The sequence below is a fragment of the Heteronotia binoei genome, chromosome 10 (genome assembly GCF_032191835.1).
Source record: "Heteronotia binoei isolate CCM8104 ecotype False Entrance Well chromosome 10, APGP_CSIRO_Hbin_v1, whole genome shotgun sequence".
Classification (NCBI taxonomy): Eukaryota; Metazoa; Chordata; class Lepidosauria; order Squamata; family Gekkonidae; genus Heteronotia; species Heteronotia binoei.
The window spans coordinates 39,367,850-39,439,938 of NC_083232.1; the positions used below are offsets into that span (position 1 = coordinate 39,367,850).

Below are 72,089 nucleotides of genomic sequence, written 5' to 3' on the forward strand. Positions count from 1 at the left end.
CCGGGGATCGAACTCACGTCATGAGCAGACCTTAAGACTGCAGCTTTAACACTCTGTGCCACGGGGCTCTTTATAATAAGCTGATCACAGCACAAATCTAAACAGAGTTGCCGCTTTCTAAGTCAATTGAAGTCAGTGGGCTTGTACCACAAAACACCTTTTTGCTTAGGTTTCTCCTCTAGCTGCAGGGAATTTACAACAAATATATAGAGAGAATTATCTGATGGATTAATTACTTCTCTCCCATTGCAATTGTGTAGTTAGAAGTTCTGCTTTTATTCACAGTTGTAGGTTGTTTCAATAGTCATAAAAATCATATTCCACTGGCTTTCCATTTACAGAAAAAGAAGTCCACCATGTAATACTACACTCCTCAAATCCACCATAAAGCCATAGCCAGCTTGAAAAATGGCAAAATTCCTTTAAAAAAAGGGATTCTGTATGTGTTTGTGTGTAGATATTTCACATAATATGTTCATACAAATATTTTGAGAAGCCATTGCCAGTTGTACAATGTTTGAAGTGATTTTAGCATTAAGACAAGAATGAAAAGGGGTAGAACAGGAAGAGAAGTCATCATTTACAAATGTTATGGCCTATTGGCTCATTTGCACTCATAGCTGGCATGCGCACTTTTAAAATATGATGCTCAACATCAACACAGGGACATGAATTTTTACAGTAACAAATTAAATAACTAAATCATTATATACTCATTATATTGATAATAGTATAACATTAATGGCATTTGGTAATATTAGGATCTCTTCATTGCTCTGGCAACTGGCAGGGCAATGCTTATCTACCCCCCCCCCGCCCCCATTTATTCTATGTTGGCTGGGCTGCTGTCATGCTTATCACTGCTGCTGGCCAGGCTGGGCAGGAGGCAGCTGTGGGCAGAATATCTCATTCCCCTGACAATTTGAGTGCTCTTTTTGGCATATCTGAAATGCTGGATGCCTGGCTAATAATGTCAGGCACTACAGAACTACATTCCCAGAGTGACCGGGCTACAGTGTCCTGGAGGCATCAAAAAGCAGTGCCAGAGGAGATCTAGGAAATAGATTCCCTAGTACTTGCCTGGCTACATCAGGGAAACAGTACCATCCAGCCATAACAGTAAGGGGGTGGGTGGGGAGAAAAGAAATATATAATAATGCAAAAGGGGTTGTTTTAACAACATAAAATGAAAATAAATATGCTTTGAATTTTTTTTAAAAAAAATAAAAACTACAAAATAGTGCAAGCTGGGTTTCTACGTAAGGTAGACGATAAGAAACAGTTAAAATTGCTCCCTACAATCCCAGATGTAGGAAGAAATAGATGTCCTCTGCAGCAGAATGGAAACTAGATGATGATCATTTAACACAGGGGTCCCCAACCCCCGGTCCATGGCCTGTTAGCAACCGGGCCATGAATTGTATAATTATTTCATTATATATTACAATGTAGTAATAAAAATAAGAAGATGACATTGGATTTGTATCCTGCCCTCCACTCCGAATCTCAGAGGGCTCACAATCTCCTTTCTCTCCCCCCCCCCACCACAACAGACACCCTGTGAGGTAGGTGAGGCTGAGAGAGCTCTTACAGCAGCTGCCCTTGCAAGGACAACCTCTGACAGAGCTATGGCTGACCCAAGGCCATTCCAGCAACTGTAAGTGGAGGAGTGGGAAATCAAATCTGGTCCGCACACTTAACTACTACACCAAAATAAAGTGCATAATTGTATCATCCCGAAATCATCGTCTCCCCCCCCACCCCCGCCCATGGAAAAATTGTCTTCCACAAAACTGCTCCCCGGTGTCAAAAAGGTTGGGGACCGCTGATTTAACCGATGCCAAGGATGGTTGTCCTTTAGGTTACAGAGTAATTATGGTGTTCACAATTTTGAGCCATTTTAAGCGTGTTTCAGTTGCTCACTCCCTGGCCATTTTTAAGTATTTACACTTATATACAAGTCACAGTACATTGGCTAAGAATTTATACAGAGGACCCACTAAGATTGTGTGGCTCACACAGGTGTTTGGGCTTTCTCTCCCAGCCCTGTCGAATGGCGGTGAGTGGTCTGTCTAAGCATGGAAACATCAGAACAAACTTTATTACCAACACAATGCAAGGGATAATGAGAGAGAGGATGTAAGCGGCAGGAAGTCCCCATGGATATGAAGCAGCGTTCAAAAATCTCTTTCCACCATAGCCCAGTGTATGGGCAGTGCACAGAACCAGTGTAAGATAGCCCAGATAGGACTGTGGGAAGAAAAAGAGAGAATAAATAATTGTAAAATATCCATTAATTCATTTTTCCCTCTTGCTTTCCTCCAAGGTGCTCAAATTTTCTCCATTATAAAGCAAAAACATTCTTCAAAAGGCACTGGGGCCCTTAAAAGAGGATTCCACAGTTATCAAAAATTATTCTCAATAGAGCTAAAAGTTCCTCTGTGTTATTGGCTGAATTGACTTAGGGATCTCTTGGGCTAATGAAGCCCACTGTGTTCTTCTACAGGTTTTACCAATGGCAAAAATTGTGATGCATTAGCTAAGACTTCATTGTGATGTTTGCTGACCAGGATTACTCTACTTATGGATGACAATATTCTTGGAGTTGGAAGTTTACCACTGTAATCATGTGAGCCAGACCTTCCAATAATTAGCCCCATGGGGCACTATGTTCCTTCCTTTACATAAGATTAGAAAGACATGCAGTGAACAATAGCAAAGAGTTGGCAGGAGAACCAGGACTTTTTTTTTTAGAAGGAAAACACAGAAACGCAGTTCTGGCTGGCTTGGCAGCAGGGGTGTGTGACCTAATATGCAAATGAGTTCCTGCCGGGCTTTTTCTACAAAAAGCCCTGTGTGAAACAATGGCGATGTCAGGGGGTGTGTACTCATATGCAAATGAATTCCTGCTGGGCCTTTTCTACTAAAAAAGCCCTGAGGAGAATTACATTTATTTAAAATATTTCCCAGTGACAGAGGGTTTTTTTTATGAAAGGGGAAAAAATGAAACCGGTACAAGAATAAATTTCAAATCCCATAATTTATAGCAGCATAGGATAAAATCCTCAGTAATATGTTACCCATAGAGTCTGAAATTTTTTTAGAAGATCCTTCGAGGTTCCTCAATGAATTTATTTCAGCCTTTTATGAAGAAAATCTACATATTTATTTATATATTACAGGGCTTTTTTGTAGACTCACCCCCTGATGTCACCGAAAGTGATGCCACATGTTCAGTAGGTTACTCTCTTTATATTGACACAGAACAGTACAGTGCCATCAGCTGCATTTCATGGATGTGTGTTCTCATCCAGCCCAGTGAAAGACCTTGTTTTGCCCCCCCCCCCAAACACGGCCAGAGAGAGCGCCATGTGTGGCAGAGTGGGCAGCAGCAGGCCCAGCTTCTCCCAGGAGGGGGTGCTCAGAGGCAGCACCACATCTCTCACTCTCTTCGCAAGCCCATTGAAGGCTGGAAGCAGGAGAGGGGATGGAGCGTTTGGTCTGGGAGCATGTGGCTGCCTACCACCTTCCCTCTGCCTGAGACCTTTTTTGAGCCAGAGCCCTGGCCAAGCCAGCTGGAACTGCATTCCTGTGTGTTCCTGATTACTCAACTTGGACCTAGAGGCTCCAACTGCAACCACTACAACAGCCCATGTTGCACCTACTGGCATTTCAAACTGGCGTTTATGAATGGCTGAACAATAAGTGTACAATAAAGGAAAACGCCAGAATGGTCCGGTCCAGGGATCTGTTATTATTATACCAACTGACAGGTATAGCGTCAAACAACAATGTTTCTGTCAGATTTAGTAATGTTTTAATTAAGTATTGATTGGTTTTAATGTTAATTTAATGTTTTTATTACTGTATTGTTTACTCTCGGATGCTGTTAGCCGCCCTGAGCCTGCTTGGCGGGGGAGGGTGGGATACAAATAAAATTTTACTTACTTACTTACTACTGTTAGTTCCCTACTATTTATGGCTGCCAACCTTCAAGTGGAGCCTGGAGACCTCCCAGAATCACAACTGATCTCCAGACTACAGAGACAAGTCTCATTCCCGCCCCCGCCGATAGTGTTTTGGAGGGTGAACTCTATGGCACTATACCCCACTGAGGTCCCTCCTCTCCTCAAAGCTATCTTTCCTAAAGCTCCACTCCCAAATCTCCAGAAATTTCTTCAGCCTGGAGCTGGCAACTCTATTACTCCAGACTTCACTAAAAGTCAGGTGGCCTCTTATCCAAACACAAACTTTTGATTAACTGTATTTTATATGAGTAAATGATATTTACAAAATGTCCACAGTCCAGGAAGCAAGAATAAAAATGAAAGATTGTTCTACAAATTGGGGCAACCACAGATAAGGCAGGAGATATTCTACAGGAAGGAACCAGGAGAAGACACTTTGGTGATTAACTCAAAAATGGATAAATGAAAGATCATGGTGGTTCTTCTACTCCCTCTCCTCCCTGACAGATGCTAATTTTCTGCCCTCAAACATTTCCCGTCTGCTCTAATCAAGCTGATGATGATATGTCTGGAACATCTGCATCCTAAGTTCCTTCTTTACAACACTCCTCCTACCTTCTAACTAGGATAGAAGGTCTCATGTCTATATTTCTACTCTGTCGTTATACTTTGGTCTCTAAGATTATATCTTTGTTTCTACGGTACTACTGGACTTGATTCTACCTGGTCCACTCCTGTTCACACTTCAATACCATATAAAATAAAATTCACCAAAGGAAAAGAATCCTGTCTGTCAAGAGACTGATGTCCCATGCACATACTTGATAGGCGGCTGCACTGAAATTGGTGGATCCCACTTCTAGTTTGGATAGGAACACAAGAAGAGAAGCTCTGGCAAGAGGTTCTTACCTGGACAAACCGAAACTCTCTCCAGTTGACACTGTTGGCGACGGAGGGCAAAGATGTGATCCCGAGCAGGAGAAAGAAGAAGAAGCCCAAGATACCCAAAGCAAGATATGCGTCACTATGCCAGGCATTTCCAAGACTAAGTGGATCTGTTTTGTTGTTCAATGCCTAAGATGAGAAAAATTTAAAAACAGATTTGTAGTTGTCTGTCACCATGAGTCAAAAAGTTGGTCTTGATAGTTTTATAAACTTATATAATCTTTGCCTTGCAAGGGACAAAAAATTACACTTACTTGGGGATAGAGAAAATCCTTCAGGTTGTCAATATTTGGTTCATTAAATATTAAAGTTAATTAATATTCAGTTGTTAATATTCGGTTAAACAGAGAAAATCCAGTTGTTAATATTTGGTCAATTAGGGTGAAAGGCTGGGAAACAAAGAGTTCCCCTTCATGGTGATGGAAGATGAAGGTTTACCCACATTGCTTTCAGTCAACTGAGGGCAGTACACAGTGAAATAAGGGAAGACTGGATAAGATGATAGAAACTGACAGGAATCCCATAAAATGGGATTGTTCTGGTCTACGAAAAGCACCCAGCACACACTTTTGTTCAAATGTTCCTTTGGACAGCTCAGAGGCTAAAATGATGGACAAAGTGACATAAGTGAGAAGCAGTCCACAGCAGTGATGCAAATAATCTCCTTTGAAGGGTGCTTGCAAAGATAAAATGAAAGAGGGCATCAAATGTGCTACCCGTGAGCTGTCTGGAGGAGTGGTGGGATACAAATGTAAAGGATACAAATTTGTTCAGTTTTCTTTCTTGCAGACTCATTTTCAACAACCAGTAACAATACCTTAAAATTTAAAAAATTAAGAATCATCTATTTTTATTCAGCTTTGTGGTGTTATTTCCTTGGTTTATTCCAGGACGATAGAACTTGAAGTAAAAGATGTTGCAGAAGAGCATTAACATTGGATTGTTACAAGAGGCTGGAAAGAAAGAGGACGGACTACTCCTGAGGAAGTTCATTATCAAAATGAGCCAATATCCAGATGCTCATTGGCCCTTTCTTGTAATATTGTAATGTAATATTGTAATGTGAGAATGGACCTTTCTTGCAATATTGTTATGTGAATGGATATTTCTAGTGTTGTTGTAATGTATTAAAAGATGATGTGATTCTAAAAAGGGTTTTTCTAAAATGGTTTTACTAAACATTGTTAGCCAGTACATCACAGCGTTTGTTTCTCTAATTGACTCATTTAATCCCACCAAGACAGAATCCCAACAAAATGGAACTTGAAGTGCTATTGGTGAGTGGAAGGTTTGAACTGGGAATTTATGGTGTCATCTATTCCAGATGGGAGTTGCACCCCCCTTAGAGAAACAGGTCCATAGTCTGGGGGGGAGGGGGCTCTTGGACCCAGGCCTACTGCTGGATAACCAGGTGACATTTGTGGCCAGGAGTACCTTTTACCAACTTCAACTCGTTAGCCAGCTGTGGCCTGTCCTGGGCAGAAGAGATCTGGTCATGGTGGTGCATGCCCTGGTTACATGTAGATTAGATTACTGCAATGTGCTCTGTGTGGAGTTGCCCTTGAGAAGTGTTTGGAAACTTCAGCTGGTACAGAATGCTGCAGCAAAAATGTTGGCTGGACGGAGTGAGTCATAGGGACCATATCACTCCAGTCTTGGCCAATCTACATAGGCTCCTGATTTCTTTCTAAGCACAATTTAGATTGTATGTTTCTAATGTTTTAAGTATATAACTGTGAGAAATGTTTAGATTTTAACTACGTAAATTGTGAAATGTTTAAACTTTTATGCTTAATTTTATACTCTTATGTTAGATTTTATGTGTTGTAAACCGCCCTGAGCCACCTGGTGGGAAGGGCGGGATATAAATTACAAATAAATAAAATAAAATAAAATAAATTTGAGGTGCTGGTCTTGGCCTTCAAAGCCCTATATTAGGAGTGTGGCATGTGGGATACACCCAGTCTACCCAGGGCTTTAATCATGCTTACAGCTCATCTCAGTTTAGTGTAGTGGTTAAGTGCACAGACTCTTATCTGGGAGAACCGGTTTGATTCCCTACTCCTCCACTTGCAGCTGCTGGAGTGGCCTTGGGTGAGTCATGGCTCTCACAGAGTTGTCTTTGAAAGGGCAGCTTCTGTGAGAGCTCTTTCAGCCCCATCCACCTCACACATTGCTTGTTGCAGGGGAAGAAGATAAAGGAGATTGTAGGCCACTCTGAGATTTGGAGTGGAGGGTACAATACAAATCCAATATCATCATCTTCTTCTTTTTCTCCCTCCTCCTGTCCTCACCCTTTGAAGTTCCAAGGCTGCCAAAGTGCCCAGTTCCTTCTGCCCTGTCTTTGCAGACTGAAGCAGGAAGCAATGCTGGGTTTGCAAAGCTGTGAAGAAAATGCAGAATGGATTTTCCATTAAGGTGTCTGTGCACAGATAGACTGCTCCCTTAATGTGAAATGCATCCTGTGTTTTCCTTACAACTTTGTCTGTGCTACAATGAGTTTCAATGGAGTGGAGCTCAAGCAGTTTTACTTTCCAGCGTTTGTATGGTTGGTTGAAACTGTTGCTTGCTGTAGTGGTCTCCTTCCAAATAAAGGCTTGATGCTTTGAGCCAGCTTCTCTCTGCTGAATGGACCTGAGAACTGGTGCCCAGTCAGTACTCTAACCTGGGAACCCACAGCCAAATGGGGATATTACACTGGAGAGCCATTGCCAATCTGAGTAGATCTTGGGGTGGGGGGGAAGCTTGCAATGCCCAGTCATATCATATTTTTCTAGACTCGGAGCATTTTATATTTTAGTTTCTGCTGTGATCTTTGTGCTTTTTCTTGATGTTTTGTTTTTATAAATGCATTGCCAAATCCCATTATCTTCCACTTTTCCATTTTAAACAAAATACTGCAAGAGTTTTCAGCATGTTTGTATTTTAAGCAAAAAATAATATCTTTAATTGTTTGTCTGTGTCCTTTGTAAAGCTTGTATCTCTGCTACCTGGTATTACATTTTATGATAGGGTTGCCAAGTCTATCTCAGAAAATATCTGGGGACTTTGGGGGTGGAGCCTGGAGACTCACATTCCCTAAAATAAATAAAATACAACAGCGCAGTTCCCCTGAATACAGAATTCATTTCCTCATCCCCCAGCAGCTGCACATCCCCCATCACACACAACGTAGCCAACATAAACAGTTTGCAATCCTACACTTTTGTGATCTTACTGGGGCAATTTACTCACAGAGTTATTGAATGTAACCATCTGCTGTATATTCAACCAAGTTCTTCAGACTAACACAGGGAAACCAAAGACTCTCATTTACTCTTTACTCTCTATTTTACTGTGCAAATGACTTCTGAAAGGAATGTAAAACAAACTCTCCATTTGTTGTGCTTGACTGTTTTAGCACACAGCTTACCACGCAGTCACATCCCTGTTCTCTCTGTAGCGTCCGTCGGTTTTCCCACCATCTGCGCCAAAGTTACAGGAAGTGCTGCGGCTTTTGCGTAGCAAACGTAAACCACTAAAACCCAGTTTACGTTTGCTACGCAAAAGCTGCAGCACTTCCTATAATTCCGGCGCAGATGGTGGGAAATCCAACAGACGCTGCGGACAGAACAGGGATGTGACCACGTGGTAAGCTGTGTGCGAAAACGGTACTTGTTTTCCTTCCTTTCTAGCAGTTCACTGGGAGCAGCCATGTTGTTCTGCTGGTTTGCCCCGCCCCTATTCAGCCTGACTCTTACAGATTTAAAGGCACACACAACTTCTAAAAAGCAAACAGTTTCCAAGCTTCTTCTAGCTTTCCAAAGTGGAAAAGCACACGGTGGCTATTGGGGTGGGCTTCCCCTGCCAGCTAGCTGACTATGGGCGGGAAGGAGCCTGGAAACCAGGGAATCCTCCTCTGGGACCTGGAGACTGGGAAGCCTATTTTATTACATGCATGGTCCAGCCCCTTAAAGTCCCATTTATGTCAGAAGCAGCCCACATAACTGATGAGTTCGACACCCCTGCCCTATATGGCTTGGGACTAATATATCTGAAGAATTCCCTACTCCCTTATGAGCCTGCCTGACTTGCTTTGGGTGCTGCTGACTTCTGATGTTAGGCAGGTGGCAACCTGGAAGAGGGCTTCCTCAGTCATGATACCAAAGACCTGGAAGACTGGTACCAAAGTCCCCAGGGACATTCATCTGCCCCCCCTTCTGATGCCATCTTTCTCCAGTGGGTGAAGCATTCCCTCAATTATTCCTGTTGTGTGACATTCCCTCAGTTATTCCTTTTTCCTAACCAATGCTTTAATTGCTGTTTTTATGTTTTGGTATGTATTTCAGGTGTTTTTAATTATTTTAATGAAGTGTTAAAGAGGTGGATTTTAATTATTTTAAAACACTCATTCTGTAAATAAATAAATACGTTTTGAAGTCATCACTATGGTCACAGACTATGCAAGAAATCCAAAAAGACTGGGATGGCCCCACTGCATCAGTGAGGTTGTGCTGGGGCCTTGAGGCCTAGGTGATTGCCACACCACTCCCACATGGAGCAGGCCTTCCTCATCATTCCCCTTCCTCTCAGATGTCTCTGTGTAAGGGAGGTGACAGTGAAGAGAATGCTATCTGCACAAAGTGGAGTGTATCAAGGATGGTATCCTCTTGTATTTTCCCACTGACAGTAAAGGGCCATCCAGCAGCCTATGCTTCTACAAAGCTGTTCCATGGCTGGTGGTGAAATAGGATAAGAAACAGCACAATGTCAACTTACCTGTTGGATAATGTAAGAGTTCCACTTCCATCTTACAGAATAGCGTATAGGAATGACGAGTGTATATAAAACGTGTATGAAAGCAAAAGCCAAGGCAACCAGGCCAAGCTGTTTTCTGCACAGCATCCACTTGTCCAGCCAGTCTGGGAAGCGCCTGTATTTTGTCCCATTGTATAACTGAAGAATAGCTGCAAAGATCCCAGGCAAGTAAACTAAAGCAAGAAGGACGAGTGCCACAATGGGGCAAACACGGTTTGGAATTCTAATAACTATGGAATATGAAATATCTTTGTTTTTCACAACAGAACTGTAGACTACATCGCGGATTACAGAGTAGATGAAAATAAATGCAGCAAGGCCAAAGGACAGAAAAATGGGGTATTTCCACATAGGGAAGAGTTGCAGAGGGTAATCTTCAATTTCTTTGGCTGCTAAGAGTGATCCCTTATCCAGCGGAGTGAGGCCAAGGCTTCGTACAATATCCATCACCTTTTCTTTTGATTTGCTGTCATTGCCACAGACAAATACCTGCAGCAAAAGCAAACAACAACAGGAATATTTTGCATCTTTATTGCAATAGTGTATCTGACTTGAACAAGAATCTGGTTGTTCTCATGATGAAATGGTTTCCCTATATTGGCTTTTTGGGACAGAAGAGAAAAATAAGAGAGTTGTGCCTTTAGACTTTCTCTAGATAATGAGACCTGAAGTCTAAGTGATACAGTTCAGGAACATAGTTTCAGTTGGCTAGCCCTGTCAGTCTGCAGAAGAGGAGAAAGAATCGAGTTCAGTAGCATCTTAAAGACGGACAGAATTTCCAGGGCATAATCTTATGAGAGCCAAGGTTCATCACATATGACGAAGTGGAAATCTGAACATGGAATGGGATCATTCAACCTTACCTTCTGTAACTTCCCTTTACATACTGGGGTGTGTCTGAGGAAAAGCACCTTAGTTTTGCCAAGGGTTAACATGAATAATAGTGGGTCTACTTGAGCTTGCAGGTATTTCTAACTACCCTTTTTTTATAGATGCTAGCTGTATCACTTTCAAGGCCTGGTAGCAGAATGCAATAATTGGAGAAATGAAAAACCTGTGTTCAGTTCAGTAACTAGATGGGAGGGGGGAACCAGGAGCAAGTTGCATCATCTCTTGGAGGACTTCAGTGAATGAGGGCTCTAACTGGATTCCGAAGGCCACTTGATGCCAGAGAGCAAGAAACTGGGCCTTAGATAAGGTTGATGCTACACTAACTTTTGATCCCATGGGACAGGGACATATCTAGCCTGGACTTTGCAATTTTGAATGGTGAACCAGTTAATAATGCCAGGTACTAAAGTGTCAGAAATAAAAGTTAGTTTTTGTTGTGTTCTTTGGTAATTAACTCTAGGGATTGTGCTACCTAGTAGTATTTTAGGTATTGCTCAGTAAGCCTGCATGCATTTTTCTAAAGGTTTTGGTCTTGTGTGTATTTAATCTCAGGGACCCACAAGTATGAGCACTGTTTACTAGTCTAGGAGGCAGTAGCTCAGAGGGATCCAGGCTTGGGTCTCCTGACTGGTGGTGTGGGTGTCACCTTTTGTTCCAAAGATATTTTTACCTGTCTGCTTGCATCCAGTGCTCCTGACTGTAGAGCCCATGCTGACACTGTGTTAAATGCTTTTACCACTTTACTCTCTGGTAACAGCCGAGCAAGATATTCAGCATTGCTCTCAGGATACTGGTTTATTTTGAGGTTGTTGCTAACGTCCACCAGCACTTTCCCATTGAGAGTTTCCTTGAGGCTTTCCAGAAATTCATAATATCTTCTGTGGATTGCTATGATGATGATGTCAGAGGTCTCTGCTGCTTCTGTGTGGGAGAACACTGTGGCTCCTTGAGGAATTAGTTTGGAATTCTTAGGATTTCGGCTTCCGTATACTATAGTATAGCCACACTGCATCATCTTATGTCCTAGAGATCTTCCAAAATCTCCTGTTCCAAAAACACACACAGTCTGCTTCTTGTTAGGTGGATCTGAAGTAAGTGGCATTGTATTGGGGGAATGTGTCTCCATTTTGAACAAGTATGAAGTTATCTGTAAATACAAGATGGTAAATATTAAAGTTCTTTTTTTAACCTACTCATTTCCTGCAACTAAAGGGGCTCATGGTGGCCTGATCTTTGGCATGCATTGTTTCTTGACAAGAAGACCCACCCTCCCTATCTGAAACATGACTGCATAAGATCACTTGCTTGCATCTAAAAGTCCTGCCTTATGCTGGCACTGGAAACCAGACTAGCTCCTGCCAAATACTACAGTGAATTGTTTGTCTCCTGGATGTTTTAATGCAACACTGCTCTATTTCTATGGACCTGTTGCATTCTTTGACCCTTCATGAATACAAAATAAATCAAACACTGCAGTTCTGACAGTCAGTTTCTTCTTCCAGGGTGCAGAGAATGGATAGGTCTAATGGGTATAAATAAAATGGACAAATATTGTACATGCACATTCCTAAATGTATATGCTGTTCACATCAGGAGGTCTCAGTTGTCCTTAGAATTCTTCACAACCAGCAATGGATATTGACACTGCATATAGTGCACCAAGAATGGAGAGAAGCAAAGTTTAAAGAAAGGTAGTTTCAGGCAGCTATTTTGAGAAAGCAGGAGGGGTGGGCGGGCGGGTGGGCAAATGTGGACTGTGTAGTCACTGCCTTTATTCCCCAGACAAGTGTTTTCACAATGAAATAATGGCCATGTGAGTGGGAGCTGCAGTAGAAGACAGGGCAGCTTGGTAAATGGAAGCCAACATAAGCAAGAGAAGCTAAGGCATTTTGGCTGCCGTCCTAGGAACACTTTCCTGGGAGAAACCCCACTGAATAAAATGGGCCTTATTCAGATCACTCTGTTGATGTGTGCATGTGGCCGAAATCAATGGAGTGAGGTACAAGAACCTTTTTGAGTATCAGTTGTCCTAAGGTCCAAGCCATGCCTCAGGAGGGTTGCCTTCTGGGTGCTCATCAGAAATGTTTGATCTCTACAAAATTCTACATTTGGCAATCTGTGACTACATTTCATTTTTCTGAGCCCAGTCAGCTTCCTTTTTTAAAAAAATCTCCCCCCCCCCTATGTAAACTGGAAATGTACTGAAGCAAAACCAGGAGGAATAAAAGAAGTCTATACAAATATAGAGTGCAAGTAATTCCAAAAAAAGTGGTAAAAAGATTGACATGTGTCCTGCTTGCTAAATTCATTAAATTCTTAAATAACAAGAAGTAATTGGATTTATACCCTGACTTTTACTCAGAGTCTCCAAGCAGCTTACAATCACTTTCCTTTTCTCTCTCCACAACAGACATTGTGGTCGTTTTCGCACTCACCTTCCGCCGGCGCGACCCCCCTCTTCACCGCGCAGGATCTGCGCGGATTTCGCACTAAACGCTGCGGAGCAGCCAGAAAAGCCGGAAGCTCCCGTCGCAAAAGCCGCGCAAACGCCAAACTGCTTTTTGGCGGTTTCAGTTTGAGCGGCTTTTGCGCCGGGAGCTTCCGGCTTTTCTGGCTGCTCCGCAGCGTTTAGTGCGAAATCCGCGCAGATCCTGCGCGGTGAAGAGAGGGGTCGCGCCGGCGGAAGGTGAGTGCGAAAACGACCCCTGTGAGATAGGCAGGGCTGAGAGAGCTCTTTCGAGAACAACTTTGAGAGAACTGTGACTGATCCAGCAACTGCATGTGGAGCAGTGGGGGAATCAAACCCTGGTTCTCCTAGATTAGAGTCCATGCTCTTAACCACTACACCAACCTGGCTCTCAAACATAACAAGAAGATAATAACATAACAAGAGTTCTGCTGAATAAAACCAGCAGTCCATCTTGTCCAGCATCCTGCCTCACACTGTGGCTGACTAGCTGCTCTGAAAGGGTATAGAGGCATTGGCTTTCCACCCATGTTGCCTCTTAGCACTGCTAGTCAGAGATTTACTTCCCTTTAGTCACCACTGAGAAGCTTCTATGAATCCATTTAGTCCCCCTTTAAAGCCATCTATGCCTGTTGCCGTCACTACGTTCTCTGGCAGCAATTTCACATTTTAATTGCTTGTTGCATAAAGAAGTATTTCCTTTTGGCTGTCCTGAATCTACTGCCCATCAGCTTTATTGGATGCCCTTGACAGAGAGGGAGAAAAAGTTTTCTCTGTCTACTCTCTATCCTGTTCATAAGTCAATACAAAAATTGTTCCTGCAGAAATTGATGAAGAAATTACTTTTAATCACTAAACTATTTAAAATAGTGACATACATTTGACTCCATTGGGAACAGTGAGTCAGTCTTCAAAGTTAACTGGCAAAAGATATAACTGGGTCTCTCCAAGGATCCCATCAAAGGGTGGGTTGACAAATCTCTCTTCAGGGTTTGTATTCTCTGAGAAGGGAGGCTGAGTATAGATTTCTGTCATGTTTAAAAGACTTTCTAATGATTCTGGTGTCCTGCAAGACTCCAGTGGAAGAAGCTCTGCAGATTTCTCTTTTACATATATTCTTGGGGTTTAGCACAAAACTCAAGAGACGCTTGTGTTTTACAAGTTGTGCTACAAGTTGTTCAGAATTTAATACATTAATATATGCTCCCTTGTATGCCTTGTCACAAAATGATTGTGTTTGGAACAGGATGCTAGCCACATTGAAGACAAGTCTCTAGAACTGTCAGTGTTATATGGATTAGTGGGTTTTACAGATATGTTGGGTAACTTTTTGTTCCCTAAAGTCTTGACTCACACATATACACCAGCACCATCTGCTTCAATTAAGGTTTCTTTCTTTCCAAGGGTGGTGAGGAATTCATAAAAGCAAAGTGTTTTATGAAAGAAAGTATTCCTCAGTGTTTTTGCAAGAAACTTATGCAGAGTTCTAAGGACTTTATAATTAACAGAAATAATCAATGTTTTTAATGTATATCAAACCCATAATGTATTTTGTCTATGTAACTTGCTCACAAATCTCTTCAATGTCCTGCTAATGGTGAAATTCTAGACACACTGATTGATGATGCATAGAATTGTGCTGCAAGTTACAAGAGTGAATTCAGTGGAACGTGAGAATGGCTATATTCAGCATCAATCAAATGCTGATCTAATGGGTAACATTAATGCAACACTGCTAATTGTTTCTCCCTAGGTCTTCAGTCATATTATATAATGATGATAATAGACAATTGATTCTAAAGTTTCTTCTTTATTTAATTTGGAGATGTGTGTGCAGATGAAGAAATGCCTTGTGTATTGTGGGAGTGAGACTCCAGGTAATTTGGGTTTATTAAGGAGCCCTTGCAAACCAGTTCCCTTCCCACTACTGACACCGCATTAGGCCACCTTGGTCACTTATTTTCTTAACAACTTCTGGTCTTGGGGACAAAACAACAGTTTCTTTCTGTGCTGGTTAAGAGAAAATAGACAGTACAAGCTCATCACCACTAGGGAACGTTAAAGGCAGTATTCAAAAGAGCTCTCGGAGATTTAGGTACATAGACAGCATTTTATACCACTAGGTGGCAGTATTGCTTTATTTGGCAGTATTATGATTTTAGGGCTATGTATTGCTTTTTGGCAACAGAATACTGGAGAAATATATTTAGTTCTCTTATGGGGAATAAACACTATAGAAATGCAATAAATAAGTAAAACTACATTTACTGTGCACTGTATTTTTTACTAAGTATAGCTCTATCATCTCACTGTTTCCACCAAAATTGAACAAAAAAGGCTAAATATAGTGGCCAGGCACATGAGTGCATTTCCCTCCCAAGCGGTTAAAGAGCTGTGGCTCTTGGAGTTTAGGGGATGGTCCCAATGGAATGCATGATCTACCAGAAATGTTTTTTTGTACAACCCCCTTTGAAACATGTGGACGTTGCTTTGACCTGGATAGCCTGGGGGAGGCAGGCCAGTTTTCATCAGATCTCGGAAGCTAAGCAAAGTTGACTCTGGCGAGTACTTGGATGCGAGACCTCCTTGAGATGTCCAGAGGCAAGAGCTGGTTTTAGTCAGCCACTTCCCTGAATATCCTCCAGGCCCCCCTGGAGGACTGTCACCAGAGGTCACATAACTTTCAGGTGCAGACACACACACAACCCCCCAAAACCCCCACCACCTATGTGGACATTGTCTGGGAGCACAACGTATGATAGTGTGCAGTCCTAATGTAATGTAACTTATTTATTTCTTACTGTATTCTTACTCTCCAAGGAACAGAGGCATTCATATGTTGTTCTGTTGTGTCTGTGCACAATCTACACTAGTGACTTGAACTGTACAATTACCAGGGCTTTTTTTGAGCAGGAATGCACAGGAACATAGTTCCAGCTGGCTTGGCATCAGGGAGTGTGGCCCAATATACAAATGAGTTCCTGCTGGGCTTTTTTTTTTTTTTTACAAAAAAAGCCCTAACAGTTACATATTATGTTTTGGAAGTATAATCCCCTCGTTCTGGAATGGCTTGCTTGATAAGGTTAGGAAGGTTCCCACGCTCCTGGCTTCCCGCAAACCATGCAAAACTGAATTCTTCAGAAGGTTTAACCCCCCCCCCCAAAAAAAAAAACAAAAAAACCCCCAGAGGTTACAGGGTTGTAGTGTAATGATGCTTTGGTGAAAGGACAGGGGCTGTGGGCTATACTGCTGTGTAACATTTGCTGCTGTAAGTAGACTCCTACTGAGTAATTTCAGCATCATTTCACACGCTGTGTTTCAGTGCTTATGCTTTGTGTCTGGTGTGTTTCAGCTCTGCTTCAGATTTCTGCAATCCAAACCCGATTGGGTAGTTTATTTGATCTCCTGGCCTGTTGATCATTGTTGACCTATGTTATATAATCTGCCTTGAGTTTCAGTGAGAAAGGCAGACTACAAATAACATAAATAATTGTCTCAGGAAAAAAGAATAGAGAATGTTGCAAGAAAGACATTGCATAAGGAATATATAACCTTCTGGTTGAACTACTGTAAGGCTCTGTGCACTGGGCTGCCAGTAAAGACCCAGAAACTACAGCTGGTCCAGAATGCAGCTGCCCACTTGTTTTCAGGGACTGGATGGGAAAATGTCTTGCCCATTCTGAAACAGCAGTGCTGGGTGCTTTCCAGTTCAGTTCAAGGTGCTGGTTATGAGCTCTAAAGCCCTTTGCAGACTGAAGGCCAGATACTGAAGAGAACCATCTCCTCCCATATGTTCCCATGTGCTGACTAGGGACAGGCTGCCACTTGCTGGATGTGTCAGGCTGCCACCCGCTGGATGTTCTTCTATGCCATGTGGCCCATCTAGTACAGACCCGGGTCTGGGCCTTTTCCATTGTGGCTCCCATGCTGTGGAATGGGCTGTCTGAAGAGCTGAAAGGAAGCCCCTCCTTGGAGATTCAAGGCTTGTTTGACTGCCAGGGCTTTTGAAGGGATTTGAGCGTCAGGTGGCTTTGAACCAGGAGGAAGGAGGGCTTTCTTTGTTTTTAATCTGTGACGTTTTAATTTATCATTTGCAAGCTGCCTTGAGGCAAGAGGAAGGGCAGGGTATAAGTATTTTAATAAATAATAAATTAAGTAGAAGTCTATAATGAATGCAGGAGTTCTGCCTCTTTTCTGAAAGTTGTCCTCAGATCTCCTCCTTGACACCCCCTCCCCCAACACATTGATGGGTTTCATTTTTAATCTGTGACCATGATTGATAAATGAAAGTGATTATCCAGTGCAATGGTGATGGAGACAAAGCACTCTCCTGTGGACCTTTGCATGTGCAGAGCATCATGTGCAGAGCATTAAGATGGTACAGCAACCCATTGAGGCCCACATTGTGCATGCTGTGATTCAAGCACATCATTGCAGACACCCAGTTTGGCAAGGGATCCTAGAGGTTTTTGCCATCTTCTGGGCATGGAGCCGGCGTCACTGGGGATATATGTGTGTGTAGAGGGAAGGTATTTATGAAGTTCCTGTGCAGGGGGTTGGACTAGATGATCCTATAAATCCCTTCCAACTCTATGCTTCTAGGTTTCTTCACAGTTAGTGCTGCATGGGGCATTTCTGCCCCAGTTTGGGTAGGCGTGCCAGGACAGCACACTGCTGTCCAATTACAAATAGTTGCATGGAGGCTTTTGATATGTAACTTGATGGCTATTTTTTATGATTATACATTCTGTCCGCTGCAGAAAGATAAGGGGGAGATGTGTTTGAAAGAGACCCATTAATCAGTCCAACCCACAATTATTTACTAATTACATTTGCTTTTTGACTTTCATCCAAGGACCTCATTTCTGTGTTTCAGGCTCACAATAGCCCGGTAAAGGACAGCCTGAGAGAGGGTGACAGTTGCCCAAGGCTATGCAGTGAACTTCAGAGCTGAGAGGGCATGAGAAAGGGGGAGTTTTTTTTAAGTATCCAAAACCAACACACTGACAAACACGCCACTGTAAAATAAGTGCATTGAATCGTATTGTTAGTTTAGCAGTGCACATTGGTATTACCCAGGGCTTTCTGCAGCCCAGAATTTGTTCTTTTAAAATGGATATGTGATTCATCAACTCTGCCATTTTTGGCAACATGCAGTTCTGCTCTAAGCCCATTTTCTCTGATATTCTTTTCCTTTTAGATGCCGATTGAATAAAATGGGGTGTAAAACTTCTGAGCAGGAAGTTTGGGGTTGCTCCCTGAACTACTTAAGCTACTTTACCATTTGCCCAGTGACAGCAAGAATTTTTCCATCCCTGCTCTCAGTCCCTGCCCCGCCCCCCGCCCCCCCAATAATCCTGCACAGAAGGGTGGTGAGTGCTAAATGCAGAATCGGTCAATGTGAGGAGTTGGTGATAACCCTCTGCCAGTCTGAGACATTAGGCCAGCCCAGTCAAAAAGTTTCTCTACACCACAAAAAAATTCTCAGTCTATTATAATACAGATACTACTCCTTTCTAGCTTCCCTTTAAAAATGCAGGTTTCTATAGAGCAGTGGCCCCCAACCTTTTTGGCACCAGGGACCGGTTTTGTGGAATAATTTTTCCATAGCCCGGTGGGGGTGGGAGTGCTGGGGATTTTGCTGCCCCAGGCTGCCCCCCCATAGGGGTCTTTAAATGAGGAGTAGGCAAAGGTCTCTGCCTCACTCCATGGCCCAGTTGCTAACAGGCCACAGACCAGTACCAGTCTGCGGCCTGGGGGTTGGGGCCCCCTTCTATAGAGGAAATCCCCAGTGATTCTCATACCTATGACCGCAGCATAACCTTGATGTGTGATTAACTTGTATCTATGTGCTGGTGCAGCAAATCTCAGAACTAGGTAGTAACTGACAAATTGACATCAGGATAAATTTCTCTCTCAAACCCATTTCTCAGAGGGCAAATTGTATTTTATTAGCAGTCTGTCATTTCTTTGCTTTCAGCCATGTGCACTATTTGAGCAATTAGAGCGGGTTGGTGCTGTCTGATAGATGAATGACTGTGACAGATTAATGTCTTAAGGAAGGACCTATATGCTGATATGAGGTACCTTCCAAATTTGAGCAGGCCAACTAAAGGGGTAGGTGGCATGTCAGAATAACCAGTGTGTGAAGGAAATGGCAGGCAAAGACCTTTAGGGAACTGAAGGGATTCTTAGAGATACTTTACAGCAGGGGTGGTCAAACTTGCTTAACATAAGAGACACATAGAATAAATGTCAGATGTCTGAGAGCCACAAGACAGGAAGGAAGGAAAACAAATAGATGGGGAAGAGGAAGGAGGAAGAGAGAGGTGGAAAGAAAGCAACTTTAAATGCATTCTCCAAGTCACTGGCTTCCATGGCCTGGAGAAGTGATTTAAAAAGACAAATGCCTTCTCCAAGCCAACCAATGGGGTAGTGGGGGCTTCGAGAGTCCTGGCCTTTCTATCTGGCTCCAGGTCTGGTCATGGCCTCCCTGCTCCTCCTTCACCTCCAATCCAAATCACCTACTTGCCAAGTCCTGACCGCATCAGTCTGTTAGTAAGTAAAAGCAGGAAAACTTTCAGACGATTTCACAGATTTCACAAGCGATGCCTCATGACTGTTGCACTTTATGAAATGTTTAAGGCATATATGTGCACAACCAAATATCAGTTGTGATAGCAATACTGGCAGCATCTTTTTTACCCCTTGTAATTTCACTGTTGCTCATGAGAGAGGTTCTTAGTGCACTTAGACCCAATGTTCACATTTGTTTTTTCACATTCCTAATGTGCATCTATTATGTGACTCTTTGCCCCTTGTCATTGTTCTCTTTGTTGTAAACACTGGGAAATGCGGAGCCATATGGTAAGATTTGGCATTTATTGTGACCTGGAGAACTTTTAGCTCCCGCAGTGAAAAGGCATATAAATGCAAGTGACATTTCTGACAACTTTCAGAATACAAAGGAGGTCACAAGTTGAAGGAAAAGAGAGCAACATATACATGCCTTATTTTGCCTCCTACATTAAGAGTACATTGCTAGAAATAAAAACAAAAATCCTTTTCAGGGGCATCTGATTGAGTCTCATTTATGTAAAAGAATTCTTACTTTCTCAGATTCCTGTTCAAGTCTTTAGGTCCTAGGTATGAAAACAAACACCCTTCTACAACTATTGTTTGGACTGAATTTTTTTTTTTAAAAAAACCTCCACCAATTTATCTTTTTCCTTGCTCATACTTCATTTGTAATCTGCTTTCTTCCCTTCTGCTACTTTGTAATCTGCTTTCTTCCCTTCAGTATCCCTATATCAGGGAGATAACATATCTAGTTAAAAGGAGGGGGGGGGTTAGTGTATTATGAACTGGACTGATGTTCTATTATGGAGTTGTCACAGAAAATTACAAATATGAAAAATATATTTTAAAAACTCTCCACGGTTTTAATGCAGTAAATTATTGCTGTGTTTTATTTTTAAGGAAATGAGGTTTTTTTTTCCTGGGCAGATACTTTCAGCAAAAGGGCCTGAGCTGTGAGTTTTGACACAGCAGATAAAACGAATTGTTAGAGGTGATAAATCCTCCCATGGAGAACGCACAACTATTCTGCTCCTCACATCTCCGCTTTTTATCAGGAGAACACTAAAGCTGCCTGGAGCCCCTGCAGACGCATGAAGCAGAGGCCTAAAAAGATATGCTTAATGTTGTCTAAATCATAAAGTACTGAGAGAGCTGCAAATCTTGCCACCTCAACCTGTTCCCATAAATACATAAGACCGGGCTTAAAAGTTGAGTCATTTCCTTTGCATTTTCGGGGCTGTTGAACTGTTCAGAGTTTAAAAGTATCAAACGTTAATCCGGTCCAGTCAAGTGCACAGTGAATTAGAAATGAGTCCATAAAATACTAGAAGTTTCAGAGGTGGAGCAGAGCTTTAAGTATAAAAGACTGATGGGGAGAAAACAGATATACCCTCGGCTCTGGGAATGTGTGCGGCTGGCCTGTAAGTGATACAAAATGAAGAATGAAGGTATATTGGATCAACTTCTCTTCCTGTCATAGTTGTCCAAGTTTTTGCCATGCACAGAGCTCCTCATCGGGCAGATTGAAGGCCGAGATCCTGTGAAGTGCTGTCATCAATCTGGCAAGGCACTTTTAAAAAAAGTCAGTAGCAGTCACATTCTTACATGCAAACCAGCTGCACGGAAACTATTGTCCAATGTCCTACCAACCCTTTTATGCTGTGATGGAGGACACTGCTTAAAACTGCAATAATAGAGCAGAGGTCCCCAGCTGCTTACTGACACCTTTCTAGGTACCCACCAAGTGTTTTAAGAAAGTAGGTGGGGCCAAGTGGGGTGCCTGACCAGTAGGGCTTCTGATTGGCCATTGGAGATCTGTTGGTCTGTGCAGATTAAAATAACATTGTTTTGGTGGCAGCTTGTTTTTATTCTCTAGCACATTCCTTTTCCCCAGTGTATCTTTTTTTTAAAAAAATTGTCCCTTGCACTTCGGCTTCCTCTGTGTGTATGTGTGGCTTGGCCTCTCATACAGGAGAAGAAGAAGAAATTGGATTTATATCTGTTATGTCCTGCATTCTAATCCCTATGTACAGCACAGCGCACGCTACAGAGGCGACCAGTGGAACCCCACTGGTCCCCAGATGAAGATCGCTAATACGCACTGCCAATCAAGATCTGTGGTGGGAAGTTTAACTGACCAGGATTGGACCTGGCCTCACAGAGGGTTGTTCCAGGGCATGTATATAATCGGGACCCGGCCCGCCATTCTCTCTCTTGTGATGTACCCACTAATAAAGTATGTTGCCTTCAACACGTCTCGTCACTGAGTACATTACAATATCCCACCCTATACTCTGAATCTCAGAGCAGTCACAATCTCCTTTACCTCCCCCGCCCCAAAAAAAGACACCCTGTGAGGTGGGTGAGGCTGAGAGAGCTCTTACAGTAGTTGCCCTTTCAAGGACAACTCCTATGAGATCTATGGCTAATTCAAGGCCATTCCAGCAGCTGCAAGTGAAGGAGTGGGGAATCATTTTGTGGTTGCACCCACCACCTTTTGTCAGAATTTCAAAAGTGCCCACAAGCTCAAAACATTTGGGACCCTTGTAGTAGAGGGTATTTGTGTGCTTTATTTACATGTGTATAAATGTTAAAAGCAATATTATTTGAATATAGGTTTGCAAGGAACTTTGCATGAATGTGGCACTGGTGATCCAGCTGCTGGATAGATTTCTCTCTTATCATGATTATGGTAACATTCTTCATTACACAAGAGTGAAAAGGGTAAAAAATTTAGGGTGAGCTGAAGTTTATAATCCATAAGCAGAGCTGTGCTTATACATGTTCCAATCTAGCCTATGGGTGAGGTACTGCACGTGTATAGGGACTGTGTGCGTACAATTGCTTGCCATGCGTGTGGTTCTGCACATGATCTGCCTGCCTGCTGTCCCTGCCAGAGAGCTGGAGAGAAAACTGCCCAGCTGTTGAGAACAAGAGAAAGGGATGGGAAGGGATATAGTCCTCCCACTCTTTCCTTCCTGTGGAACATCATATTACCATGACTGCCAATTATCTCATGGTGCTGTTCCTACACAGCTGTGGTTGCTACATACATACACAATTGGATTGGAGCAATAAAAGGTGTATTTGGGTCAGTGTTCTCATTGCATTTGACTTCATGTCACTGTTCAGGTACTAATATTTTCAAATGCTTCCTGTTTTAATGGAATGTTTGGAATTTTGATGTATGTTTTCTTACACAGCAGCTTAAGGTGGTTTTTAAAATATATATATATATAAGATCCTGCATTCTCAAAGATTTCAAGTTTTCACGGCTGGTAACATCATTAGGGTTTGTAGAATCTTTCGGGCTCAAGTGCCGTGTTCTACTGGAGAAAGTTTTCCTTCCAGATGTTTCGTTCTCAGCTGAGAACGGAACGTCTGGAAGGAAAACTTTCTCCAGTAGAACATGGCACTTGAGCCCGAAAGATTCTACAAACCCTAATCCTGCATTCTGTTTATTAACTCAGTGTGCTAGTCAGGGCTGTAGCCAGGATTTAAAGTTTAGTGGGGTACAGAGACATGATTTTTTGTTTGGGGGGGGGCAGGGGCCACCAATAACCCCCTCCCCAGAGCAAAAAACAAATCAATGCCACTTTCAAGTCTTCAGACCTTCAAGCTTTCAAACCAATGCCACTTTAAAGCAAGGTGCAGGAATGCTCCACCCCCCTCTGCTGGAGCCCGGTGCCTCCTGCCATAAGGAGGGGGGGGGGAAGCAGGCCCTGACGCCTGCTCCTCCTGCCCCCACCTGCTGCCCTCTGAGCTGGTGAGGGGCTCATCCTCCAGGGAGAGGGGAGACAGAAGAGATCTGGGGTGGTAAGTGGTGGGGTTAGGGTCCTGGTCTGTGGGGCCTGGACCCTGTGGGCCCCATAATGGCTATGGGCCTGGTGCTGGTCAATTGGTTAGTTTTATATTTTTTGGATATTTATGACCAGTAACTCCTCTCTTCTTCTCTGCCTCCCCCCCCCCATCCCAACAGGGAGCAGCTTAGGTCAAGACTCTGGTAGGAGTCATCAGGACTCTGGAGATCAGTCATCACCCCCTCTAGTGTGAAGTCTGCTCTGGTTTCTGCACAGGAAAATGAAAAGGCTTTTATGGTGTGTTGTGGCTCAGCAAATCCTGCACAAGCAGTTATTTCCTTGATGTTGCAATGGGCCATTGTTGCCAGCTGTTGCTGGTAAAGTCTCTGCAATAAGGCAGTAAGTGAACTCTCAGCACTGCCTGACGTAAAGCATTTCAAAACAAACGTTTCTACCTTGGACAGAAGAATTCATGCAGGGGACAGAAGAAGCAAAACAAAGCCGAAGCGGAGAGTTAGACTTAGATCAAACTCGCATGTGTTCTGCAAAGTGCAGGAAGGTTGACGTGCAGCTGTATATCATCCTTCCTGTATGGCCACCACAGGATTTAGAAACCAGATATCAGTGTCTTTAGAACTGCCTTTGTGTTTTTCTTGCTGACATGCCAACAGTTAGGAGAGCAGCCGAAAAGTTCTTCAAGTGGCACATTCAGTGTTAGGCCAAATTGCAGTCATAATATCAGCAATCTCTTGGCCGTGGCTGAAAGAAATGTGCTGCTGAGTGGTGTGCTTTCTTCTTCCTCTCTCTGCAAAGTTGACTCTTCTCTCTAGATATTGGCTCAGGTCCTGCCTAGAATTTCTGTAGGCACTAGCAGGGGAGAACTGATTTTCCATTAATTCTTCCTTCCTGAGGAATCTCTGCTTTCTCCAGACTATTCCTCAGGTCCCCTGTCCCACAGGAACAGCATTAGGGGTGGGTGGGATTTGGGGCTACTTCAGGAGAGGGAATCATTCTGTAACCCCCTCCCCCCTTAATTGTATGCAGAGAAATTTGAGGTGGGAGCTCAGCTATCCACTGCTTTTTTTTTTGTCATGTGCACCTCCTTTGAGTAGACTTTATGTTTATCCCACTCTGGCCATTTTCTGTAATTAAGAATGGATTCTTCCCTGCTTTGATTGGACCTTTCTATATTTGCACCCCAAGAGAAGCCAGAACATCAAATGAGGAGCGGGGATGAGGAGCGCAGCAGCAGGGCCGGTTCTCCTGGGGCGGCCCGACGAGGAGGCCGGGGAGCGGGGGGAGGTGTTCCGATGCCAAGGTGTTCCCAGCCCTCTCCAAGCCACGCTGCCTGGGTCCCAAAGTTGCCAGCCTCCCGGCCATCCCTTTAAATGTGATGGCCAGAACTCCCTTTGGAGTTCAATTATGCTTGTCACAGTCTTGATCTTGGCTCCACCCCTAATGTCTCCTGGCTCCACCCCCAAAGTCTCCTGGCTCCACCCCCAAAGTCTACAAATATTTCTTGAATTGGACTGGGCAACCCTAGTACAGGGTCTATTGTAAACTCTTGGAAAATTGGCTATATCAGGCAGGGGTGCGTGGCCTAATACGCAAAGGAGTTCCTGCTACAAAAAAAAAGGCCGTGAGTGCTCAACATCCCTCCAGTGGTAAGCAGAAAAGGTTTGAAGTCTGTGTCTGGGAACTAATACTTGCATGATTTAACATTTTAAAAGTCACACCTTCTTTATCAGGGGTCGTTTTGCAGAAAAAGAGGTGATAGAACTCATTAGCATATGCCCCTCCACCAGCCAAAAGCAACCCGGTGCAAGAAAGGAGAGCCCTAGGTGAGTGAGGCCTGCTCACCTGGAGCTCTCCTTGGCCACCCCCCCCCACAGGTAACTAGGGCCAGGTCAGCTCATTGGCTGGATATGGGTATCCAATCAGGTGTCCCTAATAAACTGGCCATTGGCCACCGCATAAATCCAGCTCTTATGGTCATTGTGGAGCCTCCCCTTTTCTGAGGTCACATACCAGCTGACCACCTGTTATCCGCCCCTGCACCTCTTACCCCCTAAGGGCTCAAGGTAGTCCTTATAACCTCTGACCCAACTCCCCACAGGTGTGCATCTTACAGTACCCCAAGCTTGCTGTTTAGATACGCCCCCGATACCTGATCAGTTGACGGTCCCTTCCCCCATCTCCCTCATTTGTTGCCATTGGAGCCTTCCTCGAAGACTACGATTGGTAATTATGACCCTGTTCGTCCATCCTTGTGTTACCTCTGTATCTCTCTCTCTCTAGTTTTATTAGGTCTGTATGTATGCTATATGTATCCATTACCTTGTATGTGTGTGTTCTATAGTTTTCTGTAATAAAAGCATAATTGTTTTACTTAATTATTGTCCTCTGTAAATTTAGCAAGAATTTCTGGAAGTGGAATCCTGTACACATAGATTCTAGATCCTTTTGAGCCAAAGTTGCCCACCTGTCAATTCCCCAACCTCTTTGGAGGGCATTTTGGCTTACACCACAGTCAAAAGGCCAGCAAGCCACCTGCTGCCCAAAATCACCTAAGAAGTGGAGAAGGGGTTAATAAGGGCTGCTGGGGGTATGACAAAGCTTCTAGTGGCTGGCTGGCTGCCCATTCTTCTAATCCAGGGATTGTTATGCAGCTGCACCTACTATTCAATGGGCAAGGTAGGTAGGTGGGGAGGAGGAGGGGGGGCATCAGAAAGGTTCAGGAGCTGTGCTTCTGTGAGCTCTTGCTGACTTCAAGGCCTGCTCTTTATATTCTTGCACAGCACCACACCAGTTCATGGTTTAGCAGAAAAGTTGAGGGAATAATTACTTCAGCCCCTTTAAACAGGAACCAAACCAGTCAGATAACTGATAAGGTAACACAGCTGTGTTTGAATTGGTTTGACCCGCTTTTGCTTTCACAAGATATATGTTTTCAAGTTTAGCTGCCCTACTGTCTCCTACTGAAGTGCACAGCCTATGCTGTCTATGATCCCTTTGCTGGTTTCATCTTAAAATAAGGCTCATCTCTAAAAAAGTGGCCATATTGTGATGAAGGCCTCTTGACACACAGAAATCTTTCTATTTTTTTTAAAGCTTGAGTGTAAGTTAATTCTTTTCAGAAGTTAAATCAGACTACTCTGTAAAATAAAGAGAACATGTCTATTCTATCCTTAAGCATATCTACTCAGAAATAAATCCCATGTAATTCCATAGGGTTTACTTGCATACAGCCTAAATGTGTCTCCCCCTCCTCCTCCCTTGATTTCTGATAGCTCAGAACATCTAGAGATGCCAGAAACCACTTTGCATTCCTTGGAAGGGGAGCAGGTATTACTTCTTGCACAGACAAAGCAAGGCTTTTTTCTTTTTAACCTGCTTCATCATTCCTGGAAAAGAATGTCTGGCTTCTTCACGCAGCTATCTTTGCACAGCTCTTAAGGCCTCAGTATAAATGTAGTCTCTTGTGCTCGGAGATCAAAGGCATTTCCTGCCACTATCTGACAATTTGCAGATGGGTGGAAGCCCTGAGAGTGGGTTTGGCTCTCTAACTGGAACTGGGCTAATTAACAGACAATGGGGCTTATAGCCACAGTCATCAGTCAGCCAGAGGTTGCACCTGGACGATGAGTATTTCTAGAAATGGTAAGGAGGACAAAGAAGAGTTGCTTCTTAAGCTAGAAGCAGAGAGGGAAGAGCACCAAGGGGATTATTGGACAAAGATGGAAGCTGTTGGTTTTTATCAATTTTTTTTGCCATCAAGTTGCAGCTGATTTATAGTGACCCTGAGGGGTGGAATTCTAATAGAAGTTCCTTTGCATATTAGGCCACACACCCCTGATGTATCCAGTCCTCAAAGAGCTTACAAAAAAGAGCCTTGTAATCTCTTGGAGGGTTGGCTGCATCAGGAGTGTGTGGCCTAATATGCAAAGGAGCTCCTGCTAGAATTCCACCCCTGGTGACCCCATAGGGTTTTCAAGACAAGAGATGTTCAAAGGTGATTTGCCTTTGCATAGTGACCCTCAGAGTTCATTTTGCAGAAAAATAGGTGGTGGAGCTCATCCAGGGATTGTTATGCAGCTGCACATACTATTCAATGGACAAGGAGGTGGAACTCTCAGAAGGAGGAGGTGGGACTCTCAGAAAGGCTCAGGAGCTGCACTCCTGTGAGCTCCCACTGAATCTGAGGCCTGGTAACTCTAATATTCCTTGGAGGTCTCCCATCCAAGTACTGACCAGGGCTGACCCTGCTTAGCTTCTGAGATCCAGTGCTTTTTTTTTTTTTTGTAGGAAAAGCCCAGCAGGAGCTCATTTGCCTATTAGGCCACACCACTTGGCCTGGAAGCATGTGGCTACCACATGGCAGGTCGGACCAGCCGTAGCCCTGTCCAGTCCAGGTGGAGCTCTGCTTCTGTGGGCTCCGGCTTTAAAAAAAAAGCCCTGCTGAGATCTGATGAGATCATGCTAATCTGGGCTATCCAGGTCAGGCTGATTTTTTTCTAGGGCTAATTAAATCAGAGTCCAGAATCTATAGAGACAAAAGGTGAATTAATCCTAAACCTTCATGCAGCTGAAGTAAGACTCGGCCTGTCTCTAAAGCCCTGCCTGTCTCTGCATGCACTGCTTAGGCAGTTTAGGCAGGCCTGATTTGACTGTGTGGCTGGTGAGGCAAAAGAGTTAACCCATGCAACTTTACGTGACCCCATTATCTCATTTAAACTGGCCAAAGCAGCTACATATGCTCAGCACACACACACACAGGCTACAGATCTTTGATGTGTTAAGGGCCGAAATACTGTACATGTTATATAGGACATGAATCAGGTCATGGGTATCCAACTCTTAGTCACACTTTCTCTCTGTCCCTTCTCATGGTTTCAAATAAGGGAGAGGGCTTCAGGTTTTCCTCCTGAGCCTTTTTCATCCGTGGGAATTGATGCAGGGGGCTGTTTGCCTCTTCAGTTCTACAGGTCCATTCTAGAATGCATGGAGCTTGTGGAAAGACAAACAGCCACCCCAGGACCATTTCCACTGACAAAATTGACATGAGAGGGAAGCCTGAAGTTCCTCTTTCCCTCCCTCCTTACAGTATTTGGAGCCATGCAGAGACAATATTGGTTCCTGTGTGAAAGTGTGACTGAAGGTCAGACACCTTGTGTCGCATGGCATGTGTCTTTTGGTCCTAAGTATGCATGGTTGCTTTGCACGGGAAGCGTTGAAGTGAAGTGATATGCTAGCGAAGTGATATGCTAGGTGCAAGTTCTTTTGCCTAGCCAGCATCATGTTTAATAAAAAAAGGTAGCCCCCTGTGCAAGCACCAATCGTTTCCGACTCTGGAGTGATACAGAGTTGTTATTTGCACTTAGAAACAGAGGAATCTTTGGGCGTTTTCGCACAGAGCTTACCCCGGAGCGACGTCCCTCTTCACCGCGCAGTGTCTGCGCGGATTTCGCACCAACTGCTCCGCAAAACCAGGAAGAGCGCGAAGAGCCGCGGTTTTTGCATCGCTAATGTAAACTGGGTTTTAGCGGTTTACATTTGCGATGCAAAAGGCTCGGCACTTCATGGCTCTTCCTGGTTCTGCGGAGCAGTTGGTGCGAAATCTGCACAGACGCTGCGCGGTGAAGAGGGACGTCGCTCTGGGATAAGCTCTGTGTGAAAACACTCTTTGTCTCTTTCGTACCTTCTCCACACCTCAGGAAGAAATTCCCCACCTCTCTCTCCAAGCCAGAAAGAGGGCTTTGGGGAGGAGGGGTCTGCTGTGGTTTGAAAAAGTAAGAAGCATCTGGAATATTCTCTTGCTTTTCTTTTCATTATCTATAAGTAATCCAGCACAGGAGATCCTGGGTCAGCTCTTTCTGATGCAGCACAAGGGGGAAATATCTCTTCCTTTCCCTGGAGAATTCCATGTGTGTTCTCTCCCTGGGTCTGTGTATGTGTGTGTGTTAACTTGTGCTCAGACTTGAGTAAGTCAAGGAACATAGACTTGCCTCTCACTGTTAGTTAATCCTTCTCATATTTCAGGGGTGGCCAAAGGTAGCACTCAAGATGTTTTTTGCCTACAACTCCCATCAGCCGCAGCCAGCATGGCCAATGGCTGGGGCTGATGGGAGTTGTAGGCAAAAAACATTTGGAGAGCTACCATTGGCCATTCCGTCATATTTAATTGAAATATCTCTGCCTCTCCCCAGAGCCCTCTGCACAGAGCAGAGGGAGTAAGAGAAGAGACTGGCACAATACAGAAGTTGGGCAGTATTTGTGAGCACATGCCTGGATACTTTTGCTACATATGTTATAGACTTACTAGAAAGGTAAAAGTAGTCCCCTGTGCAAGCACCAGTCGTTTCTGACTCTGGGTGACGTCTCATCACGATGTTTTCATGGTAGATTTTTATGGGATGGTTTGCCATTGCCTTCCCCAGTCATCAACACTTTCCCCTCAGCAACCTGGGTACTCATTTTATCGATCTTGGAAGGATGGAAGACTGAAGTCAACCTTGAGCTAGCTACCTGAACCCAGCTTCCACCAGGATCAAACTCAGGTGTGAGCAGAGAGCTCGGACTGCGGTACTGCAGCTTTACCACTCTGCATCACGGGGCTCTTCTATAGACTTACTATAAGCCATCACTAATTATTAATACTCTGGTTTCTCTTCAGATCACAAATCACTAAATATTTATTCACCTAGGATGCCAAGAGGGACAGGGCTTGTGGGACTTCAAAAGTTGCATAGAGGAGGGAATGTTGATGGGTTTCCTTTTTTTTCCCCTTTGCATGGCCATGAAAGGTATTGTTGTGGTGTTTCTTTGTAGATGCACATTAATCGTGACTTGTGAGTCACAAGCATGACTCAGCCCTGGGATGTTCATAAGGGATGATGCTCCTATGAAGAAATCTGTCATACACATTGCAACTACATTCCCACAGTAAATTAAAGATTCTCTTGGAAATGACATCAAAGTTAACCACCCTGCATTAGGGCAGAAGCTGGTATAACAAAACAATTCTTACTACTTATTTAACAATTTCTTCCTAGAAAATGTCAGTGAAAGAGACTCCACTGATGCCCCAGAGAACTGGTTTCAGCAATGAAAGTTATCTACATCTTTTTTTCTTTAAAAAACAAATCTTATTTTCTATCTTGCAACTGATTAGTCCATGATTCTTTTCCCAAGAAGTATAATGTCTCCTATGGGTGTAACATAAAAAGTTTTTAAACCAATAGGTAATTAACTACAGGGGATAGGAAACAAAAAACAAAAATATTAGTGATTGTGACGTGGACAGAAAACAATAGACTAAAAGTCAGTAAATGAATTGATATCTGTTTCTGCAAATCTACAGTAGACTCATTCACAGGGTAAGTAAGGGCCCAACCAGATGTGGTGTTTACCTTGAACTGGGCCAGATTTCCCCAACCTGACTTATAGACCAATGCTGCATCAAGGAATGAATGTTCCCTTTGCTATTTTGCTATGTTTTATTACTCCTCTTGAGTTTAAGGTGAATTTATATTAAGAACTGTAGATAAGCCTTTTATTTTTATTTATTCCTTTTTTGGATGTGTTACTGTAATTGTTATGTTTTGCTATTGTTACATAATTTTAAAAGTTTTTTTTTAAGGAATGAATGTTCCCAAGTGCTTGGGGACCTGATTTGGCTTTGGGCTCTCCTCTGCATCATGCTACAGTTAGGGCACATGAAATCCTGCATTGGGGCAAATGGGACCCCCTCCCTGCCATTTCAGCTTGGAATACCAGTGCAGGGAGTCTGAAGCCCCTCCCCTCCTTCCTGTGCTGTGCTCCCAAGACAAATCAGGCCCCAAAGTGCTTGACAATGCTAGTTTCCCATTGTAACATCTGTCTTTAAATTGGCCAGGGAACCCAATCTAACTTGTTGCAGACAATGCATCTGGTTGGGTCTTAAGATGCTGGGCACTGGGCATTGGCTTTCCAGATGTTGTTGGAAAGACAGCTGCTGAGCATTGCAATGATAAACATAGCAAGGGAATGAGGTTTGTAGGGCCTTTATCAGGATCAAACGAATGATATGTGCAGAGCAGCATAATATGCCATTCCCATCCTAGGGCCACAAACTAAGGGCCAGTCACTGCAGATCCTTTTCCACAGAAGATCTATTTGTGAACCACATTTATGGCACGTATGAAGCCACTTTGCACCAAGACAGATCATCTGTCTACTCCATCATGGCTGCTCTCATGTCCTTAAGGGTATCTTTAAGGATGTTCTCATATATGAGGCTTGAAGCAGAACCAATTTTACTTATATTAGTACTGAAAACATAAAATCTGCTGTGTACAGAATGTCCCTCTTCTGCTTTCTCTTCCAAAAGAACATTAGACATGGAAGAGAGGTTAAATGAAGGCCTTCCATGCCCCCACAAGGAGAGAAGGCTGCATGATACAGACAAATCTGGTCATATCTTGGAAAATAAGCAAGGTCAGTACTTGGAAAGGAGACTTCCAAGGAAGACTCCGCAGAGAGAAGCAATGGCAAGCCATCTCTGCTTCTTATTTGCCTTGAAAGCCCCTTTTGGGGATTGCCATAAATCAGCTGTGCTTCACACACACACATACACACCCAACAATCATAAACAAATTTTGGACTATCCAGTGTTTTGTTTTCCCCATCGCACAACCAGCTAGTATGTTCAAAACACTCTTTTCTATCATAAAGTAGTTTTGAAAGAGTGTCTCTAGTCAAGTGCTCTTAAGATTTATTAACTTTCCCCCCTAGTGCATGAAGTGAGTGATTGTAAGCTTGAAACTGCTAGCAAATATTTTAGTATGCAGTTGGAATACTTTCTTTGTTATTATTATTTCAAACTATTGTAAATCACCCCTATCATTCAATTTAGGACCTTGGAAAGGTCGTCTCGCCTTTTCTGTCTTAAAAAATAATGTCACAGTTTCTAATTTAATGCACCATTAAAAATACAATTTGAAAAATGTACTTGCATATTTCAGAGTTGGGTTTGGTTATTTATTTATATTTTTTGCCAGCAAAGCAACAGATATGCAGGGAATACAAGATTTGCAAATCTTCAAGCTGAAGAGGAGCACTTTCTACAATCCTAAGTAATATCTGGAGTAATGATGTGATAAACTGCAAGTAAATATTTAACACTCACACTCTTGAGTCAGCTGAGATCCTTCTGCACAACAGCAGGCTCACTATAATTTGGAAAACATGGGCTTGCATTTTCCCACCTCAGTTTGCTCTCCCCCTTTAAATGAACTGATTTAAAGTGAAAAGGAGCAGGGAGAAGCATTTGCCTGCTGCTGTTGAGTTGCAGTCCGTGGAGGAGGAATCCGTGTCCTTACTAGAGGGTGTCCATGAGGCAGTGGGAAGTCAAGCCTGTGCTCTGCTGGTGAGCAGTTGCTGGATAACCAGCACTGCCGCGCTGTGGCTGCAGTGCTGTGCGACGGTCCAGGGAGCCCCACAGGGATGACCCAGCCTCCCCTGCCTTCTCGTGCTGCCTCTCCCAATCTCCTGTGCACTGGAAGTATCACTTCTTAGCTCACCTAACCAGTCTCACCAGTGGATGGAACAGGAACAAAAAAGAGTCTTTGGTTTGCCAGTCTGGCAACCTGATGTTCTAGTTTAGGCTGTCATCTGATGCCCACTCATTTGGCAGCATCCTACCGATGGAATGGCAAGCAGCTTAGAGTTATCATGCCTCCAGTCAGTTTGCCTGGAGTAAATAGAGCACTGCAGAAGGTGTTGCCAAAGTAATAGATCCCCTTCATATCACATGCAAAAGTTTTACCTTTATTTAAAGTGGGAGATTCTTGTGTTAAATCCATGAAAAATGGCCATGGAATGTGCCTGAGAGAATCCAGTTTGACACTGTATTGCTTCTTGTGACAAGCAAATAGTTCTTTTGGTGTTTGGTGTCCCAAATATCCAAATAGACTTTCTTGAATGGAAAAACTGCTGCTTCACAAGTAGAATGGAGGAGGAGGACTACAGTCTCCCTACTCCAGATTCTCCCTTCAATCCGCTTTGAGGGACTCTGCAGCTGCTTGAGCCTGGAAGTGCCTTTCTCTGTCTTTAATGGGCCACTGAATTTATGTATTTATTTGTTTTGTTAACTATACCCAACTTTCCCCACCGGTGGGGACCCCAAAGCAGCTTACAACATCATTCTCTCATCCTCTCTTTTATCATGACAACCCTGTGAGGTAGGTTAAGCTGAGAGTACATGATGGCCCACCAACATCCTGTAAGCTTTCATGGCAGGGTGAGGATTCAAATAGGGGTCTAGCCACTGCACTACAGTTCACTGACTCTCATTTGTGTCTAGCTTGATCCTGATATCCTAATCTGCAATCATTTTGCAGTGCCAGCAATGTGTGTGTGGGGGGGGTGTGGAGACAGAGAAAGAGATAAATAAAGAAAAATGAAAGTCCTTTTTGCATTTCTAGGACAGAGTGAATCACATCTTTGCACAAGGGAAGGCTAACATTGAATCTGGCACTGAATCTAAAGCAGAAGCGCTAGCTGAGAATTCTTCAAGCAATTCCCGTCATTGTATCCACCAAAAGGCTTTGGGGTTGGGATCCATAGCAAACACTTGCATTGAAACTGAGACTCACCTTTCACCCCCAGTCTTCTCTGGTGGTTCCTGCCCCTTCTGATCTTCAGTCCAACTACAGCTGCAGCATCATCTGGATAAAAGAATTGCAGCGTCTTCCTGATGCTTGGAACAGAGTGGAGAAGTCCTCCGTCACCCTCAGGCATTTATGAGCTGAAGCAGAGAGGCAAGAAAGGGAGGGGGAGCTGGGAAGTTTGTGGATTTTGCAAGACTGTACCCACAAGAAAAAAAATATATAATTCCTGCTAAGAGTCCTGGGGAAAATCCCTGCCCTGGAGTTTATTGGGTGAGGCTTGGTTGCAGACACTTTCTCTTTCTTCACACTGGTGAGTTTCAGCTTTCTGTATGCTCGCCAGTTCCTCTGGCTGCCTTCCTAGGTAAGCTTTGTACCTCAAAGTTGCTCATCTGCTTTAGAGTCAAATGCAGTGCAGCAACTCTGGCAACAGGAGTGGCAACAGGAGTGGCAGGAACAGCCCCCACCTGTGGCTTAGATGAGAGACAATTACTCTGGAGGAGCATCCCTGGTTTTGGCTGGCTGCACTGAGTGACAACTCCTGTTGTCCCACGCACCTCACTTCTACAATCAGGGTTGAGTACTCTTAGAAGGAGAATGTACTGTAGTTCGATAATGTAGAGGGTATTTGCTTTGTGGACAAATAGAGGGGCACAGATGTTCTTACAGAGCAACATCCCCCACCCTCACAGCTGGAGAGAGAGACTGAGAGATCCCACCAAGTGCTCCATCTCACCCCACTGCTATCCTTGTCTGCTTCTCTCTCTGAATGTCTCCTGGTCCAGTCTTGCACACCGAGCTGATTGTAATTTGACCCTAAAAGCTCTTGAGGTCTGCGACAAGACCAAGGAAGAAGGGTTTAGATCAGTTAGAAATAAACCCAAAGACAAGGCAACAGCTTTTCCTTCCTACTGAGGTTTAAAGCAGCAGGGTGAGTTTGTGTTTGTGTGTGTGTAATTATGAAAACAGTGCAAGGTGAAGTGCTTACCCCTCCTTCCCAGTGCCATGGTCTGAATTCCAGTTTCCTGTGTATTTTGACCCTGTGTTGGTCCATAAGCTCATACAGATAGTTCAGATGTTGATCTAATTTGTTACAAGGGCTGGATCTGACATAAATGAGACCTTGTTGGGTTGGGCCATGTGTGATATAAAATATAATGCCAGATAGCAGAGATATAAACTTTATAAAAGACACAAACACAATTAAAGATTTTTTTTAAAAAAACTTAAAACATGCTTAAAACATTAGCACTCATTGATCTTAATGGCGCTTTCTTTGTATCTCTCCCATGGGATCCCAGGAACTGGGCAAAGGAAGCTCTGGCTCTTTCCTTCCTTCTCCAGGGGACCAGAAGGGGGAGAAGCCTCAGCCAATAGAAGGAATAGAGGCTTGGCTCAGTAGCTCCGCTGTACGATTGAGACAGCCTGTCAAAGCAAGCTCTCTGTCACCCCTCCTCCCCAAGAGAGGAGCCTCAGCCAATGGATAAAACAGAGGTTTTGCTTTGGAGCTCTTGTGCAATTGAGCAAGCCTGGAAAAGCAAGTTGTGATGCAGAAGAAAGCAAGAGAGAGGAAGAAGGAAGCAGACAAGCCCTCCAGGGGCCTGATTTGGCCCATGGGCTGCATGTTTGACATTCCTGAGATAGAGAATTATTTGGGGCAATGGTATGAGCTTCCATCAAAGTCCCTTTCCTAAAAATATCATTACAATCACAACTGAAAAGGAACAGATCTGATTTGAGAATCTTTGCTGGGATAAGAAGTCTATTCTGCCTCCTTTGCACTAAAAAGAAGCACACACTTGAGGGTGTGCATTCTAGTGCAGGGGGGGGAGGAAACGCATATGTTCCTCAAGGGAAAATAAGACCTTTAAAAACAACTCCTTGACTGCTATTGTTGTCAGTTTCATACTTCACACACTCTCTCTTGCATTTTTATCAGCAATTATGAACATGCAGATAATTTGTTTAACAATTATTCTCTCAAGCAGATACACATTCACCTTTCGTGAACTAGACAAATTTTGTGTTGTTTACCAAGTAAGAAATTTTTAGTTGATTGATTAATAAATAACTTCTTTGCATATGTTCAAAACATCAACATAAGTGACTTCCTGAGATATTAGAAAGAAGGGTTACACATATCTTTCTGTTTAATAAACAAAGCTACCTGAGAACTAAAAGGAAAGATCATCATTAATATTCTGTTTTTTAAACTCCCTGCGACAGTGACTGCATGTAGAACAGCCTCAGAAGAAGAGTGGATGCTTACCTTGTAACCCCACTGCTAAAATTTGCCTTCCTTGATTAAAATTAGGCCCCTCTGATTAATCATCTGAAGCTTTTTAGTTGATTTACATAGTGATTAAAACTTATCATGCAAAAAGAAAATAACAACCCCAAAATATAAAGAAGATAAAATTATTTCTACGAATAAATTGGCCTCTAAATTTAGCTTTTTTTGGGGGGGGGGGTTTGCCTGGGCCAAATATTGATTCTTTACATTTTAGGGACTAGATTTCAGCAGACTTTGTTGACCTTGAGAGATCCAATCATTTCTGGTTTGATTCTGCTTTACTTCTGGAAACATTTTTCACTGGTGCATGATCATCCATTAGAAAGTTTATGCAAATGCCCAAGAGTATGGAACCCTAGTGGTGTGAATCTCACCTCTGTCATAATACATATTGCCAGGGCTGCTTTTGTATCAAGAAGGTCAGGGAACCTGTTTTGCATGCAGAAACTCACAGGCTTTATCTCTGCCAACTCCAGCAAAAGGATCTTGGGTAGCAGATGTTGAGAAACATCTCTTTGCGTCTGAGATCCTGGAAAGCAACTGCAGAAGAAGAAATACTACTGAGTGAGTATGTAGAGGGTTTTTGTGCTCAATGTAACAGGTGAAGATACTAGATATTTACAGGTAGGGGACCCACAAAGACTAGTAGCCAGCATCTCACTTCCTCTCAGGGCTGTAGTCACTTGGGCCAGTGCCCCCATAGAAGCTGCAGCACCCCATTAAATCTTCCCCAATCTTCCCTTTCACCCAATCTTCCATGTTGTTTCTTTGAAAACTCTGCAGTCTCTGTAATACTTTTGTTGCCTTTTTTGAGAAGACTGTTTTGAGCATAACATTGTGGACTGACCTTGTGTTGAGTATTTGGGATTTTCCATGTCTCTTTGAAGACTTTGCGATCTCTGTAATACTTTTGTTGCCTGTTTGAGAGATTGTTTTAAGCAAAACATTCCAGATTGACTCGTTTGTTTGGATTGTATGAGTTGTGTATGGACTAGTGTATTTCCCCATTCCTTTGTGATTCCATGATTGGGTTCATGTTATTTGTTGCACACTACAAAAACAATATAATTCACTTTAGTCTTTTTGACATAATTTGCTTTATTAAGTGCCTACACCACAGATTATTTTCTTTCATTGGTATTACATTTCTGTGGCCCTGCTTTGTGGATTTTGTTACCATTAAAAACCTTAACATAGGTTTATTGAAAGGTGAGGAAAATAACAAGGTTATTCAGGGAGATTTAACAAACAATATGAATATAATGGCAGTCCCAAACTTAGGGCAAAAAGAGAAGGAAGTCTCCTAGTCACTTTTCCTCATAGTCACTGAGAAGCCATCCCACAACCACCAGGAAGCCTGAGAAACTACACTCTCTATGGATTGACAGCTCACTCCATAAGATGGCTACTCCTCTGCTAATTACCTTTCTCCAACTCCACAGTCTCTTTTCCCCAGGAACAACTTCTGTAGAACTTCTCCCCATCATCAGGAGGAAAAACACCTCCTTCTTTCCCTGGCTGCCGCTCCTTCTCCTCCCTATTGCCAGGCAATGGCTCACCCAGCCTCTCTGTAGGAAATGCCTACTTCTAGAGGACAGTGTTTTTAGACTAGGCCCAGCATGCAGGTGAAAGCATGTACTTTCTTTATTAATAAACAAACATTTTTACAAGGTTTACCTATCTGTCTGTCTGACTATACCATGTATTGGGGAGGGGGTCCTGCAAGTCATCGTCAATGATGCTATGGGCATGAGTTTAGAGGCATTCATGAAAAAAAGTAAACGGCTGTATTTTTGATCAGCACTGCTAATTGAACTTCAGAGGAAACTGCAAAGGAACTTCAAGAACAGAATGGAGAAGAAATTGCTGAATTACAAATTATTATGAAACTTGGAACAAGCACCTCCCCAGGACTGAACAGGGATATTGGTTTTTTATCTCATTACATATGCTTGGGAAACTAATGCCCTCTATTTAAACCTGAACTGACAAAGCCAGAATGATACCCAGATTTATGGCGCTTCACACCTATGACATCAATCTGCTTTTTTATCACCCTCCACCATTGTTTCAGCCCAGTTAACAACACTAACAAACACAGACCCCAATTTGTGATTCTTTTAATCTGCTAAAAACATTTCCATGACTCTACATACCAACTCACTGCCCACTTTCTCTATATTTAGGACTGCTTGCCATTCCATTTTTATCTGATGAAGTCTGCTTAGAGCATACGAAAGCTTACATTCTAAATAAAACTTACTTAGTCTTAAAGGCGCAACTTTTCTACTGCATTGTTCTATTGCTTCAGACCAACATGACTGCCCACTTGGATCTATCTTTAGAGGACTTTGTTTCAGGTTGTGGAACTGGGTTAAGATGATTCAGGATGATGATGACGATAGTTTATAAGGTCCTTGACTAGTAAGTGCTGCACAGTAATTGAGTTGCAAGCAAACCTGCTTACACCCTTACAATACTTTGCTGTGGAAGAAGGATGAAGGAGGAGAAGGTGGGGTGAACTGTTGAGGAACAAGGAGATATACAGCAGCAGTATAGAGGTGAAAGTTGGAGAAGGAACTGTGGCACATCAACTTGCACAATAAAGAGAATGGAATGAAATGAGTAAGAAAGGAATGAAGTGAAGAGCTTCAGTAGAGTTTCAGGAAAGATAGCCTCTTGGAACACAGAGATAAGGATGAAGACCATTCTGGGAAAGATCACCTTAACAAAAGCATTGCAAGACCAAAAAACCCCCCAAACAAACTGCAAAAGAGCGTTGAAGGAGAAGCAGCTAGATGCCAAAGAGAATGAACCAAGGGTTTGGCAAGTAAATAGGGTGACAATAAATATCCATATATCAAGATTGTTGGAAAAATAAGAGTTTTTTAAGGTGCATAGAATGTTGCTCCAGGCAATCCCCAAACATACTGTTTTGAAGGATGTTCGTGACTCTTTGCAGCATTCTCTTTCTCTGCAGCTCCTTAGATGTCACTTTTTCTTCTTTCCCTTCTTTATGAGGATTCTAGCCACTCAGTGCTTAAGCTGTGACTATGGTGACATTCAAGTGTCACATGGCCAATCAGATTCTGCTTTGTAGCATGTTCACTGAGGTCAAAGGAATCTGGATTGCCTTCACTGTATCTCTTGTGAAGATGAACAGGAGTATGTTACTATTTGTAATATCTCCCTTCTGATACATTAAAATGAGCCATTAAAGATTCATGCCAATTATGAGGCAATGAATAGGCTGAGGCTGGATTGGAAGTCAATTTCCCTTTGGTGATATTCATATCTTTCAGCTATCATAATTTACTGTACCCAGATCTTCTTTCAAGTTTCCACAGATACAATTTAGAGAAGGCAGAAGGGGGCTGTTATATTTCTGGTGACATGTGATTATTCCAGGTGAATTCCTTGATGTCTAATCAACTTGCTCATTTTGCAGTGAGTGATTTTTCCTATAAACAATAGTTGGGCCTGTGTACAGGGTACAATGCCAAAAGGATAAATACTTTTGCTTCTATAGGCAATTTCCTTTACAAACAAATATTTTTATCAGGAGCTTTTCAAATAAGACAAATAATAACAGACTTTAATACAATGCCAAACTAGGATCATTAAAATGAGAGCATATCTCAAAGGCATGTACATCAGCCTATTAATAAAAAAAAATTACATTAAAGTTATTTAGTAAATCACATAAAATACAAGACTAAATCTATAACCATTATTCAAATTGGAAGGAAGGGGGTAAAACTTTAAAGTCCTTGATAATTACAATTAACTAATAACAGTATATGTACCAAAAGAATTAGCTTTTGAAGAAGATCTCACAATATCAGGACTTTCATTAACATAGAACATTAACAATTTCCCAGTGAATTCCTCAGACTGCGAGTAACCTTTCAGGCACTGAAAATGGGAAATAAAGTTCTCCAGCAATGCCCTCATCACACATTATCTTGTTCCAAGACACAATACAAAGCGTTGTTTTCTATTTTCTTGCTCTGAGGTATACAACTCCTATAGTTATTCTGAGAAATCTGGAACAAAACTTAAAAAACCCCCTACTTGAATTAATCCAAGAGAGACTCTGAATCTTTTAAGGACTGCTCTCTTATAGAGGTGTGGTTATACACCTTTGTCATGGCAGAAGCACTAGCAGAAATGAGGGCGGAGGACATTTACACACCCCAATTCCTGCTCCTCCACTTTTGGCCTGGCCACACCATTTTGAAAGTTCAGCATAGCTGTGTTCCTGTCCTCCCCACCCACCCCCCACTGGCAACAGATTTAGTGCCCACATGCACACTCCAAAGATTTCCCTTTAAACTGGATTAAAGAGGATTAAAAGGGAAAGCTCCAAGAATGTCATGATTGAGTTTGGACTGAATATAATGTTAATCTGGTACCTTTTTGGCCTTGAATTAGCCTAATAATAGTTTCCGTCTTTGAACAAAATGGATTTCAGACCCTGACTGACTCTGTGTAGTTTGCCATTAGAAAGTGTGACTTTTGCTGAGACTGCAATGATACAGCACTGGATGATAGTTGTGCATTCCATGAGGAACATCTAACCACAAGTAGCCATAAAAACGGAGAAAGCACCTCTTAGTATTGAGAGAAAGCTTTCATTAAGGGGACAACTTGCTCAAAACTTGCCTAAAACATGTTTAAATCTTGTCCAATTTTTTTTAACAACAGAAGACCCCTCCCATGAGAGGACCTTAAATATGTTTGACCCTACATAGTATTATGGGGTGTAGAGAAACACGGATTGCTGGATTTTTGATAATTTTTTGTGGGATTACTCCCAGGGCCTTTTTTGAGCAGGAAAGCAGTTCTGGCTGGCTTGGTGTCAGGGGGTGTGGCCTAATATGCAAATGAGCCCCTCCTGGGCTTTTTCTACCAAAAAGCCCTATGTGAAACAATGGTGATGTCAGGGGTGTGGCTTAATATGCAAATGAGTTCCTGCTGGGTTTTTTTTTACATTCCCCCCTGATTACTCCAATAGCTTTTGGGAAATCTGTGGATTAAGCTACAGGAGTTCAGAAACTGGTGTGACAGTTTGAATAGTAACTTTGTCAATTGAATTAAGAAAAGCAGCTGCTAAAATGTCATGAGGACTGGATTGCACAGGATTGGCTTTTACATATGAGGGGTGGAAAGACTGCCCTTCACTGTTAGCATGCACAATCATGGTATTCAGGGCTGATAACAGATGGCCAGTTCAGGGTGGCTTGCAGCTGCCCCGAAGAAAGCTGGCCAGAAGAAGAGCGCCCCAGAGCTTCCGGATGGCATTGCAGGAAGGGGCGGGCCTTGGACTGCTGGGGCGCATGTGGAAAGCTCCTGTGTCCCACTTGCAGCTCCCTGGGCACTTGTAAGGTGCTCTCCAGGCTTCCGAATGGCCGGGTGCCGCCTCAGAGCCCCCCCAACGAAAAGGGACCACTTTCCGAGTAGTTTCTTTTTGAGGCGGTTGCAGCTTCTCTCAGGACGGGGTAAGTATGGGACGGGGGCGGGTGGCAGATGTTGATGTTTGGCCAGTTTTTTTGGGTCAACTTTAGAGGCATCTCTTAGTTAACCCAAAGTGCTGGTCTGTAATCAGCCCAGGAGTACTTTTCCAGCCCAACACTCATAATTGGAAAGCCCCAGAATGTACTGCTGATTGCTGACAAGGCATGAAGACTGACAAACACCCCCCTGATGAACACCTGCATCTCTGACAAACAGGAAGACAAATCTCATGACTGATAAGAAGAGCTCAAACCAACAAGTTGTTTTGTGTAATGCCCTCTACTTGGGGCTGCCTCTGTACCGAATCCGGAAGCTGCAGCTAGTGCAGAACGCGGCGGCTAGATTGCTGTTAGGGCTCCCAATGTGGGGTCACATACAGCCTGGGCTGCGTGAACTGCACTGGCTGCCAGTTGTGTACCGGATTCGTTACAAAGTGCTGGTTATTACCTTTAAAGCCCTATATGGTCGAGGACCTGCCTACCTTAGGGACCGTCTCTCACCGTATGAACCCCAGAGAGCACTGAGGTCAGCTGGGAAAAACCTGCTGAACATTCCCGGGCCGAAATAGGTGAAGTTGCAAAGCACCTGCAACCGAGCTTTCTCTACCATGGCTCCACGCCTGTGGAACCAACTTCCAGAGGAAATGCGGGCCCTGCGGGACCTTGAACAGTTCCGCAGGGCCTGCAAGACCACCCTCTTCCGGTTGGCCTTCACCGATTAAGAGGGAAACTGCTAAAGAACTCGCCATCATAAATGTAAACGTAATCATAGCACCAGTATATATTTTATTAATTTTATTAATTTTAGAATTTTAATTAGAATTTTAATTAAACTGTCAATGTAGTAGTTTTATTGATTGTATGATTAATGTATGAAATAATGTTGTTAGCCGCCCTGAGCCTGCTCCGGTGGGGAGGGCGGGATACAAATAAAAATTGTTGTTGTTGTTGTGATACTGGAAAGATGTTATGGTTTGTGGCTGGCAGTCCCCTGGGACAAACAAAAACGTGAATGAGGTAAAAATTAAGTCACGCCTCTATCTTCACCTCTTAGGAATGACGTCCCATCATGGCTTTACTTTTTGAGCAGCTTTTCTTTTTAGGACAGAGGCAGCCTTTTCTGCTTAAGGTCTTCATGCTTTGAGGATGTCTAGAGGCCTTTTAAGGCCTATCCTCACCCTGCCCTTCACTCTTATCTGGAAGAACTGGTTTTGATTCCCCACTCCTCCACATGCTGATGTGACCTTGAGTCAGTCACATGTTCTCACAGAGAAATTTTCCTATGAAATTTTTCTACCCTTAATTATATTACACTGCCAGTGACTTTTGTTTATATATTTCTTCCAGGAAAAAGATTGTAGAGAAATAGCCTAAGAACCTGGCATGCCTTATATCCAGTTAACATGTAAGTGGCTAATATTTTTCTATGTTCTGTTTAATGATTTGTTTTAATTTTAATAGGGAGCATCCAACTGACCTTGAGGTTAACTGTTTGTCTCACAGTTCTTAATTTTAGTGCTTTAATTTAGTGTAATGCCTTAATTTAGGTCTCTCAAACAGCTAAAATTTGAGCTGCTTTCTAAGTTTGGATAATCTTTTAATTTGCAGTGGCATTTCTCCACTGCTTCTGTCTTAGGGTTGCTAGGTCTTACCTGGCTACCGGTGAGGGGATTTCCCTTTAGCATTTTGGTAACAAAACCTCTATGGTATCATAGTTTTTATCAAAATGCTAGAGCATCCCTACACAATGTGCCTGGCATGATTACATCACTTCTAGGTGATGTTATTGCACCTGGCATGATGGAGTTCTTTGGGGGCAGGGCTCCCCTGCCGGCCAATCCTGTGCTGGCAGGTTGGAGGCCCCAAAATCAGGGGAACCCCTGCCGCCAGCAGGAGGCTGCAGATGTTGTTAATTCATGTTGTATTACATATTGGCACTGTGCCCACCTGTAAGCATAGAACCTGCCATTCTTTACCTCTTCTGTAAACTTCAGCGAGTTCCTGGTTTGCAGATCACACTACATTTCCAAGCACTTGTTTTGAGTCAAATGTCTGTGCTCTGAACTGGACTCATTTTGAAGTGTGGTCCAAGAGCACAAGAGACATAAAAACATCTGTTAACTTGTTCCTTAAAGCAATACCTTCTGGAAATTACATCAGCTTCCAAAATTTCAAAGTCTCTTCTTTTAAAAAGAAAAAAAAGGAACACATAGTATTGCAGAACAACCTTCGCCAGTAGGCACAATCATCACTGCTAGGCATAAAACCTTTTCCAGTTTCAAATGTTAAAGTTAGCTTTTTGTGATGCAATCGGAGTTTGAATGCCTGTAGCTGAAGAGTCTTGTGTGGATCTCATTAGTATGGAAGACAGTGGGATTGGGGGAGAATCCCGCAAGTGAAACACAGCACAAAAATTATTAGCAGCACTGTTGAAAAACACCAAACGGCTAGACTTCTGAGACTACTTGGAGCTGGGGTTCTGGTGGTACAGAAAGTTTCAGTTTGTACTGTGATTTTGAATTTATTGTTAATTTTAATTTACTGTATTTCTTGTTATTGAGATCCAGTACCGTATGACGATTAGAGTGCTGGACTGGGATCTGGGTTTGAATCCTCATTCTGCCAAGGAGGCTTGCTAGGTGGCCTTGGGCCAGTTACATACTCCCAGCCTAGCGTTCTTCACAGGGTTGTCATGAAGATAAAGTGGATGAGACAGAAATGATGTTAGCTATTTTGGATCCTCATTGCCAAGGAAGGTGGGGTATAGATAAAATAATTGTCTATTTTGTTGTTTTGTGCTGATTTTAATCTACGTATTATGGGTTTTATGGGGGGGAGGGGTGGGCTCCCTCTTGGGTATCCTGCCCCCCCCCAGAGAAAGTGTATGCGCAATACATAGCCTCTCCTTTCCCGGTGTAGTGAACGCCGCGTGGTCACTGTCTGGCTATGTCTGGCAGATGGTCACTGCAATGGCCTCTCCTGCATTACTGCATCCGTGGCAACACCTTCCCGCTGGTTCCCCCCCCCCCCCCCGTTTCTCACAGAGTTTGCCACGTCATGGTGCGACCGAATGTCCGGCGTATAACCGGATGGGCAGGCTGGGCTCAACCAACCTCGCCAGCCAAGAGAAGGAAAACTCTTAACATCAAACCCGGGCAGATAGAGCTCGTTAATGTAACACCTACCACCTGGAGGACTCGCTGCCGGCGTCCCGGCTTACTGGGCCATGGCAGATGACCCCAAGGTGAAAGGGTGGAGCCAGTACCGCGCACACTGTGCTTCACCTAAAAATTCCTCTGCGCAGGCCAAGTCCTGCAGCGATGGGCAAGGGGCGAAACGGCAGGTGGAAGATGCCACTGGAAGCCGCAGTCCCGATCCTGCATGTAGGCGGTTCAGGGTATTGGTCGCCTGATGCTGACCCGGAGATGAAAGCATTTTTTGGCAGCACCCTGAATGACCAAGCAGCCTTATCTAGGGACAGCACTGCTTGCTCCGCACGGAGAGGGGCCTAGAAAAGGTGGCCTAAACAAAGCTTGTCTCCCTCACTCCAGTTGGCTAGCCACGGTCAACGGGCATCCTTACTTGCGGTCAAAAAATAACAACAAAGAAAAGGCATGCACCTGCCTCACAAAGTGTGCAAAGACTAAAGCTTGCGTGTTGGAACATCAGAACCATGCTTGACACAGTAGACAGTGGTCACCCTGAACGACGCTCTGCTCTAGTTGCCCACGAACTTCTCAGGTTGAATATTGACATAGCAGCTCTCAGTGAGGTCGGTTTCCCTGAGGAAGGTAGTCTTCAAGAACGTGGTGCTGGCTATACCCTCTACTGGTCGGGTAAGTCAAAGGCTGAGAGCCGCCTTTCTGGCGTTGGCTTCATGGTCAGAAACTCCATTGCCTCCAAACTCGAAAACCTGCCAACAGGTCACTCAGATCGCATCATGTCCATGCGCCTCCCACTTCAAAACAAGCAGCATGCAACACTCTTCAGTGTGTATGCCCCAATCCTTCAAGCAGATCCTGCAGAAAAGAACAAGTTCTATGCTGATCTATGCAACCTCGTACGGAAGACCCCTACAGAGGACAAGGTGATCATCCTTGGCGACTTCAATGCCAGAGTAGGTAAAGACTCGGAAGCCTGGAAAGGAGTACTTGGCAAACACGGCATTGGCAACTGCAATGATAATGGGCGCCTCCTGCTAGAATTCTGCATGGAGCACCAGCTCACCATCACCAACACTATCTTTCAGCAGAAGAACAGCCTGAAGACAACCTGGATGCACCCACGGTCCAAGCACTGGCACCTTATCGACTACATTCTGGTGCACCAGAGAGACCTTCGAGATGTCTTACACACCCAAGTAATGCCCAGTGTGGAATGTCATACGGATCATCGTCTTGTACGCTGCAATCTCCGTCTTCACTTTAAACCCACACCCAGGAGAGGAGGTATCCCTCGGAGGAAGCTTCAGGTTGGCAGTCTCCAGTCAGCCGAAGTTAAAGCTGCCTTCCAGGCAAAACTCCAGTCAAGAATTGAGGACCCCAGTTGCCCCACAGACCCTTCTCCAGAAGCACTCTGGGAACACCTAAAAACTACCATCCTGTTGATCTCTGAAGAAGTCCTCGGGTTCTCCACAAGGAAGAACAAGGACTGGTTTGACGAGAACAATCAAGAGATCCAAGAATTACTAGCAAAAAAGGAGATCTGCCTACCAAGCACATCTTGCTCAGCCCTACTGTCCCGGGAAAAAAGCAAACTTTCGCGCTGCATGTAGCAGCCTCCAGCGCAAGCTTCAAGACATCCAGAATGAGTGGTGGACCAAGCTTGCAGAGAGAACCCAGCTGTGTGCAGACACTGGTGATTTAAGAGGGTTCTACGAAGCCCTGAAGGCAGTATATGGCCCATCATATCAGGCTCAGAGTCCCTTGCGTAGTGCAGACGGCCAAGTGCTCCTCACAGACAAGGCATCCATACTGAACCGGTGGTCGGAGTATTTTCAGGTTCTCTTCAGTGCCAACCGCGTAGTTCAAGATTCAGCAATCCACCTCACCCCACTTCAACCAGTGAAAACAGAGTTGGATGAGATCCCCACCCTAGAAGAGACTGTTAAAGCCATCAAGCAACTGAAAAGTGGCAAGGCAGCAGGAGTTGATGGAATCCCACCAGAGATCTGGAAGCATGGGGGCACAGTACTACATAGCACACTTCACAAAGTACTTGTCACCTGCTGCGAACAAGGCAAACTACCACAGGACTTTCGCAATGCAATCATCATCACTCTACACAAGAACAAAGGGGAAAAGTCAGTCTGCTCCAACTACTCTCCATCGCAGGTAAAATCCTTGCCAGAATACTCCTGAACAGACTGGTGCCCACCATTGCAGAAGAACTCCTCCCAGAGAGCCAGTGCGGCTTCAGAGCTAACAGGAGCACCACCAACATGGTATTTGTTCTCAGGCAGTTCCAAGAGAAATGCAGGGAACAGAACAAGGGTCTATATGTGACTTTTGTCGACCTTACCAAAGCTTTCGATACCGTTAGCAGGAAAGGCCTGTGGCAAATCTTGGAACGTTTAGGATGTCCCCCAAGGTTCCTCAGCATGATCATCCAGCTACATGAAGACCAGCGAGGCCAAGTCAGACACTGCAACGACCTCTCGGAGCCCTTCCCAATAGGCACAGGTGTAAAGCAAGGCTGTGTTCTCGCGCCAACTCTCTTTACAATCTTCTTTAGCATGATGCTTCAAAGAGCCACAGTAGATCTAGATGATGACGATGGTGTCTACATCTGCTATCGCACCGATGGCAGCCTGTTCAACCTGAGGCACTAAAGGCTCACTCCAAGACAATGTAAAAACTTATCTGAGAGCTACTGTTTGCTGATGATGCTGCACTCGTCTCCCACTCGGTATCAGCTCTGCAGCATATGACGTCCTGCTTTGCAGAGGCTGCCAAGCTATTCGGCCTAGAAGTTAGTCTGAAGAAGACAGAAGTTCTCCACCAGCCTGCACCCCAGGAAGATTATCACCCTCCCTGCATCACTGTGGGTGAATCAGTTCTGAAGACAGTCCAGCAGTTCAGCTACCTGGGGTGCATCATCTCCTCAGATGCCAAGATCGACAAGGAGATTGACAACAGGCTGGCAAAGGCAAACCGTGCATTTGGCCGACTGCACAAAAGAGTGTGGAGCAACAAGCATCTGAAAAAAGGCACAAAGATCAATGTTTACAAAGCGGTTGTGATGACAACCCTCATCTACGGCTCCGAATCGTGGGTTTTATACTGTCATCACCTGCGACTCCTTGAGCGCTTTCATCAGCGCTGCCTTTGCACCATCCTCAGCATCCACTGGAGTGACTTTGTGACCAACACTGATGTCCTCAAGCGGGCGGAGGTTACAAGCATCGAGGCACTGCTGTTGAAGACGCAGCTGCGCTGGGCAGGGCATATTTCTAGGATGGAAAACCACCGCCTTCCCAAGATTGCTCTGTATGGCGAACTTTCCACTGGCCATCGAAATAGAGGGGCACCAAAGAAGAGGTACAAGGACTGCTTGAAGAAATCCCTTGGCAATTGTTGCATCAACCATCACCAGTGGTCTGACCTAGCCTCAGATCGCAAAGCATGGAGGCACACCATCCACCAGGCTGTCTCTTCCGTTGAGAACGCACGCATAGCTGGTCTTGAGGACAAAAGGAGATTGAGGAAGAATTGCACTGCTACAGCACCAACCCCAAATCAGACTTTTCCCTGCAGCCACTGTGGCCGGATCTGCCTGTCCCGCATTGGTCTTGTCAGCCACCAGCGAGCCTGCAGCAGACGTGGACTACTGCACCCTTCTTAAATCTTCGTTCGCGAAGTCAAGCCGAGAGATGGGTTTTATTTGATGATGAGCCATACTGGAGAATTTTGTTTGAAGGGCAGTAGGCTGCAAATAACTAATAAGACAGAATGGTAGTTATATTTATTATAACATAAAGAGCCAGTATGGTATAGTGGTTAGAGGCCTGAACTGAGATTGGGGAGATCCAACTTCAGATCTCTGGATGACCTTGGATCAGTTACTGTCTCTAGTGCTGTCAGCCTCCAGTTGGGGCCTGGAGATTTCCCGCTTTTACAACTGATCTCTGGCTGGCAGAGATCAGCTCCCCTGAAGAAAGTGGCTGCTTTGAAGGGTGGCCTCTATGGCATTGAATCCAGCTGAGGACCCTTCCCTCCCCAGACCCCACCCTTTTCTGGATCCACCTCCAAAGTCTTCAGGTATTTTCCAATGCAGACCTGGCAACCCTAGCTGTCTCTCAGCCTGACCTACTTCACAGGATTGTTTTGAGGATCCAATGAGAAAAGAGTCTCAAAGTGGCTTACAATCACATTCCCTTCCTCTCCCTGCAACAGCCACCTAGTATAGGTGAGGCTGAGAGAGCTCTGAGAAAACTGTGACTGGCCCAAGGTCACACAGCAGGCTTCATATGGAGAAGTGGAATCAAACCCAGTTCTTCAGATTAAAGTCTGCCATTCTCAACCACCACACCACAATACCACACCACACCACAATAGCCTTCATACTGTACCATGCCCTTTGAAAGAAAAATAGAAAAAATATAATACAAGATAAAAGGCTTACAGATGCAAGGATGTCAAATGATGCACAAGGTGAATGCCTCTGTTTTCTGTGTTCTTGAGCCATGGAAGCTAAAGTTTCTGGACATAATGGCAAAACAAATTAAATAGACCTACTGAAAAAATGTTCCCTATTGCCATACATGCCATATTCATTACAGATATATTCAGGGCCTTTTTTGTAGAAAAAGCCCAGCAGGAACTCATTTTCATATTAGGCGACACCCCCTGATATCACCATTGTTTAGCATAGGGCTTTTTTGTAGAAAAAGCCCAGCAGAAGTTCATTTGCATATAAGGCCACACCCCCTGATGCCAACCAGCCGGAAGTGCGTTCCTGTGCATTTCTGCTCAAAAAAAGACCTGTATATACTACATGAATTTGATGGGTTAAATATCTCACAATGATTATACCACTTCAAAAGTGATTATGGGGATCAAAACTGAAGGAAGGATCTTTTTTTTTTTTTTGTATCTTACAGAATTCCTGGGGACCTGCGCACCTGCCTGGGGAAGGCTGAAAAAATGCCTCCCCATGCCTTCCTCAGTGTGCCAGTTGGAGCCCTGGCCAGCCTAGATGGAACTCTGCTCTTGTGTACTCCCGCCCCATAAAAGCCCTGGTCCTACTTAATAGAACTATTAGCAGAAGAACCAAGATAACATATGTGAAATCCTTTGAGTGTTCCCAGTTTATTGTAGAAGCATTGTTAGAAAATCAGCCATTTTTGCTTTTAGTTTTAACTTTCAGCCTCCTGCCAGCTTCCTTTGCAGAAATCTTATGAACTGTTAGCTACTGTTGAGCAGGCATGTGAGGCAGGTTGTTTATGTATTTAATAGAAATGTGATTTAATATAATTATTCTTGATTGAAGAGTTCAGTAGCAGTTAATCTCTTAGGCATCTCAGAGAAGGAAACTGTCATGGATATGGCTGTCAAAACATGTCCTTATGTTTCAGGAGCAGCAATTATCTTGGGGTACTCATCCCTGGTAAGTCACTGTCCCTGCACTGAGCCTGTTTTTTGGGAACTTCTCTTTAAAATATTGTTATAAAATATTAAGAGTTGTCATTTCTTAGGATTTCCAAGGTCTTTACATATAGATCTCTGAGCAGGGATTGGATGCCCCTTGGCTTCAGTGCACATACATGCAAATACTTGAGCAGGAACACTAACTCACCATGCAATATACAACATGCCATTGATTGATTGCACTCTGAAGATCAATTTTTTTTCATATATATATATATATATATATATATTTAGGCAGGAAAACAAGCACCTTCTTAGCTTTTAAATTGCTAGAGGAGCATTTATTGCCAAATAAACCAAAAATAGCAGGCAGCGTAAATGGCATCAGTACTTTGTAACAATGGGAGAAATACTTAATGACACTTGTTATGAAAACAGGAACGTTATGACCAGGTCTGCCTTTTAACTCACAAAATATGGATATGTACATTAAACGTTGACATTTGACATTATGTCATGGATTATGTTGAATATGCTAAAAGGCCTTTTTAAAAAATCCTTTTAGAGAACGGGTTATTATCATCCAGAACAATGTGTACATCTCTTCTGCACTCTGGGTCTTTTGAAATGGTAAGATATTTTAATTTGCCATAATGGAGCCCTTCATAGAAACATCCAGCAATAAACTCAAAGTTCTCTAGGCAAAAACAAAAATGCTCTAGAAAACATCATACTTTTCCTACTTAAGAAGGAAATAGCCTCAAAAATAACAAATGAATTGTAGCAAATAAATATTTTGATTTTACAGAGGTCAAATGAGCATGAGTAACATTTGAAGCTTTTAGTACAAATTCAGTCCTATTCCAATTGCTTGAGGAAAGTTTTCTTTGGCATGTAGAATTGCTTTTTGGTATAATTGTTTGGAGTGATGCCTTGGCCTCTGTGAGTAACGCTGAAATTTCATACTGCCTGTTGGCATCTTAGGATGTGCCTATGTCTTGGGTTTGTTTTGGGGGTGGGTGGGTCCTGTTGTGTTCACATAGCTAGAGTTGCCAGGCATATGCCTGGAGCTCCCATGGGCCTTATGGTGGGAAGGACATGGGGGAAAAACATGGTCAAAATCTCTGTGGTATCTGCCATAGAGATTAAGAAGATTCATAGAATGCTGATGATGTCACTTCCAGGTTCCAGCCATAATTTACAGTAATCTGTTTTCAATGTCTTTTGCCTCATCCCAAAACCACCACTCAACTGAGCAATAACAGGAATGACAGAGCGTAAATGGGAGTTTGCCTCTAGATAGTGGGCAAGTGGCAAGCCTGTGTATACCCAGTGTCAATATATACACATACATGGTGCTGTACTAGTTGGCAGAGGTCACTGTGGAGTAAGTGAAAACTAAATAGCCCTGCAGAACTACTTTCCCATATTTCATGGTGTGGGTGAATTGGTGGGTCTGGATCATGGCATTATGAATCTGTTATAAAAGAGATGGGGGGAAAGGAAGAAGAAAAAGAAGAAGACTGGATTTATACCCCCACCCTTCACTTGCAGTCTCAGAGTGTTGCAATTCCCTTTTCCTTCCCCTCCCCACAAAAGACACCCTGTGAGGTAGGTGGGCTGAGAGAGCAATTTTGACAATAGCTCTGAGAGAACTTGTGGCTGACACCAGCAGCTATATGTGGAAGAGTGGGGAATCAAACCCGGTTTTCCCAGATTAGAGTCTGTACTCTTAACCACTACACCAAACTGGCTCTTGTGTGGTCAGATACAGAGGTGGTTAAAAAAAGGAAAGTGTGGTCAGATTCAAGGGTGGTGAAAAAAGGACAAAAACACAATACAGGGAAAGGCACATAGCAGCAACAGCACAGAGAGGTTCAAATGAAAAGCAATACAGCTGATCTACTAAGCTAAACAGACATTACCTATGTTGTAGCAGGTCCTCTGAGCATGTGCAGAGCTCTTTGCAGTTGGACAGGTTGAAGGGCTTGTTAACACCTACCCAACTTCTTATGGTGTTCAGAGATCCTAACTATGTCAGTTAAAACTATTCCTTGTATGATAGAAATAATTATTGTTATTCTCACAGAAGGGGTCCAGAAAATATGAACAGGAGACCTATGTTTTTGCATATCTACAAAGGCACAAAGAAAGAAAAACTTTAATTATTTTTTTTTCTTATTTAGAGGGCCCTCTTGCTGTGATGCTTTCCTACATTATTTCTAAATCTGGCTGTGTGTATGCATAAGCCTGTGCACGCTGTGAAATGTTCAAGGGTTCATATCTGAGGCCTGAACTGGACTGATTCCAGTCTCTGGAAGTGATATGCACAGCACTAATACACAGTCATATCAACAACCAGAGCTTCTAGTGGGGTAGCCGTGTTGGTCTGGAGCTTCTAATATCAGTTAATTACAGGGAGCATGGGATATTTTTAACCTTGGCAACACATCCTCTTCCTCTTCCCATCCCCCAGTGTACTGATAACAACCAACTTTCTTATCTATCCCACTCTTGATTCTTCTTGCTTCATTTCCATTTAAAAATAATTGCCCATCGTGAGATGCAAAACATTTTTGTTTTCCTTCGAAACAACAGTTTCTGTCAGAATAAGGACAAGATTGTAATGCAGTGAAATAATGTGATTCTTTCATAGTTGCACTTCTCTATGTTAATTTATTTTAATTATTTTTAGATGCACCCTTGGTCAAATGGCTGCTGACGTGGTTTGCAATGGATAAAAATGATTACAAAATTAAAAACCTATGAGCCCCATTACTTTAGATACAGTCTATTTAGGGCTTTTTTTTTGTAGCAGGAATCCCTTTGCATATTAGGCCGCACATCCCTGATATAGCCAATCCTCTAAGACAGAAGTGTCGAACTCATTTGTAATGAGGGCTGGATCTGACATAAATGTGACCTTGTCAGGCCAGGCCATGAGCATCATCAAATGTAATGCCAGGTAGCAGAGAAATAAACTTTATAAAGAACACAGACAAACACAATAAAGATTATTGAAAAAACTTAAAATAAAACATCCTTTAAAACATTAGCACTTGTTGGTCTTAAAGGTGCTTTCTTTGTTTCTTTCTCATGGGATCTAGGGAACTGGGCAAAGGAAGCTCTGGCTCTTTCCTTCCCTCCCCAAGGGAGAGGAGCCTCAGCCAGTAGAAGAAAGAAGGACTTGGCTCAGTAGCTCTGCTGTGTGATTGAGAGAGCCTGGCAAAGCAAGCTTTCCCGTCCCCCCTTCCTCCCCAAAGGAGGAGCCTCAGCCAATGGAGAAAATAGAGGCTTTGCTCTGTAGCTCCTGTGTGACTAAGCAAGCCTGGCAAGGCAAGCTGTGATGCAGAAGGAAGCAAGAGAGAGGGAGAAGGAAGCAGATGACAGCCAGTAGCTCGGGGGTCTGGTAAGAGCCCTCCAAAGGCTTGATTCAGCCCCCGGGCTGCATGTTTGACACCCCTGCTCTAAGAGTTTACAGGGCTCTTAGAACAGGACCTACTGTGAGCTCCAGAAGGATTGGGTACATCAGGGATGTGTGGCCTAATATGCAAAGGAATTTTTGCTACAAAAAAAAAAAGCCCTGAGTCTATCCAATTTAGCAAATGTTTCATAACCATTGCTATTGTTGTATTGCTAATGGTGGATGTGCCTCATGATGGGCTGAATAAGGGACGACTTACATTTAGCTGCTTGCCTGCTGATCTCCACTCAGGAGCAGAAGGAGGAAAAGTAGGACTGGATGGCCGCTTCAGCACTGGGAGCAGATGGGCAAGAGGGAGGACTATGGACACACTGCCTTCTCAGAACATGGGTACAGCTCGAGTCTGGCTGGTTGTGTAGATACATGGCTTGACAGACTGGTTGCACAGATGTAGCAGACAAAGAGGGATGGAGGCCCTAATCTCCTCCTTTTGCCTTTGAAGTCACCTCTACTCTGCAGCATCTCAGGCAGCTGCTGGCAATGCTGCAGGGTAATGGGAGGAGTCTCTGACTGCTTAAAGCTGATTGTGGCTGGCAAATGCAATTAGTGGACCAGGGTGGTTCATTTCCCTGGCCTGCAGCACCAGAGCACCCTACAGCTGGTGCTGGCACCAAATGTCAGCTGTATTTGGAGGGGTGGACCACCCCACTAATATGTCAGCCACAATCAGTTGCATCAGTTTGATATCACTGACATTTCATTTTGTTCATTGATTGGAGAAGAGGGCTGGAGTTATGGGCGCAGCATTCATGTGATTTCATTCCTTTTTTGCTTGATAGAATGCAAAAAGTTTCCATTTGAGGCATAGAATCAACAGCCTGCCCCTTGTATAATAAAGAGTACCTCAGGGCTCTATCTTATCCTTCAAGTTGCTTAATATTTATATTACACTACTCAGTGAAATCATCTGGCACTTTGGATTGGGTGTGACCAATATGCTGATGATAGCGTGTCTCTATTTAGAGGAAGAAAAGATTGGATTAATACCCTGCCCTTCACTTGGAGTCTCAGAGCGGTATACAATCTCCTTCCCTTCCTCTCTTCACAATAGACATCCTGTGAAGTTGATGGGGCTTAGAGAGCTCTGAGAGAACTGCTCTTGAGAGGACAGCTCTGAGAAAACTGTGACTGACCCAAGGTCACCCAGCCACTGCATGTGGAGAAGTAGGGAATTAAACCCGGTTCTTCAGAGTAGAGTCCATCACTCTTAACCACTACACTAAACTGGCTCTCAATCAAATCTTTAATCAAATAAGCCTCCCAATACAGTTGTCTCTGTCCAGGGCACTGGCTCCTCCACACTGAAGAAAAATCCAAATACTATGACAAGTAACTGCCATAACTATTAAAATTATCATTGTAGAGAATTTGAATTTGACATTGGTTAGAGCAGATAAAGAGTCTTAGGATATTTTTGAACTCTTCCCAACTTTTTTGAAAAACACACAGATACTGTTTAAAAATGCTTTTTTGGCAGGACCTTTTTTGTAGAAAAAGCCCAGCAGGAACTTATTTGCATATTAGACCACACCCCCTAATGCAAAGTCAGCCAGAACTGCATTCCTGCTCAAAAAGAGCCCTGTTTTTTGGCAATTATATTTGGTTAAGAAATGATTATGCTTTCTAGATTTGGTGATCTGGCCAAGCTAATCCCTTGCCACTGTAATCTCTTGCACACACTGTATGTGCAGACTACCCTTGAAAACAACCCAAAAGCCACAGCTGGTCCAAAATGCAACCACTGCCTTGCTCATACATGGATTAAAACACAAGTTGCTGATGGTTATGTTCAAAGCCCTTCACAAACAGGCAGCCATATACTTGAAGACCTTTCTTGCTCTTTGACCAATAGATCTTCTTAGATCTGCCCATCAGCATTTGCTGATCACTTGGAAAATCTGAGTGGCAAGGGAATCAGTTTTTCTCAGTTATGGATGACTTGTGTGAAGCAGTACACCAGTAACCTTCTTCGTTGACCTTTAAGAGGTAGTTCTCCCCCCACCCCGTGAAAGTATTCTGCTAATATTAAAATATGACTAATCAAATCTTTAAATTTTTTTTTGTATTTCTGGAAAGCTGGGCACAGTTATTCCAAACTCACAGGGTTGTTTTTTTAAAGTTTGTGATGTTTTATGCTATTAACCACCCTGCAACTTTGGGCTAAAAACAGTAAAACTGTTTGTTGCTATTAACCACCCTGCAACTTTGGGATAAAAAGTATTTCGGATAAATCAAGCCCAGCATTATTTATTTATTTACTGTCAGCATTTCCTTGCCTCATTTTGATGGATTCATACTTTAATCGTGTTAAAACTGCTTGCTGAAATCTTGCTTGGGAGCTGAAACTGAGATTGCAGGGCACAAGGGAGTTAAATTAATAAATAAAACATAAATGAATAAGATGCATGCAGATATACTGATCCACTGCTTAATTTCCTTCTTGGGATGGCAGACCAACAGATATTGTGGCCCAGGGAGTCACATTCATAAGGTTCTGTCTGGGGGCAGACTTCTCACTCCATGGGGGCAGGGAGGAGACCAGGCTACTAGGGCAATTCTGTGGTCTCATAGCTCATGTTCTAGTGCATCTCTGATCCTGGTGGCTGGGGTGGCTCTGGTGGAGAGAGCTGGAGGCATAACAGTGTGTGAGGAGTGACAACATGGGCCAAAAGCAGAGCCATGGTGCAGGCACTCAACCAGGGCAATTCTGGGGAACTGCACCCACCATAGTGTGTGGGGCATGGTTCAATGCGGCATTTGCATCTCTGGGCCTAGACTGGTTGATTGGGCCCTGGCATGGAAAGTGGGAAAGGGGTGCAGATCAGGTAGGCACAGTGTTGGGACATGCCTCCTAATGAAGCCTTCTGAAATTTCTGGAATGGCCTCCTTATAGCCTGTCTCTTAAAAGGAGTCCCAGACAGGCTCCAGAGATGAGTAGAGATGGGCATGAACCAGCTCACAAACTAAAGTTTGCCCACCAAGGTCGGAATAACGAGTCGGACACGATGCATTGGATTGAAATTGGGCCACTTTATTAACTTACAACATGAACAGCAAGGGTACCCCACCAGCGGCCTGGCCAGGGCTAGGGGTCACCGCGACTGCTCCCCTGCCATTAACGGGCGAGGACCCAGCCCCCCTTCTGGAGCTGAGCTGCTCAGCTCCCTCCAGGCAGGCCCAGCAGGGAGGCCCGCACCAGAGGGCTCAAACCCAGATGCACGTCTCGGCGGAAAGGCACCCTCTAGCCGAGCCTCCTGGACAGTCTGCATTCTCCAACCCGGGTCTCCAAACCCCAAAACCGATCATGCCAGACCCCAAATTTCCCCCAAAGTGGGGGATGCTTCACAGTCCTCCCCTAGCCGCATAGTGTCCTAAACCCCTAAAACCTGCCACTAATAAGGCCAAGTCTCTACTTAGGGCTTAGCACCCACCGGGAGGCCCAAAGCCACCCGCAACCCTTGCTGCAAATCTCTCAGAAAAAGCACATTACCCTTTTCCGAGAGATGTACCCCATCCCCTCTGTAGAGGTCAGGACATCTCACCGAAATATCCGGATGGGGTAAATAGTGGCCCAAACCCTTCTCAAGAAATTTTTTAATTTCTTTATTGGCTTTATACCTAGCTCTTTCTAAGGCTGCAGGGTCCACAGCATGACGCCACACTTGGCGGGGCAGCATGGCTGACCAAACTATTGTGGTCTCCGGCCATCGCTCCCTAATGCGCTGGAAGTCATCCCGGGCTTGCCACACCAAGGCCTTACCCTTCAATAACCCCAGATCATTACCTCCCAGGTGAACAATTAAGACCTGTGGAGGAGGACCCGCTCTACCTTTGAATAACAATGGCAGCAAGCCTGGCCACTGGAGGCCTCGGCGCCCCTGCCATTCGATAACCGCATGCTGGCTGAGTCCCAGCTGAGAGCCGACCGCAGTTCTCCGTGCTTGAAGAGCAGCCCAAAACACGTAGCTATGGCCGCAGATGAGAACTCGGCACCGGCTCCTCTGGCCAGGAACAGCAGCATCTAAAAAGAGAAAAACCATTAAACACAAACAGAACCAACTCATGCACCCAATCCAAAGTGCTCAGTGCACGCAAAAGGGGCGTATGTATGCCTTATAGGCTGAAGAACGCCAACACCCCAACCTCTGAATAGAGGTGGAAGGAAACCCCATGGCAGCCGCGAGGGACTGAGGAAAGGGACGGGGAGCTAGCCGTTGACGCGGCTAGACCCCGCCCCCTGCAAAGCGCGCCCAAACAGGGCGCAGACCAACTCTCCCGGCCTGGAGGGCAAACAGATCCAAGCAGCCTAGCAGCTACGCTGCAGGCTGCAAGATCACGATTGTGACTAATTTTGGCCGTTTCATGGTTTGCAAAGTAAAGTTTGTGGCAAGTCAACTGGCATGAACTTTCCACGAATTTTCAAACTATTTGTAATGGTTTGTGCTAGTTCACAAAATGGATACATTTCTAGACAGACTGTCTCAACTCATTCAAAACTTTTACCAAACTTCAAAGCAATGGGGGATATAAAACATGGAGGGCATGTAGAGGAGCATACGGGGGAGGTCCTGTGACCTTGATGTTTCTAGATCGCACATTATCCATTCTATACACTCCTGAACCTCCTGAACTAGCGCCTGTCATAATGACCACTGATCATTTCTCCAGAAAGCACTTTCCTGAGGGTACCTTCTTTGGGGGGACATAACATGAACCTTGTAAATCCAACCCTCACTAAACTCAGAGGGCAGGTAGAGGAGTGAGTTAGGTGTCTCTAGCATGCTGGAGGGGGCATACTACTGAGTCTCAGCCTCATGAACAGGTTTATTTAGCCCCTAAACATTCATGACAGTTCATGATTCATGAACCGAGCATGCCACAAACCACAAACTGAACTATATTTTCCTGGTTTGTGCCAATCCCTAGAGAGAATGTGCCAAAATCCTTCCAGCAGCCTGTGGAGAGGATATAGGCTATGGGTGTCTAAACCCCACTAATTATTAAGGCAGTGCTAAAGCCTCATTCAAGGGATGCTGGAGGGAGTATCAGCCCAGAAATTTGACCTTGAGGAGGCAGTCTCTGCGGGTTGCCACCTCTAGCTTGGGAAGAAGAAGAATTGCAGATTTATACCCCGCCCTTCTCTCTGAATCAGAGACTCAGAGCGGCTTACAATCTCCCATATCTTCCCCAACAACAGACACCCTGTGAGGTGGGTGGGGCTGAGAGGGCTCTCACAGCAGCTGCCCTTTCAAGGACAACCTCTGCGATAGCTATGGCTAACCCAAGGCCATTCCAGCAGGTGCCAGTTGAGGAGTGGGGAATCAAACCCGGTTCTCCCAGACAAGAGCCCACACACTTAACAACTACACCAAACTGGCTCTCACCAGGAAAATCCTGGAGGTCTGGGGATAGTACCTGAGAATGGTGGAGTCTGGATAGTGGAGGGAATTCAGCAGAGATTTGATATCATGGATCACTTTCCAAAGGTTCCATTTCCTCCAGGAAAACTGATATGCATAATCTGGAGTTGTGGGCAAGTCAAGGTTCAAACTGGAGCTTTGCATCCCTACTTTGATAACCCACAAATTGTACAGGACTATTGGTACAGCTGAATCCAATTTTGAACATTTTTACAATGTAAACTTTTTAACTTAAGTGTCTACATGGCCTAGTATGGGACATTTTGGGTACTTACTTAAGGGGACTTTTATGACAAAAAGTAGTGTTGCATTGAGTTAAACATAGACAAAGAATATCTATGAGATGTATGGGTAGTATTGAATGATTAATAATTCAGAAGGTCAGGCCAAGCAGTGGGTGGAGATGAGGATACTGAAATAACAAATCCTCACAGCATTACAGGAATAGTTCAGCTATTATGTTTCCCATGTGGATCCTTTGTAATGCAGAACCTTAAGTTCATTTCAGGGAGTACTTCCTGTTATTGCCTAAGGTTAAGCTCTGAGTGATAACATTTCATAAGATGCTCAGTTCCAGAATTTACCTCGTTGCTCAGGCAATTTAAACTAATTTATTTGCTCTTGCTGTCTCTCTCTCACAACAGTGGTAATTATAGATTTCTGTGCCAAATCTGCATTTTAACTGCTGTATAGGATTTACTGCTTTTCACTGATGCCAAGGAGGGAGGGAAGTTTCAGATAACCTAGCAGGCTGCAGGAAATAATTTCATCTGTAGGTGGACAATTTTTTTTTTAATCTGACTTGAAATTAGTATTTGAGAAGAATTGCTTCTCATGGTGTACATAATGTATTTGTTTTGTGCTCTGGTCAAATGGGTTTTGCAGATTTTTGAAACGACAGCCACTTCCCAGAAACAAAAATGGGATGAATGTAGTAGGAGCTAACCTGAAAGCTAATTTCACTGCTAGTTGTAGCTGGTGAACAGTCCTTTGCAGCAATTTGCTGATAGTAGATTTCACTGATTAATGATGATAATCATTCTGCTGTTGCTGTTTTAAACAAAAACCAAAAAACCTAAAGGTTCTAGAATAAGGGCATTGTCCTCACTTGATTGGCTTGATTATGACAAGGTACAACCAATGAGATTTGGCTAGGTAATGACACCTGAAGTCAATAGGGGGCAACAGGCCTCAGATTCAGCAGGAGCTCACAGCAGCACAGCTCCTGAATCTTTCTGATGGTTCCCCCTCTTCCTCCCCACCTACCTTGTCCATGAATAACAATCCCTGGATTAGGAGAGCAGCCAGCCAGCCAACAGGAGCTTTGCTACACCCAGCAGCCCTCATTAACCACTGGAGAAGCCCACACCACCCTTTTCCCACTTCTTATGTGATTTTGGGCGGTGGGTGGCTTGCTGGCCTTTTGACTGAGGAGAGGGGCCCAGTAGAGCCCCAGGTGAGCAAGGCCTGCTTGGGCTGGCTGGATCTCCAGCCAGCCGAAGCAGACCTCACTTGCCCAGGGCTCTGCTTTCTTGCATTGGGTTGCTTTTAGCTGGAGGGGTGGCGGCATATGCCAATGATTTATACTAATGAGCTCCACCACTTATTTTTCTATGAAACAACCTCTGGGGGGCAGTGTTCCTTGTCATTACCATTTATTTATTTATATATTTTATATCCCATTATTCTCCCCAGTGGGGACCCAAAGAGGCTTACAACATTCTCTTTTCTCTCTTTTAGTCTCACAACAACTTTTTGAGGTAGGTTAGGCAAAGAGTGTGTCACCCTGCAAGCCAGTAGAGATTTCAACCTGGGTCACTCAGATCCTAGTCCAACATTTAACTGCTTCACCACGTTGGTGTATTTTTGTTTTTTAAAAGCAGGTAGAAATGGCAGTACCTTATGGCAGCAGATGGTACAGACATTGTTACCATCAGGATCACAAACAGATAAACAAGGCAGCCTGTATTTTGAGATGGAAATTTTCAATCACAGAATCATAGCGTTGGACAGGACCTTCAGGATCATCTAGTCCAACCCCCTGCACAATGCAGGAAATTTACAAATACTTTCCCCCGCACACCCCCATTGATACCTGTTCCACAGCCAGAAGATGGTCAAACCCCCCCCCCCCAAACCCTCCAGGATACCTGGAAACTGGCCTGGAGAAAAATTGCTGCCTGACCCCTTATTGGGATGCAAATGAAGTGAACAACATTTCCCTGGGCATGTAAGAAACATCAATATGAATTTTAGCTATCAATTTTCAGAAGTTTTGGTGTGACTTTTTGGCTCAGGCCTCAGGTATGCACACTTTTAACCCCTGCAAGGGGGGGGGGGCGGAATCCAGTCTTTCTCCAGTCTTAGTGGTGAATTGTTTAACCACTGTCAGCTGTCACTTCATAAGAAATGCTGTCATAGGAATGTATTTCATAAGAATACAATTGCTGTCATAGGAGTGTATCTCTCTTTCTGTGTAGTTGTGTATACTGTTTGCTTAAAATTGTGAAATCCATTGCTATTAGAATGTTGATATTAGTTAACTCAAAACATAGTTGGTGGTAGTAACATTTTTAGGAGCACAGTGTTGCTCTTGCAAGAGCAAAAAATCTCTGGATTAGATGGTTCAGCTGATTCTGAAATTTAGATACTAACTTCCATTTACTTACAACTGAAGTGAGGGCTCTAATAGCCTGCTGAGGGAAGTGTGAATAATTTACCAGCGTGTGTAGGGGCTGTAAAACTTAGCATTGGTTGATCAGGTGATTGTGCCAGCAGCAGAAAAAAAAATGTTATTCTAGCCCTAAACAATCTAAGAAGTATTTTTCCATGAAAATGTTACTCTTGCCAAATAAAAGCCCGTAGTGTATTTATCTCTGTTGGTAAGACAAAATAAAGGGATAAAATATGCATTGTTAAGTCATATATTACTAGCAAAGATGAATAGAGCTCTCAGGAAGACCTACACCTACTTAATCCAATAGATTAACCACTACATCAAGGTGCTTTACTGAGGATTTAATAGCAATTGTTTTTCATCTTGATTGGATTATAGCAATTTTAGAGAATTCACTTAAAATGTACCTTTCATTTTGAGCAAACTGAATATATTTCTTTTGGTGGTATTCTTCATGTTCGACATATCCCTGAACTGTAGCTAAATGCAGCTGGCTGTCCTACTTGAAGTAGAGACCAATGGGACAAATCTGACAAATTCTACTTCCATCCCTTTGCAGACTTCTATTCCTCTTGTGAGGGGTAGCTATTGACTCAGAACAATAGTTTACAGGCACCCCATTTGCCCCAAGGGGGAAATAATTGCTTCACAGTCAGGAAATTTACATCGAGATTATAGCATTTGTCGTGCCTGCCCCAGACCCAGCCCTTGCTAACGCAGAGCAGGAGCCACCTGAACCTGATCAGGCCACACCAGGCCCTAGCTCAGCCCCCGCCCTTGCTAACTCAGAGCAGGAGCCACCTGAAACTGATCAGGCCACACCAGGCCCTAGCACATCCCCTCCTGAATCACCACCTCCTGTAAGCCGGCTACGTGAGAGGAGGCGACAGGAGCTCAGAAACAGACGGAGAGATGCACGCATGCGTGGGAGGAGAGATCTCAGCCCAGAGTACTAACAAGTTAACAAGCCAGCACAGTATATCTGTAACCCTGACCTCAAGGCAAACTGTGCTGGCAACGAATGACCCTCCTGGGACGTGACTACGCTCTGCACCCTCTTGCTTGCTGCGAGAACCCGTGTAACTCCTGACCCGGCCTGAACCTTGGACTTGAACTTCTGGACTCTGACTTTGCTTTGTGGACTGACCTAGGTAATTGGCGTTGTTTTCTCTGGCTTCCGACCCCCTGCATTCCTGTGACCAAGCTTTCTGTCTCCTCCTTCGGCCGGACTGATTTACGGTGTTGAAATAATTGGACTGTTTAACGACCACCCCTGCGCTCCGCCCCAGCCGGCTGACAGAGTTCTGGCCAGCTGCCGGACGTTGGCAGCCGTCGTTCCTTATCTGCAACCCGAGCCCTGACAGCATTAAAGATAGAAGAGCTATTAAAGATTTCAGGTTTTCACAGCTGGTAATATCATTAGGGTTTGTAGAATCTTTCGGGCTCAAGTGCCGTGTTCTACTGGAGAAAGTTTTCCTTCCAGACGTTTCGTTCTCAGCTGCGGAGAACATCCTCAGTGGCGTTGCAGCCGGAGCAGGCGCTCTGACCTTCTTGGCTGCTGTGCATTGAGTGCACAGGCGCTCTGACCTTCTTGGCTGCTGTGCATTGAATGCACAGCAGCCAAGAAGGTCAGAGCACTTGCTCCGGCTGCAACGCCACTGAGGATGTTCTCCGCAGCTGAGAACGAAACGTCTGGAAGGAAAACTTTCTCCAGTAGAACACGGCACTTGAGCCTGAAAGATTCTACAAACCCTAAGAAGAGCTATTGTTAGCCTCCAGAATTCCTGCATCCCTGGGGCCTATGAAGCCAAAGTGTAGGCAGATTCCATCTTGGATCCAGCCAAGGAATGATGATAGAAACTAATTGCATTAAAATGCCATCTTATGATGAGAGCCAAATTCCCAGGAGAAACTGCTACACTCCTCCATCAAAGACTCCATGGGATCTTCCCACAGCCGCACTAAACGAATTGTCAGTGTTTGTGGAAGAATATCCTGACCTATGCAAAGAATGTCCAGAATAATACCTGCCATCCACTTAAAGCAATCAAGTCCTCAGTGATAATATCTGTGTTTGTTTCCTAATACATTAGCATCCCCCTTGGAATTGCTCAAGCATGTCTCTTCCCATCAGTAGCAGAAAAAGGCATGTATTCTGGGGATTAAAAGGGCAATATATGAATCTTGCTCCCCCTCTCTTAAATTTCCTCTCTGATCTCTCTTTTACGTTTGCCACACCCATGCTCTTTCCAATCAAGAGACCTCTTTCTCTTTCTTGGAGCTTGAGCTAGGCCCTTTTTGCTAGGAGTGCATTCCCATCTCTTCTTGTGCAACCTGTTCCTTGGCCTTCTGCTGTCTTTCTGTCTCTTTCCTCCCAGCCAGCTTCTTCTAATTACCCTGGAGCTCATGCTGCTCTTCTCTGCCCCTTTTTCCTCACCTGTGTCTCAATACTGATTCTTCCCTCCTCTGTTGTCAGTCTAATTATTTTCCAGCTTTTATTGCAACACCTGCCTTCCTTCTGAATCTTCTCTTCTACCTCCTTGAGAACCCTGTACACACACACATGGGTGAGTTTGGTCTGGATTAGCCATGAGTGATAAATCCAGTTGGCATGACCTCTTCCACTACCAATTGTCTCAGTGCCCTTCCTTGCACTTGATTTCATTATAATGCATCTTTGAAACTGGCTTCCATTTCTTCTCTCATTACTGCTGTACCCAATAAAGAATAATTAGTTAATAAAGAACATCCTTTCTCATATTTCCCAAATATTGTCCCAGCTATTTTGCTCTGGATATATAGGACCCTCAAACTTGGGTTTATGAGGTATACATATGATGACCAAACACAAAGATATTTCCTCTTGCTTCCCAAATGGCAGTACCATCACCCATTTCTCCCTGCCCTAATGGCTGCCTTCCCCCCAAAAAGATTAAGGTGTCTTGGATCTCCAGGGTATCACCTAGTTGACTCTTGAAACTCGTGATCTCTTACACCACTGCTGGCAAAGAGTACTGACCTTGATGCACAAGCTGTTCTGAACAAGACTTCAGCAATGCTCAGGCATGAACTCGATTAATAGTAGGGCTGACAGGACTTTTTTTCTGGAAAAAGAGGTGCCAGAACTCTCAAGAGGGAAATGAAGGAGAAACCCACAGGATTCTTTGAAACAATATTATTTTCATGCACTACAGACAGGGCCGGCCTGACGCCCTAGGGCGCCCTAGGCAGACTTGCTCTCTGGCACCCCCCAAAGCACCCCCCATGGCTCCCCCCCTTCGGCTCCACGCCCCCTCCCCTCCGCTTTCCCTTCCTCCCTCCCCCACATATCAATGCCGGAACCGGCTCTAACGCCGCGTTTCGGCACCCTGCCTGGGGCACCGGAGGGGGGGCAAGAGCCAAATTTGCCGCCCCCCGCCTCTCGGCTCCCTAGGCAACTGCCTAGTTTGCCTAGCGGGAGGGCCGGCCCTGACTACAGACTTACTTCTACTTTAAAGCCGTTTCTAAACTTTAGATGTGTCACCAACTTCTTTGTTTCTTTTTGGGGTCTTGCTTTTGGTGCCTAATGCTGAAATGACCTTGAGGCAACTGTGTTTTAACATACTTTGTTGCATATTTTATAAACAATAAAGATGTTATGCTCCTCTGGGGCCCCTCATGAACTTTTATACATTTTTTGAGAATTTTGTTTCCATGAAGAGGTTCGGGAACTCTGTTCCAGTGTGTTCCCCCAGAAAAAAGAAAGCCCTGAGGGCTGAGTATTGGAAAGTATGCAATGTAGATAGCAACTCTACCTAGGTGGGAACCACTAGAGCTGGCAGGGAGGGGATTGATTGGGGCCCAGAAGAGCTTGAATTCTTAGCAGTGGGTATTGTAAAGTGAGTTCAGTCAGCTCTTAAGTAAGCAACCACAGTTTATTCGAGAAGAAACAGTCACAAACAGTACAGGTCACTTCAATATATACACTGTGCCTGAGTTAAACATGCCCCCTTTGGTTGGTGGCAATCCCTCCTATTGGTCTCTTCAGGATCCTTCATTTTCATTTTCTGGAAGAAATGCCTCACACATCCCGACTAGTTGGTTCTAAGAGAATGGCCAATCAGAATGCAGGCATCAGGATCCTGGAGAGTAACAGAAGCATGCTTCAAGCTCAGGCCTACTATCAGTGAACACAGCAAATGCATAACAATGGGGTAGAGCTAGCATATATGTAGATGTTTGCATCCAATACAGCTAAATAACAAACAATAAATTCCAGCTAGCAGTTTAAAAAATACAGGCTCCCTCCCCTCCAGGGGACCCTTGAAACTCGTGATCTCTTACACCACTGCTGGCAAAGAGTACTGACCTTGATGCACAAGCTGTTCTGAACAAGACTTCAGCAATGCAAATTAAAGGAGAAGCAGCCCATTAGTCCAAATCACATCTTCATCAAACCAAGGGCAGTGTTGTATAAGTAAGCCTCAAACTCCACCCCACTTTCTTTCCCCTCTCCCTCTTTTCTCCCCTTCTGCCCTCCTGCACTTTCTTTTTCACTTTGGGTGTTTTTGCACTCACCTTCAAGTGGTGCGACCACCCTCCTCACGCCGGCGGATCTGCAGGGATTTCGCACCAGAAGCGCCGGTGCACCCAAAAGAGCCGGCGACTTCCGTCGCGAAACCAGCTCAAACGTTTTCCTGCTTCTTGGCGGTTTCCGTTTGAGCTGGTTTCGCGACGGAAGTCGCCGGCTCTTTTGGGTGCGCCGGCGCTTCTTGTGCGAAATCCCTGCAGATCCGCCGGCGTGAGGAGGGTGGTCGCACCACTTGAAGGTCAGTGCGAAAATGCCCTTTGAAACACTCCACAATTTGCTATGACATCCAAACTGACTAAATATGACTCAAGCTTGTCCTTCACACTATAGCTGGAAACCACAATCCAACTGTAGTTTATGATTGTGGTTTCGGAGACAAGACCACACCAGTAGCTTTTGGTTTATTGAAGACATTTTCAGCTTTCCCTTGACCTAAAGGAATGCAACAAGCAAGGGAAGAGAGGAGAAGAGAATCTGGCTTGGCAATACCCAATAAACAATAGAAATAGTAGAAATTGCATTCCCCGCCCCACCTAGAGCAATTGCAGCTGGTCCCCAAACATTTAAGATGAGGGAAAGGCAACAGAACAGCTTGAGCACTTCATATCCTAACTGCAATGAGAGAAAGCCTTTTAGCATAACATTGTTTTGCTCACTGTCACTTTGAAAGAGTTTTCAAGATATCAAAAGTTCCTATGAGCTGAAGTTTCTCTGGAAAGGGTCGACTCCTTTATCAATGTCACAACGCTACTTATTCTTTCATTTATTGGTTCTTTTCTGCCAAAGAGGTTTTTTTTTTTTTAAAGTATGAACTTTCCAACATTTTTTGTTGTTATGGGTCAAGAAGTTAGGACATGCTCTATGTCAGATGTGGAAATGGGAAATTATAAAAAGCCCATTTCCAGCAAGGTAAATACCTCATTGTCTGCAAAATGTTACCCTCTGTTTTAAGCAAAACATCAACAAGGGTAAGTTGTATTGTGCCCTAATTTGAATTCATATGCTTCATTAGTTACTGAAAGAGATTACTCATCAGGGTTTTTTTGTAGAAAAAGCCCAGCAGGAACTCATTTGCATATTAGGCCACACCCCTGATGTCACCATTGTTTTGCACAGGGCTTTTTGTGTAGAAAATGCCCAGCAGGAACTTATTTGCATATTAGGTCACACCCCCTGACACGAAGCCAGCTTGAACTACGTTCCTGTATGTTCCTGCTCAAAATCCCCCCCTGCAAATACTAATGTCATATATGACTCAAGAAAAAAGGTTCTAAGTGAAACCTACATAATAAACAGAGTGTGGAATCTGGCCCCAGGACCCAGGGTTGTAGCCACACTTCTTCAGTAGACAGGGATGCAATATTTTCAGTTATGGCCAGACCAGGGATGGCTCTTGTGCTGAACAGTGGTAGTCTGTACCCTTTTGGTTGGCACACAGGGCTAGTTCTCTGTTCAAGCAATCGAGACAAGTCCTTGGGGCTGGTAGCATGGGACAAGGTGACAGGCCTGTCTTATGCCCATAATTGCTGTGCCAACTGCATTGGAGGTAAGGGTTTTAGGTACTGGAAGAACTACATGGTTTGGCTGACTCCTAGCATGTCTGGCCTGGTACAATTAGGTTTGTCAGGTTCCTGCCAGGTGAGGGAGATTCTCTATTGTTGACTACCATTGCTATGCTGCAGGAGATTTTTTTAAAAAATTGCTGGCAACTCAGTGTCACTCCATTCTAGGAATTGTGAGAAACTGCGGTAAAACCATAGAGTTTCTCGCAATTTTTACACTGTCACCTGCTTTTTCCTTGGAAATGTTGTAACACCATCACACTGATGGTGCACCTCATGCCCCTGCCTTGGACTCCTAATGGTTGCCAGCTGCTGGCACGCAGCCATAAGTACAGCCTTCATCACCACATCCCATTTCATTTTCCAGAAAACTAGCATTTTGTAGGTAAACTCCGCATGGGTTTTGTGGGGGTTTTTTTGCAGTCAGATCAAAAAAGGTTGCCAACTTCTGCCCCAGTTCCTCTCCAGACATTTTGCAGGATGAGCAGAACAAGGAATGGAAGATGTTGACAATCTTTTCTTCAGGTTGCCCTGTAACTGACAGAGTCAAGTCTGACTCCTTAGACATATCACCCTGTTGGAATCTGGAGGGAAAGCCAAAAAATGGCCAGTCAACACTCTCATAATTTTTGGAGACAAAATGAAGAGGAGCAGAGTGGAAAAAATCCATTTATCTGCTGTTTGGGTCAGAGAGAGTTGAGAAGTTCCTTAGGCAGGTGAAATATATTTTCCTTTTTCCAGTCACTGCAGGTGCAAGTGGTTTGTTTATGTCGTGGCTTAAGTGTGGCACAGAATGGTTGATGGTTCTTTCATGTAGTCTTTTGGGTTTGTTTAGATGTTGTGGGGCAAACAGAAGCCAGCAGTTTAAAAAGGCTGTCATATCATCTAAAAGGTTAGGAAACCTTAGGAAGAAAGTAAGAGCTTAGAAAATTCAAAGGAGTCTGACAATTACTGGTGTTCTTTTCACTCTCTATATAGAGTGGAAACAATATATATACCCAATTCCCAAGTGTGCACCTTATCTGTAGATATCAGATAGGGGGCACACTTGCCCTAAACAGATGGTTCAACAAACTTTGGAGACCCACTAGGTTTGCAGGAAAATCTGACAATTAAAAAAACAACACATTGGAATGTTTAAACTCTCTCGTGAATAAAAAAGCATTGTCTGCACAGACAACACACTTATATTTAACAGACCTGACAGTCCTGCCTGGAGCCACACTGGGTGAGCTGCCAAAAGGGAAGGGGTTCAGCAGGCTGCGAGCAGGAGGAGGGGAAGAGTCTGCTGGCTTAGCGAGCAGGGGGAGGGGAAGAGTCTGCTGGCTTAACTGGAGTTGCTCTGAATTACCCACAGAGAAATGTGGTATGAGGGAGGAAAGACTGCTAGCTCACTCTGGTGAACCGCCCAGAATGGCTATATGGGGGACAGAAAAAAAAAGAGAGAGTGCTGGGGTAGGGGGCTGAAAAAGAGAGTGTTGAGGTGGGGGCAGAAAGTGATTGGGATGGGGGCAGAAAGGGAGATTAATGGAATAGATGGCAGAAAGAGAGTTATGGCATGGGGGGCAGAGAGATAGGTATGGGAGGCAGAGTGATAGGTATGGGTAAGAGAGTAAGAGATAGGGTGACAGGAGAAAGAGCGAGTGGCATAAAAGTAGAGGGAAAGGTGAAAAAACAAAGAGGGGAAGACCTCCTCCACACAAGTTTCTTGCAGGTCCCACTTGTATTTATTGTATTAAGAACCTGTATCTTCATATGGCTATCTCTCAGTTTACTTTCTCCTCGTGTAAAATCATCCATCTTTTTGTCCTGTTCAATCTGTCTCCTCCTCCTTGGTATTAAGATAAAAAAAAGTTAAAGCTGCATTTTACCAAGCCACTGGAGACGGTACTGCAGGAGTACCATCACAATATAATTCAGGGGTGGCTTACTGTAAATAATGCCAACTACTAACAGGCCAGTAATTACTAAATGTTTCTTCAGCCTCTTTTACAAGTGCGGTGGGAAGTGTGGTGTGGACAGTAGTCTTCGGTCAGTCCCAGAATCAATGCATCCTACCATCGTGAGGCAGGGGTACAGGGCTGAATGGGGGTTTCCTGCCAAAAAAATTTCAGTCTCTGCTCCTGCCACCACAATTTGTCATATATGCTTCTAAGCATCCTGCCAGGTTCTCAATCACAGTAGCTAAAGGGGAATCTTTTTTCTACTCAGAAATTTTCCTGGTTTAATAGCAAACTTGCATTAAAAATTGTCACAAAGACCCAGTTTGGTGTCGTGGCTAAGTGTGTGGACTCTAATCTGGGAGAACTGGGTTTAATTCCCCACTCTTCCACATTCATTCATTCATTTATATTTAGCTAGTTAATTTATATGCTGCCCTTTCCCGTGAACGGGCTCAGGGTGGAGTGCAACATTTAAAACTATTAAAACAGTTCAACAATAAATAGTTAAAACCATTAGGACTATAAATCCGTCAACAGAGGTGCTTAAATTCCAGTGGGACGTGACCCAGTAATAGGCCAGAAAGATGTCATAACAACTCTACAGCAGCACAACAACATATAGCACAGCAAGGGAGGCCAATTTAGATGTATCATGGACACCTGCTGTCTCTACCTTGGGTCAGTCACAGTTCTCTCAGAGCTGTCCTCTCAAGAACAGTCCTCTCAGAGCTCTCTCGGCCCCACCTACCTCACAGAGTGTCTGTTGTGGGAGACTGTAAGATGCTATGAGACTCTGATCTGGTGATTAGTGAAGGGCAGGGTATGAATCCAATGTCTTCTTCTCTTCAAATTAAAATCCAGAATTTGAGTAGTTCTTAGGTGGAGTGATATATCTTGCCCTAGTTATAGCTCCACCCAGGGTGTATTTTGCTTCTTTGCTGTGGGTTAGCATGAATTATGTTTGTTTTTTCAGCAATATTTACCTTCCTCTTGACTCAAGTGAGAACTTGTCCTGGCTGTACTTTGGCTGCAGTCTTTTTGAGCACCATGTCGTGTAAAACAAGAATGGAGAACGAAAACTCGCTGAACAAATATCATGACGGATGCTACTTTGCCAAGTATACTAGGGCTCAACTGAACATTTTGCCATAAGTAATAACTGAAGGAGGGAAGGCCCAATGGGCAGGGTGAGTAATGGATTTATGGTGGAGAATGAGCAGTGGATTTATGGAGGTGTTGTTTTAGAAACATACAGGAGCTTCTTTAAGCCCTTGTTCAGATTGTGAAACAACTGAACTGTTGCTTGACTACTCCTCAACCACAAGCATTATGTAGAGTTGCCAACCTTCAGGTGGAGCCTGAAGGTCTCTCAGAATTAACTATTTCCAGACTAAAGAGACCAGCATTATTCCCTACAGAGGTTCCTTCCCTCCCCAGGCTCCAACCCCAAATCTCCAGGAATTTCCCAATCCAGAGTTGGCAACCTTAGCATTGTGCCATGAATGCAACTCAAGTTTAGAGCATTTCTACAAAGGAGCATCCTGCATTTCCATTTCCCCCCAGAAGTGGTCTTACAGAAACAAAGGTATGATGTATAGTGGGTTTCACACTCTTAACTTGACCATGTGTAGAGTAGCACTTGTGTACAGCCTAGAGTTTCTTTGTCCGCATTAAGGACAGGTAGTGGATTCTTTAGGAAGGACAAAACAAAACAAAAAACCAAAACAAACCCTGGTGAAGAACATCATTTAAACCAGAAAGAAGTGTTATGGTGTATGGGTTCTTAATTTTTGTCAGATCAGTGAAATTAACTTGGTGCTTGTTTGAAGCATGACTTTTTTTTTTACTCAGAGGGACCCTGTTGTTTCTCAACACAGCAACTTATACAGAGCAATTATAAATATTCAGAGAGGATAAGAAGAGATTTGATTTATACCCACCCT

At 44.0% G+C, this 72,089-nt stretch overlaps 1 protein-coding gene across 1 annotated transcript; it reads right to left on the reverse strand.

Annotated features, from left to right (window-relative positions):
• Nucleotides 1–1,221: 1,221 nt before the first annotated feature.
• On the reverse strand, nucleotides 1,222–34,101 carry STEAP4 (STEAP4 metalloreductase). The gene is made up of 5 exons (XM_060248465.1): nucleotides 34,082–34,101; nucleotides 11,272–11,748; nucleotides 9,672–10,199; nucleotides 4,878–5,042; nucleotides 1,222–2,250 (listed from the first exon to the last, which is right to left on the reverse strand). The coding sequence occupies exons 2-5, from the start codon at nucleotides 11,725–11,727 to the stop codon at nucleotides 1,984–1,986; spliced, it is 1,416 nt and encodes a 471-aa protein (XP_060104448.1). The 5' UTR covers nucleotides 11,728–11,748; nucleotides 34,082–34,101; the 3' UTR covers nucleotides 1,222–1,983.
• Between the last annotated feature and the right edge of the window lie 37,988 nt (nucleotides 34,102–72,089).

Bases quoted from the DNA above. Each gene is read 5' to 3' on its own strand.
- STEAP4 (XM_060248465.1), bottom strand. From the start codon at position 11,727: ATGGAGACACATTCCCCCAATACAATGCCACTTACTTCAGATCCACCT. The intron at 10,200-11,271 runs GTAAAAATATCT...CTTTTGCTGCAG, and splicing joins CACTGGATGCAAGCAGACAG to GTATTTGTCTGTGGCAATGA. The intron at 5,043-9,671 runs GTAAGTTGACAT...TTCTCATCTTAG, and splicing joins ACTCTTACATTATCCAACAG to GCATTGAACAACAAAACAGA.